The following is a 72,089-nucleotide window of genomic DNA, read 5'->3' as shown; positions in this document are numbered from 1 at the left end:
TATTTGACCACATAATAACACATTACACTTAGCGATGACATAAATCTTCTGCCTTACAATTTGAATATCTTTCCGTACATACAATATTATGACAAGAGAACTTAGCCACATCATCACCAACATGTCTCATTCATGTCCTCAACCTTGATTGTCAAGATAACAACTCTACTAAGAGATACAACAAGTTTATCAAAACATGCCTCTATAAACTCTATCTTAGAACAGACATCACCAAAATTTACATAACTTCTTCCAGACTTATCATTTCTTCTTTTGATGTTAACTGCACATACTAGATACTCAAACTTATCATTTCTTCTTTTGATGTTAACTGCACATACTAGATACTCAAACCTATCTCCCATAACCTTGGATAGTTAGAATACTCAACTAGTCATCCATACTAGCTTGATCTTTTCATTGCTCTTCTATCAGATACCACAAAAAATTGCTATGTTGACATCAATGACAAACTCATTCATGAATATAATATATCATCATAGTAACACATCTACAATACTCACCCATAGTAATATCATCAGCATTCATGTTTGCAAAAATATCATTCTTCTATGATAAAGGAAATTTTCCTTCCTTTATATTGAATCCATAAAAAATTCCCTAGGACAGTTGTTACACCTTCTCAATTAATTATTATAGGACCACATTAAGAACACATTACACTTAGCAATAAAATTAATCTTTCACCTTGCAATTTGAATAACTTTTTGTATGTTTGATATTATGATGAGCAAGCTTAATCACATAATCATCAATATGTCTTCTATACATTCTCAACATCAATTCTCATAATAACAATTATACTAAGAGATATAACAAGTTTACCAGAACATGCCTCCGTAAACTCTATCTCAGAACAAACATCACCAAAACTAACATAACTTCTTCTAGACTTAACATGTATTCATGCAACATTAATTGCATATACTAAATACTTAGAAGTATCTCCCATAACCTCAAATAGTGGGAATACTCAAGTAGTCATCCATACCAACTTGATCTCTTTTTTTTTCTTCTATTAGATACCACAGAAAATTGTTATGTTGACATCAATGAAAAAAAAGTCATGAATGTACCATATCATCATGATAAGATTCTAATCATGTTTCTACAATACTCCCCCATAGGAATATCATTAGCATTCATGCTTCCAACAAGCTCGTGATATCCATTCCACTAGGTGTTATAGGTTACCCAAATCTATTTTTGTCTAGGGTGTTTGTAGCTATGAGCGTCTTGGTTTATACTCTTTTTCTCTCAGGTTAAGAGCATACCCCCTATCTTAGTGATATATTAAAAACACAATTCATTGCATATATTTCATATAAAGGAGTTGTACCTTATAATTTAGAAGGCAGTGATATAACACATACATTAACCCATCTGTTGGTAACATCCTTTTGTATCCTCACATTCTAGGCATCTAGAGTCAAGGTAAAGCCAAGTTAGCAAGAGGGACAAACTATTAACCAATAATAATGTAAGAAACCTAAGTTTTATGGTGATATTGAAAATATTAGAATGTTTTAGAATACTAACCCTATATGTAATGAAAGAGGAAGATCACAAAATAGATCCAATGATGGAGAGAAATCTAATGGAGAGAAGAACCAGTTCTTGTGTTACAAGTGTAACAATCTTGGACACATTGCAAGAAATTGAAAAGCACTTGAGAATTAGAATGGAACTAATCAGAGAAGAATGCACTTGTATGTTAGTTATGTAATAACTTCAGACACATAGCTAGATATTGAAGAATGGGTAGAAGGAACTAATAGAAATCCAAATAACAAAAAAAACAACAATAGAAATGACAGAAAGAATGATAATGGCAGTGAAAATAGTCAGAAGGAAGAAATTAAGAAACATATTGATGAGTTCTAAGAAGAATTTGTGATAGCTAAGGATCCAAAAAGCACTTATGTAGTTTTGGATGAATAGTTCTTTGATGCATCTGAAGGGAAGTTGAAGTCACAAATTGTTTGTGACTCATCCTACCTGAATTAAGTAGTTTAGTAGAGGTAGTGTATCAATTGGCCAGAACTAATGTTAGAAAGATAATTTTAAGTTATGGAGTTAAAAATAGGTTAAGGACATAGAGAGAAGGCTATGGTCAAGTTCACAAGTCTTGATATGATCGGAGTGAGAAGGAATTGAGAAATCAAGCTTACTAGTAAATAGAGATAGTATTTGAATCTGTAGTAGATACGTATTTAATGTGTGGTGTAATTTGAATGATTTAAGGATTGCAAGAGATATTGTATATAAAATTTGTTCATGTGAAGTGTCTTGAGTGAATTGAAGAGTGATTTGATAGCAAATTGAAGTGTGAAGTGAAGATTGTGAAGCATAAAGTTGCAGAAGCCTTAAATCGTATTTTAAGGTATTTTACGAAGTTTGAATCCAATTATTTAGTATTTTTAGTTACAATTCAATGTCTAGTTAGAATGTGTATAATGTGAGTGATAGACCATGATATTTTTTCAAGAAGCATCCATTTGTATCACTTTTGGATGACCCATTGGGCACGTTTTTGCAAGTTCCAAAAAATGTGTTACATGTTGAGGATATCAGAAGTTATATCCAATGCAAGATAGAAAGTATTGGTGATGATGATATTCATCAGGATTTAGGTAAAATGTCTAACAATGATTTGACCTTGAGATCTGTGTATGTGGACCTAGATGTATTAAATCTAGTGAAGTATATGTTCTATATGGAATTTGACAATCATAACTAGACATGAATTATTCTAAGTAGGGTATACGATGATTTTTTATGGTTAGGTGATGCGCAGATTGTCATGGAAAATGACCTAATTCATAAGGTCATAGGATTAATTAATGAAGGTTATAATCCTATTAATGAGAAGAATATCAAGAATATGATTAAGACAAACCTGACTAGGTTTAGTAGAAAGAGTGTGAAGTTTGACTCAATTCAAGACAAAGGAGTAAAGTTGTTAACCAAGATATTAGGGTACAAGTTAAACCATGGATCAAGGGTTAACTTAGTACCAGGCACATTTTTGTATATAGATTATGTAATGGAAGTAAAAGGTAGAAAAAAAGATAGATTCCATCCTTATATAATCGACCATGACTAGGAAAGAGTTTGATGAGATAAAAGGCATTGTGCTGGAGATGAAAGCCAGTGGACAAACTAAAGTTTTGGCAGCAACTCCCATTGTTATTGAAAAAACTTTGGAAGGTGTGATAGTAACACAACCTTGTGTGTAGGCCCCTATTGTGCCTTATGCAATATTTGCACAAGTTCAACTAGTGAGAACAAGGAATGAATAGCCTAGGAGGTAGATAGAGTAAGAGTAAAGCAAGAACCTACACCATCAACCAAGAAAAGTGTCAAGCAGACCACCAGCGGACTAGGTAAAAGGAGAAAGAAAATGCAAGTAAGCATTTTAGAGAGTTCTAAGGATGAAGCTAGAGATAAACCTGTTGAACAACATGCACAGGAAGCCAAAATAGCAGCTAGAAAAGAGGCTTGGAAACCCAAGGTAGAGAATCTAAATATGTAGATAATTAATGATAATAATTTTGTATAGTTAAACAAGTATTACAATATGTATAGCAATATGGACAGAAGGTAGTTAAAGAATGTTATTATAAGGAATATGATTTTGAGGAACAAGAATTTTGAGTATATATAGAATAAGATACTTGAAGACCTATACAATAGGTTAATTAATAGAAAGAAGAGAGTGTTAGAAGAGGATCTAAGTATGAGGATTAGAGAAATAAATAAACTATGTGATGTTGACTCCAAGGAGAACTCAGACAAAATTTTGAAGGGTATTGAGCTATTGTTGAGGAACAAAAGAAGAGAAATTCTTTTGATGGGAGGCAATTATGAGGATGTAAGGAAAGAAACAAAGGAGGCAATTATAAAGTATATGACTAGAGTGATAAAGGTGAGTGTGCAATCAAAGCATGACAACCTAATATATAAGCAAGTCCATACACCTTCTAGAGAAGAGGAAGAAATAGAGGAGACATAGCAAGAACTTTAACGACCTCACATGGTTATGGGTATTGAATCCATGCAAGTGGATAGTACATACATAACTATAGACACAAAGGAAAATCTTTTGCAACATTCGACCAATCCATTGTTGGCAATATCATTGCATACACTAGCTTTGATGATGATGAGGAAGAAGATAAGAAAAGAAAAGAAGAAGAGGAAAAGAAAAAGGAAGAAGAACAAAAGAGGAAGAAAGAAGAGGATGAAAAGAAAAAGAAAGTAGAAGAAAATGCAAGAAAAGAAGTTGAATATAAGAAGAAAGTAGAGGAAGAGAAGAAAAAGGAAGTTGTACTTATGCCTATGGTAAATTTAGTAGTAATAGAAGTTGGAGAATAAAAATCAGTATCAATTTCATTAGATGATGAAGATCAGAAAGGACTAATGAGCACTTTAAGAAAGCTATTTGGGAAGATCAAATTTGTGACATCTTTGGAGAAGACTCTAGTTGAAGTCTTGGATTGAATGCAAAAGACAATTACCACAATTGTAGTCAATCCTAACTTGCATGTAAAGTCTAAAGAGTTGTTGAAGACCTTTGATGGGGAATTCAAAACTCTAGAAGTAGCTTCAATGCAAAATAGGCAAGGCATGATGCATCACTATTTCATACAGTATGCACAAATGTCAAAAATGATCTAAAAACTTTACATGTTTGAATAAAAGAATTAAGGAGTATAGATGAAGGTAAAAAGTTATGTGGACAATGCATAATGTCATACAATTACCTATCAAATTTTGATAACAATATCAAAGGCCAAATGAGTGAGCTTCATATACTCACTACAAGATTGTAGCAACGAGATGCCAGAATTGAAGATTTCAAAACTGAGATAGAAAAGGATCCACAATGCTATTAGAAACATTGAGTTTGACAAGGAAAATGTATTAAGGAGATTCTTTTTTCTTAGAGAATACTTGTCACCCAAAGTTGTCATTTTGTAGAGGCAGTTGGAGTGTCTTGCAGCTAAGACATCCTATGACAAGTTTGTCTATACTAACTTGAGTGCAATTGAAGTGGCATCTTATGCACTTTTCATACTCATAAATATATCTAATATAGTCAAAGTGAATTGGAAGAAGGGCTTTGACAAGCTTAAACATGATTTTTTAGATTACATATCCAGAATGACAAGCTGATCAATAAAAAGTAACAAAGTTTTGTGGATACAGCATTTGACACCTTTCCCATTGATGTTAAAGGGGAAGCATTATGTAAAGGAAAATTGTATAAGTGTATATGTATATGTAAGGGGGATTATATGTATGTATCAATTTAAAGGAGTGATAAGGAATGTAATGATCCATTAAAACATGAATAAAATTGTTATGTTTTGAAGGCAATTATGTGTAGTTACTTTTATTTGTTTTTGTTATACATATGAAATCATTTTGGGACATAGAAATTTTTTCCAAATGTTGTCATCAATTTCAAAGGGGGAGATTGTTGTAAATATGGTCAGATAGATTTCTTGATGATTTTTATTTATGGCAACATACATTCAAAATTTCATTTATGCATTTAGAGTTAGACAATTTACAGCAACACAAAGAATAGATGTTAAGTGTACGGATGACTCATTGAGAGTTAGCTTATGCATAGTTGAGGGAAGATTCATGACAATATCATGATGACATGTACCAATGCATAGATGTATATGAATAGTAAAACATGAGTTATGATTAAAATACTAGTGTGAGTATTTAACAAAATAGAACAGAGCATAGAAGAGAATTGGATTGTACGACTTAAGCAATTATTTTGGTTATGAAATAATTTCTAAGTCATGATGAGCCAACTATGTGGATATATTCCATAAGTTATTTCAAGCCTGTGAAGACATGAAAGCTAACTAAGAAAAGAATTATGAAGATGTGAGGTATAAGTAAAGATCTTATCTTACGAAGATAAGTGTGGTGTGCAAGTAAAAAGAAGTGTGCAACACTATATGATCTATGTGATATTTTTGAAGTTGATGATATGAAAATTGATGTTTGATCAAAGAAAGTGTGAAATATAGCATATAGAAGTATTGTATATATATTCTTGTGAAAGAACTGAATTGTATAATTGCATGTTAGGGAAGTGGGCTCTTCTTGCATAAATTGTATTTGTTCTGCAAACTCCTAATAGGGTCGTAGAAAGTCCTAATAAGGTTGAGACTTCTAACAAGGCCTAGTCTCCTAACAAGGGCTTGAGACACTATATGTACTTCATAGACTCCTAACATGATCCTATTGTTTAGTGAATCATCTAGTGGGTATCATCCCCACTGGGGTTTTTCCTTGGCTAGGGTTTCCCTAGTAAACAAATAATGGTGTTATGAGTTCTCTATGTGTATGGTTATATTTACTATTCAACATTTTTGGTTTACTTTCATATGCAAGTTATAAATTAATTAACAATATTTAGTTGTGGGAAAAAAAATTAGAATATTGATTCAGCCCGCCCCCCTTTTAGTATTATCTATTTCTAACATGCTTCTATTGACATTCTTTTTTCATAATCACCTTCTATAAATTTGATAATTGCAAAGATAAAGCCATCATTCAACACTTTGGATTCTACACTCTGCTTTGAGAGTTTCTTTTTAACCAATTGTGAATGCACCACATAGGGCTAGGCATGAGCATCATGCATGCTTCCTTTTTTGTAGATGCCTAGGTAGTCTGTGGTTCTTGCCACCAATAAGTACACCATATATGATATCATCTAAAATATTGAATTGGATTTTACTACTATAAGTTAAACATGTAGATTATCACTGAGGATATTAGCCTAGTCTATTGGCATCTTTGTCGTCTTAATGGTTTCTATAAAGTGGACCATCCAGATGTGAAGGTGTCCTACTATAGGAAGTCCCATGACTCTTCTCAAAAGTAAAATTTCATATCCAATGTCATCCTTCATGTACCCCTTGGTCATGTCCACTTTTCCAACTCTATGTCCCACTAGTGTTCTATCTATTAGGAAGAAGGATTGAATTATCTCTTTAGCTTCCTTTTCATTCTCTCGATACCATCTCTCTACTGGGTCATAGATTATCTTAAAATATTGATCAGCTCTAGGAATATGGAATAACTTCTCAATATTTATGGGTTGGAGTTCCAAGAATATCTCTCTTATGACACTCTTGAAACCTTCTCTTTGATCACATAGTTCTCTGCCAAAGTCATTATAAGTTTTGAAGATTGGACAAATATAGGATATGATGTGGCATTAACTAGGCCTGATCTTATAACAACCGACACCATCACAGATCACTCTTTTGGTTTTGTTGACGATGCTAAGGAACAAGTTCTAGTCTATATGGCCAAGTTCTATATCTCTAATCTCAGTATGCCCATCTTGAAATTGGGATTTCCCCAGTGCACCTTGGTACTTGAATATAATGGGTTTTGGAGCTATCTTTTTTGTCATTAAAGAGGATGATGATGCCATCTTATCTACACAAAAGAAACAAGCATTAGTCAAAAAGCTAAGCTTTGACCTAAAATAAACCCTAATTGACCCCAAATAGATCAAAACCTAGTCCAAATCAAGTAGAATAGTCAAAATCTAGTCAATCCCCCCAAACTCCCTAATATGCACTTCAGTACACCTAGCATAGCCTAATAGATGTGCTAGTGCACTACTTGGGCCCCTAATTGGCCTTAAATGCACACTTGTGCACCTTGGTTAGGTATGCACATGTGCACATGCACATGATCAGTGCAAGTGAAAAAAATGGGGTGGAAAACTATATTTTATGTTGTACTATCTTGGGTTTTTGGCACAAAGGATTGAGGAGGTGTGTATGTGCACACCTTTGTATTGCCTTAGGTGTTTTTAAGTTTGTGTTTTAGTGTTTAAAAGGTGTGCATATGCACACCTTGTGGAGGTGTGCATGTGCACACCTTCATGGTGTCTTTGTCTAGGTTAGGTTCTTTTTTAGTTTTTCCTTTATTTTTTTAGATCGCTTCCTATATGTGGAGGTGCACACCTATGCACCTTCACAAAGGGATAACCTTTTTTTATTGTGGTTGCAGGTTGGGAGAAAAGGAGACTGGGAGTGCACGTTGGAGGGTGGGGAGGTGTGTGGAGGTCTAGCATTGGAGAGAAAAGTGATAGGAGGAAGGGAGTAGGGGCCTTATATAGACCCTAGGCCCTCCTTTGTGCATATCTCCAAGGGTGTGCGCCTTCACAGGTATGCACCCTTTGGAGGTGTACATGTGTGCATCTCTGAAAGGAGATGGAGTGCACACTTAAGCACTTGAAAACATAAAAAATTCAATTTTCTCAAAATTTAGACCCTCCAGACTTCCCCAATCAGAGACTGGGGATTGATCTAGACTCCTAGGTGATTCCACAATGACCCAAACTTTGGACTAAGAGTCTGGTAGATAAAAAACAAAACTAGGTGGTCCCCATTTCTAGGAAAAAATGGGGTATGCATTGTGAGACAACAAGATCACCATGTGTACTTGCACACCTTCACACCTACAAACCTTCTTATAGGATCCAAAAATCCAAATTGCACACATACGCACCTTTACAAAAGTGCATAAGGTGCTCAATTCACTCAAAAATCAAAGTTCTCAATTTTGAAAATACTTTATGGGTTTTTCTCAAATGAGATGTGGAAGCACTCTAGTGTAATAATTTTTCCCTTTTTATGATTGATACCCTCTTTATAGCCCAACATTTTCATAAACTTGAACTCCGTCTACTTCTATCTAAAATCCCAAGGTGCTTGTTTTGAAAATGTACATGCAATACTATGGATATTTCTCATGCTATGGATAATGAGGATGTCATTTTTTCTACACAAAGAAGAAAAAAATAGTCATCTTATGTTGAAAGACACAAAAGAATTTATTATATGAGATCTTCCTTCAACTTGGAAAATGAGCTCTGCTAGGGTTTGTACGGATTCCATCTGAATCCATGCTGGTTTCCATCATCTATCATACTACATTTACTATGGGAATAAGTTTTCATTTATAATGAGCTCGGCCTTCTGCAGCCCAACAATTGATGTTGGTGCTAGAGTTGTTGTTGCTATTGGAGAGAATGGCTCCACTGACCAAGCACCCATGCAAGTTCATACCCAAGGTGTTTCATGAGGTAATTCCTTTCCTGATATTATTTTGAATGTCAAGGAGTTTGATAGTACATGCACATGACTATAATAGAAAACTCTCATTGGATATTTTATGGGTTGTACTCCTTTTGATAGCATGTTGTAGGAATGGGTTTCCAAGGTTTTGACACCACGGGGTGTTTTCCTTGAAGGCATCCAAAGCCTTACCAAAGGATTTTTTTTCTTTTTCACTTTGTTAATGCAGGCCAAGTTGAACATGTTTTTGTGTGAGGTATTTGGACTATTAGGTCCTCTCTCTTAGTTTTTCAATGTTGGTCACAAGCTTTTGCTATTTCTAATGATCAAAAGCTTAAGGTTCCCATTTGGGTAGAGTTCCTCGGGCTTCCCATTCCTTGCTGCTATTTTTTAACTACTATTACACAAACTATCAACAAGGTTGTGTGCCTTGAACTAGCCAAGTTTTTCAATGCTCAACCCCAATGTAGGGTTTGTGTTAAGGTCGAGCTATCTAGGGATCTCAAAGATTTAGTGGAAATCTAGATAGGTGGTTCCATCTTTATTCAAAAGGTGCTTTACCTTCAACTTTTGAATACCTTCTATTAGTGCCAGTCAACTAAGCATAAGATTAGGGATTGTCTCTTTTTGGATCGTAACTACCCCCTATTTCAGAAGCTAAGCCCACTATGGCTACCAATAAAGATGAATGGACTATGGTGGTGAAAAAAGGGAAGGGTTTGGTTAAAGCTAAGGAAATCTCTTTTCCTATGGAAAATGTTAGATCTAGCTTAAGTCAGATACCAATAGAATCCTCAGTTCCATTTCTCCCTTTGCTTCTTGTTTCAAACCTTAATGGCTAGGAGACAGTGGGTGTTTATACCCTAGATCCATGCCCTCTTTGCACTCCAGCATTGCAAGTAGTGCCAATGATTTCCCAGTAAATACTACATTGATCTCATAGCCTAGATGGTCATGATGAGCTTTTTGATAATGGGGAGAAGATTTGAAGGGTCATTGCTCTTGATGACTCCTCATTTGAAGCTCCCTCATTTTTGCACAATAGCTTCTCCTCTCTTGGGGATGATGATGACATTAAAGTTGGGTTAACATGAAATACCTTTTATGGAACATGCTAGGGCTCAAAAACCTCCCTAGAAAATATTATGTTCATGATATCAAGTGTTGGCTTGATCTTGATGTGTGTTGTCTTCAAGAAGTTAAAGTTGTTGGCTTTCTTCTCACCTTAGCTTGTCATGTTACTTGGCCAGATAGTGCAGTGCTTTCTTCTCAACATAAAGCTAGTTGAGATGGTGTTGTTACTCTTCTCTCCCCTTATTTAATTTCCTCTTTTATTTCACATGGTTCTAACCCTATGCACATGGTGGTTTGGATTTTGTTGTCATTTTAGAATCATTCATTTGGTATTATTAACATTTATACCCCCAGTGATATTGTTGATCACTCACACCTGTGGCATTGGTTGAGCTAGCATCTGACAAGGAAGGTCTTCTACCTTTTAGATGGGTATTTGGTGAATGGGAGGCATGGTTTTACATGTAGAACAAGCTAGGCCTTTTTTACCTTTATGCTAGTTGTCATTGTCTAGATGGGATATGGCATACTTGGTCCAATTTTCAAGTTTGATAAAATCTTCAAGAGACTTGAAAGGGCTATGATTTATGCACAATCCTTTTTTTCCTTTTCTCAAACCCATGCTCTACCTGTCACTCCCTTTCTAGATGTGATGTTGTTAGATCACTCCCTCATTCTCTTTCTATCACCTGACAAACAGCTCAACCTTGTCCATGTAAAACCCATTTTTACCTCAACACTTATTTGTTGTCCCATCCACCAATTGTTTCTCACATCCTACACATCTAGAATCTTGAACCTCGGCCCCACACTCATTTTGGATGGATTCAATGGTGGAATGACACTATCCTCCATACTGCAAGATTTCTCTGCATTTATGATAGATATTTGGCTATGTACTGTAGAATATCATATGAATCCACTACTCAAGATCTACATATGACCTTTGAGGCTCTTGTCATGAACCCGTTTGACATAGATATCTAGGTTTGGCTTGCCAAACTTCAGCACTAGAAATAGGTTGCTAACATCTAAGCTACTCGAGGAGCTCAAATCAAGGCCCGTCTCCATTAGTTGGAGGTTGATGATTAGGATTCCAAGGAATTTTTAATGTTATAAGGTCTTATCATTCTATGATGGGTATTAAAAACCTAAGAAGATTAACAACTTCTCACTGACCTGTCGAATATTCTCTAGGATTTTGTGCATCATTATGAGCAAGTTTTTATGGCTTAGGGGCCCTCTATTGCATGTGATCAAGCATTACAAGCCTACCTTTATATTACTCCCAATAGGATTGCTCCTAAGAAATATGCCTTTTGTGAACAAATGCTTATGCTTGTGGATGTAAAGGAAGCTATCCTTTCCATGGCTAATGACAAAGCCCCTAGATGTGATGGATTCCCTTATGAATTTTACAAGGTGTTATGGGATGACATTGGCCCTAATTTGATTCATGTTTATCATGAAGCATACAACTCTAATTCATTGGGTAGCATCATTAATAAAGAGAATATTAAATTCATACCTAAAGCTAGAGATCCTAGAGAAATTTGCAATTGGAGGCCCATCACTTTTTGGAATGTCTCCTACAAGATCATTTCCAAAGCCCTCTCTCTTAAAATTTGGAATCTTCTCCCTTAGATTATTCGGCCTGAACAAACTAGTTTTATCAGTCTCGACATATCTTGCACAACATTATTGTTGTCTAGGAAGGTATAGAATGGGCCAAGCAATCCAAATAGCAAGCCTTATTCCTTAAGAATGATTTCACCAAAGCATATGACCAAATTGAATGGCCTTATATTTTAGCTATGCTTCAAGCTCTAGATTTTGGTCTAGTCTTTTGACAGTCAGTGTAGATGCTTTTTGGGGATGCCTCTGCTTGCATCACCATTAATGGATGGAAATTTGAAGCTTTTGGGATCTTTAGGTCAATCCAACAAGGTTCCCTCCTACACCTTCTCTCTATGTTTTGGCAGTGAAGGGCTTTGGCTATCTTCTTCCCAATAGCATATCATGGGGTCTGGTGTGTGGCATTTCTCTAGCATAGTCCACCACTTAGCTAGTTAATGGTCATTTTGTAGATGACTCTTTCCTCACTTTGATTGAGGATGAGGAGAAAAATGTCTATGCCTTGCAATGCTTGGATACCTTTTGCCTTGCTTTAGGGTATGCTATTAAATGGCACAAAACCCTCTACTACTAACAATCCTTCTTGCCAGGCCCTCAGTGGTTGCAGCAGTATCAATGGAAATGGGTCCATGGTGAGATTTTTAAATTCTTGGGCATTCCCTTTTCTTTTCAAGCCTCTCTTGTGGAGTTGTGGAATGTTGTGCTTTCTCAGATTGAGAAGAAGATGGAATATTGGATCACTAAGCCCCTTTCACTTGCAAGGAAGTTTTGAATTTGTTTCAAAGTGCTTGTTGAAATGCATGTGTACTTTTCTTCATGTTGGGCTCCCTCCAAAGCCTTGTACCTTAATCTTGAATGTCTCATTTAGGGCTTTCTTTGGGCCTCTAATGCTACATATCAAGGTTTTCATAGATTTTTCTAGAATTTTTGTTGTTTCCCAAAGATTCTAGTGGCCTTGGACTGCTTTCCACTTGTAAACAGGGGATTTCCCTCTATGCAAAGTGGGTCATATAAGCTCTCACTAGAGATGAGGCCTAGAAGATTTTTGTATGGCACTACATTTCTTCAAGCTTTTTGATTAACTAGCTGGCCTAAAAGGGGATTGGTTTTCAAACCCTTCTTGTGACTTCTAAACCTATTCAAATTTAGGGCACTGTTGTTGCTAAGAGCATTTGGAAATCCTAGGAATCCATCAAGCTATGGCTTCACTAGGCTAGTAATGGGTTCAGAGATGGGCTCTCAATGAATTGACAAAACCTTTGGTGGTCACCCTTGTTTGCCACTCAAGGTGTACCTTTAGCCAAGATTTAAGGAGCTAGTGCTTTGTGTTTATTTCCTAGGAGTATCAAAATGCCCAAGGATTTATTCTCCATGGTTACTATGAACCTTTTCTCATGGAAGGATTTGCAGGTGTAGTACAAGCTTATCCATTCAGATTAGCAAACAACTGATCTTCTAGTTTCTATAGTCCCTCCCAATTTGTTACACAATCTTGGAATCCATTGATCCCACCCTTGGTGGAAAGATTGGAAGTGGTATCCTACCACTCCAATGACTAGATACAAGCCCAAGTTGGGGTATCAATGGTTGGTGTCCCATCATCCGATGGTTGACACTCTCAACCAAGGTTGGCATTTTCATTCTTCTCATAAGACTTGGAGTCTTAGATTTTCCATTGTCTAACATTCCATCACAAAGCCAAAGATTGATCATTTTTCCTAGTGTCTCCATTTCTAGGGCTTTACTTTGGGTCCTTGGCTTTGACATCTAGGAGTTCCAGATCCTAGATGGCCTTTTTGTTGTCAAACTAAAAGCTTCCATATTTTTTGGTTTTGCAGATGAGCCTAGAATTATTGGCTCTAGATTTATGATTTTTTTAGGTCTTTTCATTCAAAGGCTCTCACTTGGCATATGGTGGTTCTAGGAGATGCTCCCAGACTCCCTTTTAGATATGCCCAGATTTGGCATGCTTTTAAAATGGAGATTTTGTTTACAATTTGAAAAGATTGTAGTGTTGTTTTATTCTCTCACAACTTTCTTGATATTCATGTTACTATGTACTCTAAAGCATGCATATGTAATAATGTCATGTTGTAGATATAGTACAAACTAAAAAATTTGCACTAGAGGTGGCTCACCTGTAGGAGCTACTTGCTCACTAGGGAAATGCCCTTGTACAGTTGACCACATGCCTCTAGATGTTTTTTTCTAGTGACCACACTCCTCCTCATGGTCAACAATGAGGTTGGAGCAAATCTTCTTGTCACTTATAGACCCCTAGGTCATACCTCATTGTTGTTCTCCCAGTGGTAGTTTTTTTGGCTATCACTACTCAACCTCACCTCCTTGGAGGTTGGTCTCAAGTTGGTCACTAGTGGCTACCCCTATTGTCACTGATATGGGTTGGTTATCTGCTAATTGTGACCCCAAGTGGACTTTCCCTCAACTGGATTTAGCCATTTCTCCTCCCAAGGCTGAGGAAGATAAAGAAAATGATGTTGATAAAGATAGTGTTGATGCTAATGGTTGGGCTCCCTCTAAGCCAACCATTAAACCCAAGGAATTTTGAGGTTCTGATGATAAAGACCCTCCTTCATTTAGCACTACACTTGCAGCCTGAAGGTTTTATGTTTTTTACTTATATATATAATTTTGATGAATAGTTGATCCCTAGCCTTGGGCTATTTGAACTCGTGGGGTGATCTTATATCGCCCAACCCCTTTTTGTGAATATGTATCTTTAAATTATTATTAATGGAAAATATTTATTCATTAAAAAAAAGACCCAAAAGAGGACTCCATATGACTTAGGCTAACAAAAAATGGGCCAACAACACTCAAAATAGACAAAACAATAGATTTTTCTCCCAAAAGCTAGTTTCATGCACTACTACACCTAGCACACCTTGGCAGGTGTGCTAGTGTGCTAATTTTACCTTGGAAATGGAAAAGTGCATAGCTACACACTAGCACACATGCACACCTTGACAAGGTGTGCATGGTGCACATGTACACAACTGCACACATACACATTATAGCATTATGCAAGCAAGTGGGGTGTCTTATATAGGCCCCCAAGGAACAAAGTGGGCACCTCTATGGGTGTACACCTTCAAAGGCCCACCTCTAAGGGTGTTCACATGTACATGTTCACATCCTCAAAGCAAGTGTGAAGTATACACACATCTCTGAGGGTGCACACATGTGCATGTGGGCATCCCTAGAGTAGGGGGTGAAGTGTGCATGTGCACACTTGGCACACATGCACCTGTGCGCAAGTGTACATGTGTGAACTTTAAGCACATTAAAGTCTTAAACTTGACCTTTTTATCTATGTCTGACTATTTGTGCACACCCTCGGAGCAAGCATGAAGTGTATACACACCTATGAGGGTGCACACATGTGCATGTGGACATCCCTAGAGTGGGGTGAAGTGTGCATGTGCACACTTGGCACAAATGCACCTTTGCGCAAGTGGGCATGTGTGCACTTTAAGTACAATTAAGTCTTAAACTTGATCTTTTTATCTATGTCTTACTGCCCATCCCTTCTCGATTAGAGACTAGGGTTTGACCTAAACCTAGGGAAGTTTTATCACAAAAGCTTGCACCCTTGTCCAAATTTTTTACCTAAGAAAAATCTTGTGAAACATGGAAAAAACCTCCAAGATGTGGGAGTTGAACTATGAGGTTGATTCTCTAGAGAAGATCAGCTTCCTCTACTATCAAGATGCACTTAAACTACTCTTGAAGAGAAAAGGGAGAAGGAAAACATGAAATTAACTATCTAATCTATTCTAAACACGGTGTTCAAAACAGTCTTTTCCCATACATGCATAGTACAATTATCATGACAATCCAAAGATATACAGATGCAAACTTCCTTTAATCTATTAGCTACATACAAATCAAGCAACCAAATGAGTGACACAAGGACAAAGGCTTCACTTCTTATCATTCATATTCTAAAAGAGATACAAAAATGTAGACTATAGATATCCACAGTACATTGAAGAGAGACAAACAAAGCTTGCATAGTACATCAGTGGCTGAAGGAGATAAGACAAGATGTCATATAATTCAAAGGCAAAGAGGGAATTTATAGTAGCATCCCAACAAAATACTAGAGAAATGGAGAAGATCTAACCCTACAAAATATTACAACATCTACCTTTATAGTGTAAGCATAATTCAAATAGCTTCTAGCCTAAGATAAAATTCAACCACTACAACCAAATCTATAGAGAATAATGATTGCAAAACTGAAAATATTTGATCACAATGCAAATCCATATGTGAGAAGATCACTTCTTCACCAAACAAAGCTTTGAGAGGTCAAGAATGTTGGTCATTAACTTCTAACTAAGTGGATGGATCAATAGGTGGTAATGGAGTGTCTCTTTGCATTTATCAGACCTAGGGCACAATTAAAGTTGTTGCAGGAGATCAAAAAGATTGGATCCATCATCAAGGAGCTACTTCCACTATCATCAACTTGCTAAATCAGTCATGTTATTTGGTCAATTGGAGTCAACCATCAATTCTTTCCACATGGAACAAACATCTCTCACCATTCTACCACTCTATTAGCATTCAACTTTATACCTTATGTTTGACCACGTGTGATTGCAGCTTTGCCACCACCTTTCTTCAATAATAGTTCTTGTTTGTGAAAGTTTGACCCATTGGTTGTCGCTACTTTGCAACCCACTCTTAACATTTTCCATTAACCATTGTTACGCTTCGAAGACTAAGGTCTTGACCATATCTATAACATCACCACCTTGACCCGAGGTTCACTTTCTAACCTTGCAACCAAACAAAACAAGGGAAATTGCTTGATCACAACTCAAAACTTAGCTTATTCTTAACATTAAAGACTTGTGAAATGTATCCTTGAAACACTAAAGACTTGCCCTTTCGATGCTATCATGAATTAAACCATGGTATGTCAATATAACCCTAGGACTAGGCAAAAACAAAGAAAATGCACATTCGCCACCTTGACCTTGGTTAAGCCAACTAACTCTATGATGATGTGAAGAAAAAGCAATTGCGCCTCCACCATATTGATCTAAATTAGCACTTTAACCAACCGCGACTATGTGAATCACACAATTGTGACTCAAAATATTTTAAGGCATGACATGAAACAAAGAATATAGCCAATATTAAATTATTTCATAAAAAAATTAGCTAACTATTAAATGGATTATTGTTTAAATTTGATTTTTTGGCAAGAGGGCACTTTTGGCTAATAGGAAGGATCCAAAATGATCTAAGCTTCAGACTAGATGCCTCATAGGGAATTTTGAAACTTCTGGGAGGGGGGGCATTTTGTGACTCAAAATTAACAAAAGGAAAGAAGTGACAAAGGAATTTCTTCATAAACAAGCATTATTTTAACATGTGTAAAGTGACAACTAAATTTCAAATATTTCAAGCAATTTTCAAGTTCTTTAGATGTCAAAACTTTGTGATCTCAAATTTTATGGCTCAATGTGTGTTTAGTGTATCAATTTCCTTTGATATCTCAAGGTGTATTCTATCATGAGTATCTAGCAACTCAGAGAAAATATTTAGCTTGATTGGTCCATTCATCAAGAATCCCTATAAACTTGTTAGTCCATCACTATCTAACTAGATGAGAGAATTTGTTCTTAGGGCTCTTGGCAAGTTACCAATTCTTTACATTTTGAGCCTTTGTAATCTTCCTTGTGTTTCTTTATAGAGCTCATGTGTTTCCACTTGATTCTTCCTTGGAGAATTTTCATAAAATAGGATAGCCATTTTGGATTGAATGTCCCTATATATTTTATTACCTTTTACAATCGTCTAGAATCTTTAGATGTAACACCCTTTTGATTCTTGTTTTTTTTCTTTTCTACACCTAGGTAATCAAATTTTTTAACTTGTAAAGTGTTGAGAGCTATCAATCTGTGATTCTGATTTTAAGACTAGAAGTCCTCTACAACTACAAGAAAAACTTGTTTTTAGTCGGTACAAGAAACAAAATTATCTGAATGCTTTGACAAAGAAATACCTCTTCCCTAAAGTCAAGACTAGTTGGGATGGACCACATGTTGGGAACAACCCTGACAAAAGATATTGACTTCTTAACTCAAAGACTAAAAAGGAAAAAGAAGAACAATGTGAAAAAACCCAAAAAAATAGACTCAACACAAAGAAAACTAATACCTAACTCAAGAGACTAAATAAATAAAATAAAAATAAAAACATATATACAGAAAACCTTGACTAATAAGAATGTGGGGTGGTTGTTAGTAGATTTTTATTATGTGCAATAGTAATAACCCAACCCATATAGTTCTAAAAAATGTTGACTTGTCTTTGTACTCAGGGGAAAAAAAAATGGACAATCTTGGTTCAAATTCTAGGTACAAATCACACAAAATCAAAAGTTGTGGTAACTCTCCATGGCCATGATTAATCCACAAACAAGTTATCTTACCTTTAACATCATATTCAAATTGAAAATCATCAAATTGAGAGGGATAATAGGAAGATATCACCTGATCTAGCGAGTCCCCCACCATAGGGATATACTCACACATTATGATTTCTCCTTCTAGTGGTCTTATCTCATGGTACACAACTCCACATGGATAAGGAAACATTAGCATTGCTAATGTAATATATGTTAGATTATGGTGACTGAAAATAAATTTGGGTCATGGCTAACATTGTGGTTGACATATGATGACATGTTGTAACCCTAAAGTGGCATAAAATTGCTTGTATAAAAGGGCTTAGCATTAGGGATTGCTTTATTGTCATGATGAAAAATTGGTTATTACAATGGTATTGAGCTATAAGGGATTATGGATTGTAATCAAGTTGCAATCACTGGATTGTAATAATATCGAACTTGTTATTTGGTGGATGTAGCTATGAGCTAGGTTTCTAGGTTATAAAAGGTTAATGCTTTATCCACTACAAAGGTAGAGTATGTAGTTGCTACAGAAGTAGCTAAGGAGATTATATGGCTTAAATTATTCTTGGAATAATTGGGACACCCTTAGCAAGATAATTATTTTTTTATAGATAGTCAGAGTGCCATTCATCTTGCAAAGAATTCAGCTTTGCATTCAAAGACCAAACACATACAGTTGTAGTACCATTTCATTCGATTGATTTTGGAGGATGGATAGTTAAAGCTGGACAAGATACATATAGATGATAATCTAAAAAATATGTTTACAAAGGTAGTAATAAGGGAGAATTTGAACTCCTCTTCAGCTTTGGTTGGTCTTCTAGACTAAACATGAATAAATGCATAGCAGAGTCTAAGGTGGTTTGATCTGATGGGAGCCTCATGGAGTAGCGGCATAGCTACAGGATTATTCTCCAAGTGGGAGATTGTTTTTTAGTTTGGAGCTTGATTAATCCCCAAGTGGGAGACTATTAGATTATGATGACTAATCAAGAAAGTATTGTACATTCTTCATAAATCTTTGGAAAAAAAATTTTGGGTCATGGCCAACATTTTGTAACCCTAAAGCAACATAAAATTACTTGTATAAAAGGGCTTAGATTTAGGGATTGTTTTATTGTCATGATGCAAAATTGGTTGTTGTGATGGTATTGAGCCATAAGGTATTACAGATTGTAATCAGGCTGTAATCACTAGATCATAATAATATTGGACTTATTATTTAGTGGATGTAGTCATCAGCTAGGTTTCTAGGTTACAGAAGGTTAATGCTTTATCCACTATAGACGCAGTGTATGTATCTACTATAGAGGCAGCCAATGAGATGATATGGCTTCAATTCTTCTTGGAAGAATTGGGACACCCTCAGAAGGATAATTATTTGTTTACAGATAGTCAGAGTGTCATTTCTCTTGCAAAGAATTCAGCTTTGCATTCAAAGACCAAACACATATAGTTGCAATAACATTTCATTTGGTCAATTTTGGAGGATGGATAGTTAAAGCTAGACAAGATACATACAAATGAAAATCTTGTAGATATGTTTATAAAGGTAGTAACAAGGGAGAAACTGAACTCTTCTTCATCTTTGGTTGGTCTTCTAGATTGAACATGGATAAATGCACAACAAAATCTAGGATGGTTTAATCTGATGGCAGCCTCATAGAGTAGTAGCATAGTTATAGGATCAGTCTCCAAGTGGGAGATTTTTGTTTAGTGTGAAGCCTAATTATTCCTCAAGTGGGAGAATGTTAGATTGTGATGACTGATCAAGAAAGTACTATACATACTTCATAAATTCTTTGGAAAAAAAAATAGGGTCATGGCTAACATATGGCCGACATTTTGTAACCCTAAAGTGGCATAAAATTACTTGTATAAAAGGGCTTAGGGTTAGGGATTATTTTATTCATGATGCAAAATTGGTTCTTGCAGTAGTATTGAGCTGTAAGGGATTACAGATTGTAATCAAGTTGTAATCACTAGATCGTAATAATATTAGACTTGCTATTTGGTGGACATAATCATGAGCTAGATTTCTAGGTTACAGAATGTTAAAGTTTTATCCACTACAGAGGTAGAGTATGTAGCTGCTACAAAGGTAGCTAAGGAGATGATATGGCTTCAGTTCTTTTTGGAAGAATTGGGACACCCTCAACAAGATAATTATTTCTTTACAGATATTCAGAGGGTCATTCATCTTGCAAAGAATTTAGCTCTACATTCAAAGACCAAATACATAAGTTATAATACCATTTCATTCAGTTAGTTTTGGAGGATGGACAGTTAAAGTTTGTCAAGATACATATAGATGACAATCCAACAAATATGTTTATAAAGGTAGTAACAAGGGTTAATTTGAACTCCTCTTCAGCTTCGGTTGGTCTTCTAGACTAAACATGAATAAATGAAAAGCAAAGTCCAGGGTGGTTTGATCTAATGGGAGCCTCATGGAGTAGCAACATAGCTATAGGATCAATCTCCAAGTGGGAGATTGTTAGATTGTGGTCACTGATTAGGAAAGTATTGTACATACTTCATAAATTCTTTGGAAAAAGAAATTTTGGGTTGGGGCCAACATATGGCTGAAAAGTTGTAACCCTAAAGTAGCATAAAATTACTTGTATAAAAAGGCTTAGGGTTAGGGATTGTTTTATTATCATGATGCAAAATTGGTTCTTGTGGCGGTATTAAGCTATAAGGGATTATAGATTGTAATCAGGTTGTAATCACTGGATCATAATAATATCAGACTTGTTGTTTGGTGGACATATCCTAGGAATTTGGTGAACCATGTTAAATATTGGTGTTTCATGTTCTTTTATGTGTGATCTATTATTTTCTAATATTGGTTATATTTGCATGTAATTTTTATTTCTGTCTATGGTTTAACCCTAGCAATATAGCTATCATAAGAAGACCCAAAAGATAGAACATTGTGTTTATGGTCCTTATTATCACCATCATTAGCCTTAAACCATGATTTGTCACCTTTAGGCTCCTTGGGACTAGAAAACTCAATCATCATCTTTCCTTTCAAATTACAAGGTCCATTAATATCATTAATCAAATTTTTTTCTCCCTCATATCCCAAAGAAGCAAGTTGAAAGTCATACTTACCCTCTATTGCGATCTCCCATGCTAACAAGAAGGACAACTTACTTCTAAATGGAACCCAAATAGATGGATTCTACATGACTAGGTTATTGCATGGTCTAATATATGTGTAGAATATCCACAAATAGACATTTCCTCAGTCAAGCTTGACACAAAATTAAGCACTCTATCCATCTCTTCTAATGACATATCTTGTTTTGAGGGAGGTATCTCTTCATTATCCACTGGGGGATCAATATCATAGTAAAGAGCATTGATATCTTCTTCCTAATGACTTCCTGATTCAAAAATTTTACCAACCCCAAGATCTTCTACATTTCCATCATTTTTTGCAATTTTGAAAATTTTGGCATCTCCATGGAGTTTTGAATGTCAAAATTTTATGCATCCTCAAGATTTCTTGGGAAATCCAAACTTATTGCAACATCAAAACTTGAAACAATTTGATTATTTCTGACAATTTCAACATGGCAATCTATTTGCAATAACACATTAGATATTGCATCTTATCAACTAGCACATTCCAACTCTGAATGAATCCTTTGATGGAGGTGACAATAGTTAGGAAGAAAAAGGATGTCTAGATTCTAACCTTCTCCAAAATACTTTAAATTTCTTGTTATGTTACCCATTAAACCTATCAAAACCTCATCCTTTACATGTAATTCCTTCTAAACTATTAGGATAGTGTTGGTTGGAGCATCATAATGAATTGGATTATTACAAACATGCATGACTTGAGGAGTAGGATGCAACCATAAAGAGACATCATCCATTAGAGACTCTTCTCTACTTTTCAAACTTTGTGTGTTCATATTATTGCTGCAACAATCCTAGAGGGTCCATGCTCTTTCTCTTCATTGAATGGGAACACAAACTCCTCTTCATTATCTTCATCATTTTGTCCACCTATAGATTTATCATATGATTCAAACACCATTGCACTAAATTGAAAATTTTTTCTTCACAAGCCATATTGTTCTCAAGTTTAGAATGTGGAGAATTCTTTTGCTCAAAGAATATAGTATTTTGAGGCTCATACCCTAAATATGTAACTATTGGCATTAGAGTAGCAGTAACCTATTGTAATAAAGGTACGAGATTCAATAGGGGTATTTGATTGGGCATAGTAGATGCTCTTGCTAGAAATGATGGTATGCCTATTGTATGATTCAAAGTAAAGGAAGACACAAAGTTCTCTACACCATGCGTATCTACCTACTTCATGAATGTAACAGCCTCTTTGAATACCTTTTCAATGGTATCAATGTCTCTAAGTGGGAGCCCTCTTAGGAAACTAGAATTTAATGAATACATTGTTCCCAAATAGGTCTAGATGATAGCCTCTTGTGGTACAGTGTAAGGAAACTTCATTCTTTGATACATCCTATTGAAGTAATGATTAAACTATGAAATAGTCTCATGGGAATCCCTCTTAGTGAGATGAACGAATGATATAGGATAGCTAGATCAATATAGACCTTGAATTGTTCTAGAAATTTTCTTTTAAAAGAGTTCCAATCCCTTATTGATGTTGGTGGTAGATTAAGGTACCAAATGAATTATGTTTCCCCCAAAGTGTAAGGGAAAAGGCGATAGACCACATCCATATGTTGAATCTAGTTTTGATTACAGATTTCCCTGAAAACTTTAATATGATCTTCTATTGTTTTTTATTCTCTATAGATGAACCATGGGGAAAACTTTTTAGGATTTTTGGGAAAGTCATGTAATGGACTAGTTAGGTTCAAAGGTGAACTTTGGGCATTGAAGAAAGCCATGGATGGAGGGTTAGGTGGAATGATAGGGGGAGGTAAGTTTGAATGGAACTAAGGAAGATGATGAAATTTGAAATGGGAATAGTAGAATTCTTTCTATCCCTTTATCACTATGAGGCTTGCAAAACTGACTGAGTTCTAAAAACTTGTGTTTATTCTAGAAAAGTGCACCTTCTCATCTTTTGATAGGATCCAAATTGTGCACCTATGCATCTTTTGATAGTCACAAATGAAAAAATTTCTAAATGTCCAAAAATTGCAGAATTTTCAAACAACAAGTTGTTTTTCTTATATAAATAGTTTGTAGTCCTCCTTCTAGTGCCACTTCTCTTGAGCTATCATTTTGCACAATGTTGAATGATAGGGGTCCTTGTGAATCCCTCTTTTGAAAAGCTAATCTAGGATCAACTCCAAGGTTCTGGGTGATCTTACAACCTACTAAAATCCTCTCAATTGAATATAAATGTGTATGTTCATGAGGAGGCCTTTGTTGGTTCAAACCAATTTTGGATAAGATGTTTGATCTGCTTATTGTTTCAAAAAGTAACCACAAAAGAGATATATTTTTAGTATTTTTTGTTTTATGATGAATGCAATTTATCGATGCAACTATATGAATTCCTATTTTAACCAAGTGTTAGAAAAGAAAATAACAAAGATAGAGTGATGAGAGATTTTAAGCAAATAACTTGAAAGGGAAATTCCTAACAGATAAAAACTATGGTAATAGCACGTCTGAGAGTTAAATCATTGAAAATATTGGGTTAGGGAACCAATGAAAATAGGAGCAATGCTTCTTCAATTCCATTGATGCATTCATCGATGGGAACTCAATAATAACCAAAATATGTTCCACTTCTCATCAAATCGCAAGGCCATGGAAAGTGTGCTCATGTGAGACAAGAAGCTATGTAGGAACAATAGGTGATCTTTTCTCCAATTCATTTCATTAGTAAAATTCATTAACACGAGGAAAATACCAAAACTAAAAGGTTGCACAATCATAAAAACACAATAAAACCATTGGCTCCATTATTATTCATGAACTAAATTCACAAAAATAACACTCTGACAAGAATAACTACACTCAAATTAAGAGCACCAATAGCATATATTATTGCATCAAAATAATGGACTGGAGCACAAATTAGATCCATTTATTTATAATAAATTATCTCCTCCCTTTGTGTTATGAGTGAGAGCTCTTAAAATGCAAACTCATGCTAAAAAATAATAAAATAAATCTAATTATATACAAACTAACTCTCTAAATAGTGTTAAGTAGGTCTCCACACCTATTTATATTCATTAATGGGTGTATGAGCTTTTACACAACACAAAAGAATAAAAAAATGAGAGGATAACAAGAATGCAGCTACAAGATAATCTAGGAGTCTTAGGAAGCTCGACCTTCTCTAGACATTTTTGGGAGTTGAACTACCATCAAAATGCATTTTTGGTGCATAGAATGCTCTAAATTAGGAATTGGTAGTTAACTTTCAACACACTACTTCTCACTCAAAATTGTTAGTGCACCTCTGTGAAAAGCACACCTACACACCTTGGTCATAGGATCCAAAAATCCAAAATTTCTTCTAACTGTCAAAACTTGATTTCCAACATCTGGGTTTTCTTTCCCTTAATACCAAAATGATGTGTGGATGTTTCCCTTTGAACTTTTGGATGGCCAAGATGAATTCACGAGGGGCTAATAAGTCTAAATCTTCATACTTTACCCTTTCTTCCCTATGGAAATCATGAAGTGTGACTTCTTGGGCATTCCTTAGAACTTGAAAGTCATGGGTTTGAGTGTGATCTTAGCTGCTATAGAAGACAAGGAAGCCAAAGTAATGTTTAGGACTTTGGGTGGCCTAAAAATGTTTTATATATGTGCACCTATGCACCTTTAGAAATAATTCATTCACCAATCTTCAAATTGTGCACCTGAGCACCTTTAAGGAATTGTGCAAGGTGCTTAACTCACCAAAAAATCAAAGTTCTCAGTTTTAAAAATGGTTTCTGGGTTTTTCTGAAATGGGGTATTAGATTATTCTTGTGTACTTACTTTGATCTTTTTGATTATTTAGGCCTATTTGCACACCTATGTACTTTTCTCTTCAAAACTTGTAAGATTACACACCTTCGCACATGTGCACCTTATAGAGTTGTTCAACTTATGACTATCTCAAAATTAGAATGTACACATGGGCACCTGCGCACCTTCTAAAAAGATCCAAAAATCTAAATTGGCACCTACGCACCTTTAGGGAAGTGCGCAAGGTGCTCAATTCACCCAAAAATCAAAGTTCTTAGTTTTGAAAATGGTTTCTAGGTTTTTCTAATACGAGGTATGGGAGCACTCTAGTGTACTTATTTTTCCCTTTTTTATGATGTATACCCTCATTGTAGCCCAATATTGTCATAGACTTGAACTCCTTCTACTTCTTCTACCTAAAATCTTAAAGCCCCTATTTTGAAAATATATATGCAATACCATGGATAGTTTTTGTGCTATGCATAATGAGGATACCATTTTATCTACACAAATAAGCAAACAATAATAATCTTATGTTGAAAGAGACAAAAGAGGGTTCCATAGGAGTTAGACTGAAAAAAAAAATAGGTCAACACCAATCTAAACAGATAAAATTGTAGATTTTTCCTTCCAAAAGACAATTTTGTGCACTAGCACACCTTGGTAGGTGCTACAGTTGCTAATTTTTCCTTGGAAATGACAAAGTGCACAACCGCACATGAGTGTACATTATGGCATTATGTAAGAGAAGGGGGGAGGATATTATATAGGCCCCTAGGGACCAAAGTGTGCATCTCCATGAGGGTGCACCTTTGAAGGTGCACACCTCTGAGGTTGTGCACATGTGCATTTGTGCATGTGTGCATCCTTAGAATGGGGATGAAGTGCACATGTACACACTTTGCACACATGTGCATGTGTGCTTGTGTGCACTTTAAGCACATTAAATTCTTAAACTTGATCTTTTTATCTATGTCTAACTACTTAACCTTTCTCAATCAAAGATTGGGGTTTGACCTAGACCCAGGGGAGGATCCAAAATGACTAAGGCTTTAGACTAGATGCCTCATAGGAAATTTTGAAACTAGGGGGGGGGGGGGATATTTTGTGACTCAAAATGGGGCATGCATTGTGAGGCCACAATAGGTTTGATATTGGTTTTCATGTAGGATAGATTACTATCTATTGTGATAGATAGAATGATACTTGTTTAGAAAATAATACTACTTTCCATGCCAAAACAAAGAATATTGATGTATAGTATCATTTTATTCATGATATGGTAGAAGATGCAAATGTGAAGTTGGAAAAAAATCTATCATGACAAACTCTATCATGAACACAACACACAACCATTGAAACGTGTCTCCAACACTACTAGGACACTCCCTCATAGGAATACAATCAACATTAATGCTAACAATATCTACCTTTTTCATTGATTACAACATAGATGAAAACCATCTAAGCTCCATGAATATCAAATGTGTCTCTATTGCATCTGCTCCCCCATTCATGATGTCCTTGAATGTCATCAGTGTTGTAACCATCATGCACAAGGAAGGAGTTAATATCCCCCACACATCAGCATCTTTTCAAATCCTATTCATTTATCAACATTAATCTCTCCCTTAAGCATATATCTCTCACATTTCTCATAGGACATATAAGGTATACTGTACTCATCTCTCCCTCAAAGCATAATATTTCATAGAATGTTTTCTAATGTACTATATATCCCCCATTGACATCATTTACAAAGGTATCATTATGTGAATTCTCTATGTATGATCTATAATAAGCTCAACTTTCCAAAGACATTGTTAAATACCAGTTACCAAGTTTCCTTCATGACCTAACTCAAACATAGACACTCCCCCATAGAGGAAGCATCAAGGATCCAATCCATAAAAGAAATAGTTCTATGTTACCACTAGACTAATGCAATCTCTGCATCAACTACTCAAAAGTAAGTTGGGTCATGACCCCAAGCATACCTCTCAAGTATTCAAATGTGTCCTTCACCAAAGGTTTTGTAAATATGTCTTCTATCTGCTCCTTTTTGCTAACATACTCCAATATAATATCATTCTCTGCAAAATTTTCTCTCAAAAAGTGATACTCAAAAGAAAATTTAATTTTTCTTTGAATGTAATACTGGATTCTTTGACATACTCACTATAATTGTATTATCACAATGTATGATACTAGGCCCATTAAACTCAATCCCAATTTCTTTCAACATTTTTTTCATCCACATAATCTGATTACAAATGTTTGATGCTTCTACATACTCTTCTTTTTCTTTACTTGGTGAAATACAATCTTGTTTCTTGCTTAGCCAAGAAACCAATCTTCCTCCCAAGAAACATTATCCACCACTGGTACTTTTTTTTATCATCTACACTCGTACCCAATCTACATTAGTGTATGTACCTAAAGTGAAATCATTTAATCCATCATACCACTGTCCATAATTAGGTGTACCCTTCAAATATCTAAAAATTATTTTTACTACTATATAATGTGTCTCTTTAGGATTTACCTAAAATCTTTCCGCAATTCCAATTGCATTAGCTATATCAGGTCTAGTGTGTTATAAATATTGTAATCTATAAATAATAGATCTACACTTTTTATTTTCAATAGTAAGGGATTCATTTTGGCTAGACAATCTACATCTAGTCACCATAGGTGTTCCAACAGGTTTACAACTTTTCAAACCAAATCTCTTCAATAAGTCTTTAATATACTCAGCTTGTTATATGAAAATACCATCATTATTCTGTACAATATGAAATCCCAAGAAATACTTCATCTCACCAATTATACTCATTTCAATTTTTTCATTTCTTCTAAAAATACCTTACTTTCTTCATCATTATCTCTAAAAATAATGTCATCTACAAATACTACAACAAGCAGTGATCCTTTATAATTTCTTCTCAGATATAAGTTACTATCAGCATTAATTTTTATAAGTCCTAAATTTGTTGAGTGTTTTTCCAATCTTGCATACTAGGCTCTAGGTGCTTATTTCAGTCCATATGATGCCTCTTTCAATCTACAAGCCATATCATATTCTTATGTTAAAAAGAATCCATTAGGCTTCTTTGTAAGAATTTTCCTTAGGGAAGAATTTACCCAAGACCAAGGAACTCAAAATACAAGCACAAATTAGACTAGAGTATGATTAGAATAACTGTATAATATTTAGTACAATGTACAAGTGCACTAAGAGTTCCTGAATATAAAGGCCTCTAAGGTTCATCTAGAATGCCTTGGAATCAACATCATGATAAGTCCTACAACCAGGCACATGTCCACCAAATATGGGTTATCCTCCATTAAGCATGGAAGTAAGTGCAATGATGAGAGGATAAGCCTACTATGGTGTAACATGCACATCAGTATTGTAGACAACATGTGCTAAATTAGGAGTGTGAATAACTATGTTTTCTACATTACAATTTAGTGAATGATGCAAACTCCTATGTTGTAGATACCATGTGCACAATTAGAGTTTCATACTTCTATGTTGTCTACATGACAACCCAAAAAGGTGCGCAAACTCCTAAGTGTCTCATAAAGAGAAATAATAAAGTAATGCAAAATAATAAAATAATGCACTAACCTAAGTAAACTTAAGTAAAGTATAAATAGTAAATACCTATTTACACCAACACCCCCCCTTAAGTGCAACTTAGGGGAATGCACTTAAGTTCACTAATGCATAATGGGTCTCGACTACCAAGCCATGTTAGGTACCCATGTACAAAAGCAATGCTAATAATGATGCAATGCAATCTCTCATAAAGCAGAGAAAGAGGGAAAACCTCATGGGAAAATCCCTCCTCCAAAAAGAGAGCTGAGTACAGTAAAGAAGAAGGGAGAGAAGAAGACCTCAAAAGAGGAAAAAATCCCTCCCAGAAGAAGAAGAAAAAAGAAGTAAAGGGACTCCCCTTTCTGCAACATCCTGCACCCCTAAGAGATCTCACAAATGAGTATACTTGACCTCAGTGAAGGGTTTGGTGAAGATATCAGTGACCTACTTTGCTATAGGATAATACTGTAGTGCAATGATCTACTCATGTATAAGCTCTCTGGCATAGTGCATGTAAACCTCAATGTGCTTTATCCATTGATGCTGAACTAGATGCTTAGAGATTTCAATGGCACTCTAGTTGTCACAATGAATAATTGTAGGCTTAGGTAGATCAAATCCAAACTCCTCCAAGATGTGCTATAACCAAAGAGCCTCTGTAGCTGCATTGAGAGCTCCTCGATACTTAGCCTCTATGGAAGAAAGAGGAACATTGTTTTGCTTCTTACTTTGCTAACAAATAGGGCCAAAACCAAGGTGAAATATGTAACCTGAAGTGGACTTGTGAGAATCTAAGTCTCCTGCATAGTCTGAGTCTATGTATCCAACCAACTAAAGACCTGTACCTACTACATAATGTATCCCATGTGTATATGTACCCTTGATATAGTGAAAAATGCATTTGGCAGCCTTCTAATAAAGCTCATGAGGTTCTTGCATAAAGCATGAAACCATGCCAACCGCAAAAGCAATATTAGGGCATGTATGTGTCAAGTAGATAAGGCTCCCAACTAATTGTCTATATAATGTCGCATCAACAAGTGAAGTGGTGCACTTAGCTTCTAGCTTGACACCTAATAGGAAGGGAGTAGGAGTAGGCTTGTAGTCACTCATGTGAAACTAAGAAAGCAAGTCAAGAGCATACTTGGGCTATGAAAGTGTTATCCCTGCTGAAGACTGTGTGATCTCAATGCCAAGGAAGTAATGTAGCAAACCCAAATCTATCATGGAAAATCTATCCTGTAGAGAGGTCTTGACACTAGCAATGATGGATGCAGTGCTCCCTATAATGATTAAGTCATTGACATAAAGCACTAGTATCAAGTGAGAGTCATCCTTCTAAAGAATGTAGACATTTGAATCAAAATGAAATCTGGTGAAACCTACTGATAGGAGGAAGGAATCCATTTTGGCATTCCAAGCTCGAGGAGCCTTCTTTAGACCATAAATAGACTTCTTCAATCAAAAAACCATAGTAGAATCCTATACGAACCCCTATGGCTACTCCATATAAATTTCCTCATGAAGGTCACTATTAAAAAAAGTGCTCTTAACATCCATCTGGTGTACAACCCAACCTTGAGCTACAGCAATTGCTAGTGTCATACAAATGGAGTTCATCTTGGCAACTGGTGCAAAAGTCTATGTATAGTCAATACCTGGAACCTATGAGAAACCTTTGGCAATTAGTTTACCCTTATGTTTATTCACACTTCCATCTACTGCAAATTTGGTTCAATAGATCCACTTGCATCGAACCACTTTTTTTTCCTTAGGAAGGGGAACTAAGTCTCAAGTGTTATTTTTCATCAATAAATTATACTCTTCCTCCATATCCTTGTCCCATTTTGGAATCCTTGATGCTTCCTTAAAAGACTGTGAATCTGAAGCAATGGCTATGTATGCATGTGGAAATGACTTGTGCTATGACCTAGTCCTCCAAGTGTCTGAAGGATTTCCCACCAATGAACCTACTGCATCAAGAGTTTGTTGTGCCCAACGAGGTTTAGTGGAAGAGGAAGAAAGAGGAATGTCCTCAACTATTTGTTGACCCTGCATAGGTGGTATCCTGCTAGTCAAAGTTGGAGGAATCTCATCTTCTGAGTCACTTTCATCACTATGATCACTGTCCACAAAGGAGGAAGAAGGAGGATTTGAAGAAGCCAAGCTTGGACATGTCTCTTCAAAATAAACACTCCTCTCATAAAATATTTCATGCATCTCTAGATCCATTAGTTTGTATGCCTTGAGATGATCAGGATATCCAACAAATATGCATGGTTTTCTTTGTGGTTCTAATGCATTTCACTTTTGTAGAGGTATCCTTGCCCATGCTAGACAACCAAAAACTTTGAAGTGTTTAACACTTGGTTTCCTAACACACCATGCCTCAAAAGGTGTTATTCTGTCTAAGGCTTTATGCAGACTTTTGTTTTGGATGTAGTTGGCATAGCACATGGCTTCAGCCCAAAACACTTGATCTAGAGACTTGTGTTGAAGCATGCAAGTAGTCATTTCCTTAAGGGTTATGTTCTTTCTTTCAGCTACACCATTCTGTTGTGGCATGTATGTAACTAAATGTTGAAGTTCTATCCCCTCATGTGTGCAAAAGTCTATAATTCTAGAGTTGACATATTCTCTACCATTATCTGTCCTTAGGATCTTGATGGCTTTCCTAGATTTTTTCTCAACTTGAGCTTTGAATGTGATAAAGTTGTCAAAGACTTCACTCTTATGACCAAGAAAAAGACCCGAGTGTACCTTGAAAAGTCATCAATAAATGTGAGAACATAGCGGGCCTTACCAAAAGATGGTATTGGAAAAGGGCCAACTACATCACTATGAACCAATTCTAGAATAGCAGTTGCCCTCCAAGACTTCCCCTTGTCATATTTCTCTTTGGGATGTTTACCTACTTTGCAACTTGGACATACACCCTCTAAAAAATTGACTTGAGGTAGACCAATGACCATTTCCTTGTTGCTTAGTTGTTGAAGGTGGCGATAATTAAGGTGTCCGAATCTCTCATGCCAAAGTTTACTTTGTATGTTTGAATGAGTCAACAAGGCAAGAGACATGGACTTAGGCACAAAATGTGAGAAAGAATACAATCTAGTCTCATGATTTGCCTTTCCAACTGCCACCATAGAATCATCTTTGAGATTTTTCACCACTACTATGTCGGGGAGGAACTCTACTTTGTTGCCACATCCATAGTGAGTTATTTGATAGATGGATAGAAGGTTGGTGCTAAGTTTATGAACATGAAGTACATCCTTGAAGACACCATTTTCTAACTCAACATTCCCTTTACCTTCTACTTCAACTTGAGTATCATTGCCCGCATAGATGTAAGGTACATTTGATGGTTTCAATGAGGAAAATTACTCCCTTGAAGCACCCATATGATGTGTTGCTGCTAAATCTAGAACCCATTCCTCAGCATTGTTTGTACTTGCAACTAAAGCTTGGCCCTTACCCTTTGAAGTGGATGAAGAACCCTTGTCCTTGTATGCATTTGGAACATCAATTTTGTGTTTCCTCATAATGTTGTCCAATTCATCAATCTGCTTATCTTTGCACTCATGTTCATCATGACCATTCCTCTTACAATAGGAACATGTTTTCTTCTCCTTTTTGTTGGAATTGTTCCCCATTTGATTATTCTCAGAAGAAGACTTTCCTTGTTGTGAAGAAGAATGTTGAGTGGAAGAAGATTGATTTGAGGAAGATTGTTGTTTTGAGGAGGACTGTTGTGTGTCATCTTGTGGCTTAGCCTTCGATTGCTTCTGCTTCTTGTTTGAGTTTTTGCCACTTGAATTACCATCATTTTCTACAAAGGCTTTAGTTTTGGAAGACTTGAGAATTCCCATATCCACCAAATTATCATGTTCAAAGATCAACATTTATGAGAATTTCTGAATGAAGGCTTAAAATAGGCACTACCCATTGTTATTTTGTGTGTATTGAAGCTAGAAACAAAAGTAGCATATTCAGGTGGAAGATGAGTCATAATTTATTTGATCATCTTTCCATCCTTGATGGGTTCACCACAATCATTCAACTATGCCCTATACATTTCTACTTGGGTAAGATAGTCCTTAATTGTGTTGAAATTTCTAGGATCCAACTTGAGAAGTTTATCCTCTATGGTGTAAGCCATGTCTTTATCTACTGTCCCATACAAAGCTTCTAGTTTAGCACAAACCTCTATTGGATCTGTAAGCTTCCTAATGTGAAATTTGGTAGGATCAGAGATATTTTTCAACAAGGTTCCTAAGGCCATCTCTTGTTTGGATTCCTAGTCTTCTTTCCAAGCTTCATCAGCATCAGTAGGAGGTTTCTTTGCAGTACCAGTGACATTACACCATAAACCTTTTTCTACCAATAGCTCTTTAATATTTTCTTTCCAAGTGGCATAATTATGTGGAGTTAACTTTGAAAAAGAACCCATAATGCAAGAAAACAAGATCAAGGAGACATAGTACATAGTACACACCCCCACTTTTCACTCAATCAAAAAATCCCCCCCCCCCCCAAAAAAAATTATTTTGGCACTTTATATATAGTGCAATTACAATGGGCCACCTGTCAAAATGGACAAAGTGGACTTTTTTATTTTTTTGATTAAAAACTCTATAGAGAGTACAACTTTGAACTTTTACAATGTTGCTCAAAATTACAAAAATTGTGAAGCAATACAATGCAAAACATAACCTATCTCTAAAAGTGATACTTTTGTCCAAATAAGACTACAATCTAACTACAAATTTGAAAACTAGATGAAAACATATAGACTTTCAAAAAAAATGGAACTTGAAAAGGAGTTTAGATGAGCTTGTACAATGTGTTTGAAGTTGCAAAAAGTAGGATTAGCTAGGTACAGTCACCAAAAAATGCTTATACTGACAAATATGTGCACCAAAACTAGAAAACAACTGCACCACTACAAAATTTAGGAAATTTTACCCGATTTTTTTTTTTTTAAATCACACCTAATTTGGAGTCTAGATGATTGAGTTGTGGCCATTTGAAGTCAGGCTACCAAATCAAAACTGCATATGGAGAGGGGTCTACAAAGGAAAACACTGTGTTAAATTTGACGGTCAAATAGCTATTGTAGCAATTCAAATTTTCCCTAGAATGATAGTCAAATGGCCGTCAAATTTAGGCTCATGGTTTGCTGATGTCAGTGCCTATACAAGCCTCTTATGATGTTGCCCTGTACAAATGATGATGTCAGTGGTACAAACTGTACAAACTATACAAAAAATCCAATGTGGACAGTTGACATAGACTACTAACAAGGCAAGGTACGACACAGTCATTGTGTACAATTGGAAAAAATATAGTTCTGACTGGCCTTCAGCTATTGCAAGATCCTATGTGGATGTCTTGACATGTGGCAAGTAACTATGGTGCCATGTGTCTAGCAAGGTCATTGACATGGATGTAGCTGAGGGTTATGTAGGCACCACAAGGCATTTCACAGGGAGGTCGGGGCTAGTGTTGGCACAGACTAGAATCTTCAATGTCTGCCCACATGTTCTCTATGCATGGGTCAATTGGTGCCACATGTACTAATGCTTTTGGGTCACATGGTAGAACGTTATTCTACCATGTGTATAGGTAAAACTTGACCACATCACTGGTGAAGGTCATAGGAAAGGCATGGTCAAAATTAAATTTGCGACTGCTAGATCTGAATTATTCGGCACCAGCATTTGGACTATTAGTCCCACATTGATCAAGGTTGTGCACTCAAGGCTATTTAAAAGCTAATTCATAAACTTATGAATGCAAAGGAAAGTGTTTCTATTGGGTATTGCTCATCGTCTTGTAGTTTGGTAGTGCTTGCCAGTTATGGAACTACTTGTGGATAGGAAAGTTGAAGCACGGTATGTGGAACTCTAAAGCAGATTAAGTGCTACCTTAAAATTTATGCCTTGCAATATTTGATGTATAGATTGTTGATTAATTTCTTGCACAATAAAATAATAAACCTACAAATTGCAGAATATTCTGCATTGCTCAGGGCCAAGGTGTGATTGTTAGGTGCCCAGCTTTGCAAATCAGGCCTTCGGGTTCCAATTTGCAAAAAAAATTGCCTCCCAGTTGACTATAGCCTAAAATAGGTAAATTTATAGTCAATCTTCACTGAATCGTCACTCCAGATGCAATGACAAGGTCTTCTTCGACTCTAAATGCTCCCAATTGTAGTTGATGCTCTAAATTTGAATCGGGTCCCTTAAAGAGATGAAGCAATGAGGTCTCTAATGACTATGTGACAAGTATCTCCCTCAGCTCTGATACCATGTAAGAATCTACCTTAGGGAAAAATTTACCCAAGACCAAGGAACTCAAAACACAAGCACATATTAGACCAGAGTATGATCAAAATAATTGTATAGTATTCAATACAATGTACAAGTACACTAGGAGTGCACTTGAATATAAAGACCTCTTAGGTGCATCTAGAATGCCTTGGAATTAGCATCATGATAAGTCCTAAAACTAGGCACATGTCCACCAAATATGGGTTATCTCCATTAAGCACGAAAGTAAGTGTGATGATGAGAGGATAAGCCTACTATGGTGTAACATGCACATCAGTTTTGTAGACAACATGTGCTAAATTAGGAGTGCAAATAACTGTGTTGTCTACATGAAAACTCAGTGAATAATGAAAACTCCTATGTTGTAGACACCATGTGCACAATTAGAGTTGTGTACTTCTGTGTTGTCTACATGACAACCCAAAAAGGTGTGCAAACTCCTAAGTGTCTCATAAAGAGAAATGATAAAGTAATGCAAAATAATTAAATAATGCACTAACCTAAGTAAACTTAAGTAAAGTGTAAATAGTAAATACCTATTTACACCAACATTCTCAATGTAAACCTCTTCTTCTAGTTCTCCATTTAGAAAAGTTGATATGGCATCCATTCGATAAACTTTAAAGTTCTTATTAGCTACATAGACCCCAAAAATTCGTACTGCTTCTAATCTAGGAACATGTGCAAAATTTTCTTCAAAATATATCCCTTCTTGTTGTGAATAACCTTTATATACCAATCTTTCTTTGTTTCTTACAACTTCACCTTGTTCATTCATCTTGCGTATGAATACCTATTTAGTTCCAATAACATTTGTATCATTAGGTAACCAATTCTCATGTTTTGTTCTTCTCAAATTGTTCTAGTTCTTCTTTCATAGCTTTTATCCATAGTCATCCTTGCAAGCTTCATCAAGATTCTTAGGTTCAACTTCAAAAATTAAACATGGCTTCTCTTGTACCTTGTTTCTTGTCATCACTCCTCTATCTTTTCTTCCAATAATTTTTCAATAGGGTGGTTCATTATCAAATTCCTATTAGGTGTCTCTATCTCAACTCTGATTTTTTCTCTAGGTTCAGATCTAGGTTCTTCTCTTTATTCTTCTCTATTTACTTCTCTCTAAATTTTAGTCTGCAAATTAGTCTCAATCTCATTAAATAATTCCTGCTCAATATTCTCTCTATTAGACCTTGTATTAGTCTCTTAATCATAATTACAATCAAGTATCCTTTCCTAAATTCTAAAATTTTCCTCAATAATCACATTTTCACTCTCAACAATAGTCTTAGTTCTTTGATTAAAACATCTATATGCCTTTATTTTCAATGAATATCCACAAAGCATACCTTCATCACTTCATGAATCAAAGTTTCCAACATCATCATCTCTCTTAATGTAACATTTACTTCCAAAGACTCTAAAACACTTCACAGAAGGTGTATATCCAAACTAAAGTTCATAAGGTATCTTACTAGTGTCTTGTCTGATTTGTACTCTGTTCATAGTGTATACTTCTATATTTACTACTTCACTCCAAAATATCTTAGATACATTATTTTCAAGCATCATTTCTCTTTGTGCCTCTATTAATATTATGTTTCATCTTTCTGTTATCCCATTTTGTTCAGATGTCTTAGGGGCTTAAAGTTGTTTCTTTGTATCATTATCTTCACAAATATTGTTAAACTCATTTGAAGTAAATTCTCCTCCTCCATCAGATCTAAAGCATCTAATCTTCAAATCAGATTCATTATCAACTCTACTTTTAAATATCTTGAATTTCTTAAAAGCTTCATGTTTTTCTCTAAGAAATGCTACCCATGTCATTCTAGTGAAATCATTAACAAGAAGCATGAAATACCTTTCACCATATAATGTTCTTGTCTTTGTAGGACCACTCAAATATTTGTGCACAATCTCCAACTTCACCAAAGTAGTAAATTTCTTTCTTGGAAATTAACTTTTCTTCTATTTTTTTGTTACACAATCCTTACACACCATGTTAGTAGGTTTCACAATCTTAGGCAAATCTCTAACTACAAATGTAGTACTGACCTTCACAATATTATCAAAGTTGATATGACAAAATCTCTTATGCCATAACCAAATATCATCCACATTAGCAACTAGGCATGCCATCTCAGTAGGATTCAACTAAAATACATTACCTCTTGTTCTTGTACCAATACCAATCAATATGTCATTTTTTTCTTTGATAATGCAAGTCTTTTCTATAAACTACAACTGATATCCCTTGCCCACTAACTATCCAACATTCAAAAGATTTTGTTTCAAACCATCCACAAAATAAACATTATCAATGTTATCCTTTCTATCAAGTGTAATAGATCCTTTTTCATTTTATATGACAGACTACATTGTTTTTAACTATAAATATTCCTACATCATAACTATTGAATTTAACCAATGTAGTCATATCTCTAGTCATGTGATGGGAACAACCACTATCCATAATTCAATCAAATTTATTCTTTTCAACTTGTGACACTAATGCTTTTTCTTCTCTAACTTTTTCTTTTTAAGGGATTTCTTCCTTAATAGCAACAAATCCTATTTTATTATTATCATCATCACTTTTTCTCAAGAATTATTCTAGTTTAGCATTAAATTCTTCTTCATCAGAAAAAATGAAATCCTTAGGAATTCTTGATTTATAAAGCTTCTTAAACGTATTTACTATCTTAAGACATTTGGAAGAATAATGACCATATTCATTACAAGTCCAACACTTAATGATTTTGTTACATTTAGGTTATCTCTTCATAAGAAGGGAAAGTTCTTCCTCAATATTCTTGTCTTTGTCCTCTCTTTTTCGCTTCTATTGGCATATTCACCACTTGTACTTGTACTGCTTGTCAACATAGGTCTAACATTGAGCACATTGAAAGAAGTTTCAACTCTAGGAAATTCTCCACTTTGTCTCATCCACATTTCAGCTGATTGCAATCTCCCAAGAAGAGTCTCTTTTGTAAAATTAGATGTGCAGTGAAGAACGTGTTCAATCATTTCTGTTGTTTATTTGTATGCGGGTGTCAAAGTCTTTAATATTTTCCATCTTCTCATTTCTCTCCACTACAAGTCTTAATTCTTGTAACAATCTCTATTATTCTACCAAAATAAATTCTTATTGATTCATCTTCCATCATTTTAGCATCTTGAAACAAGCTTATCCAATTATGTAATATAATTTTATAAGCATGTTTATCATCTTCAAATGCACTTTGCAAATATTTCCAAACTTCATAAGCAAGTCTTAAAATTTTTCCAAATTCAATTTTAGGAAGAGTTGATAATAGTTCTTCTCTAGCAAGCATATTGTACATGAATATGTCTTTTTCTATCTCATTACGACCCTCAAGCATGTGTTCTTCAATTACATCCTTTTTACTTGTAGTACATTGGTGTTTTAAAATGTCATGTTTCAAAAACCTAGTGATAGGAATAGAATACATCTAGGGGCAGCTAATTCCCATATTCAACATATTTATTCAAACACTAGGGCCAACTATAAGGCTAAATCCTTTTTCTACTTCAGGCTCTACAAAACCTAAGTGGGTGAACCTCAGATTCTTCATATGGTACTAGTATCAAAGCATAAAATTGAATCTATATAGTAGATAATACCCCTAAATCTACTATGCTTATGCAAATAACATAGACATGAAATAGCTAGAATCATGACATATGAACTAGATAAGCTAGTTTAGGGAAACTCTTTTCAGCTCCTAAATAGAAAGAGAAAAGGATTTTGATTATAAATTGGTTTCAACATAACCAAGACATGAACAACACAACAATTTGATCCTGTAGCCAATCAATGCCTTGTCTATTGGGAAATTCCACAAATCACTGACATACATCCTTGGAAATCATTGACACATTTCATGTATCAAGACTTCTAAATCTATCCATTCACCTTGTGAATCAAACATCTACATCACTTCTAAATCTCATAATCAAATTATCCCTTCATGAAATCTGCAACCCTATGATGATAAACTAAGCATTTGCATGACTCCTTGAATCACAAGCAAAACATATCAACATATACAACCCAAAAAAGGATGCAACTAAGCTTTGTGCTCTTTTTTCACAAAAATAAAAGATTACTAATAGCATGAACAAGAGACAAGATTTGGACTGAAGATAAAGTTGTTGCTGCATTTTTATTCATTTCCTTGAAACAAATACATAAAGGATGCATAAAATTGAATCATAAAACTACTGAATAGACTAGAACTATCTATATTCTCATTAACTATTGTTCATTACATGAGAGAAATGTTGAAGAATTTTGGAATCATAGTCATGATAGAAATTTCAACCTAACTAGAACCATCCTTGTGGTATCACAGCAGTGAAAATGTCCAAGAACTGGAGCCAACCCTTACAATGAGAGAAAAAGAGAAAGATATAGGAAAGGAAGAAGAATTTGGATCTGATCTAGAAGTGGCACATGTCCACTTGAATCTCCATTTTCTACTATTGCAAAGCATCTCTCTTCTCTCTATGACTAAAATCTAAAAGGAATCTCATCATTAAGTTTTAACAAACTCAAAATATCTTCTCCAATTGATGAGAAACCTCATTCTAATAAAGACATGATGTATGCATCTAAAATTTAATAAATCCCTCAGTAAACTAATTTAGAGGTGAAAAGATATCACCAACTACATCCTCGCCAACTTTGGTGCACACCTAGTTCACCATTTTTCCAAAAACCAAATCTGAACTGCCCTAACAGAATGTAGTTGAAAAATTAGTACCTAGGAAAAAATCGTTAATAGCTTGAATATATTTTTTCATGTGCAAAAACCAATGGAAATTCTAGAAATTTCACTCCAAGGGATTTTTGTTGGTATATGATAGTCTTGTATTGGCTTATCAGAGCTCCCCAAAAGATTAGTTTGAAAAACAAGCTCCTAAACTAACTCTTATGTCTGCATTTGTGTAAAAATTTAATTCTTCCCCTAAGGTTAAAACTTTATCAAATAAACTAGTGTAATTTTGCATGTATTTTCAGTGAAAATAAGTTAAAATTACTTCTTTTTTTGCACTTTGAATTTTCCCTCTATTTTCCAATTTGGGTCAACCTTCTTTGACCAGGCTTGACATGTGTCACCACATGATTGGTCCATCTTTGCTCCGTTATTGCCACTTGGGCACCACATGGCACCCTTTGCTTAGACCTCCATGTGTAGGTCACTACCATGACATCACTTACTAAGTGCCTTACCATGTGGCATCATCTCATTCGTCCATACTGATACGTCATCACCACCTGGCCTACTGCCACATGGTGCCTCGGTGCTTCCCCACATTCCTTATCTTCCCTACATCTTCAATTTTTGGAGAAGCACAAATCGTCATATCCTACCATGTGTCACCATCTAGTGAGTCACTCATGGAATCTACTATATCATCATTGATTGCCATGTGTCAACATGGTGCTTGCCCGCATTCCTAGTCAACAAAGTGCCACATCAATGCAAGAATACGATAGTCAACTTGAGCTCACCACATGTCATCCTTGCCACATCAGCACCTCAAGAAGTGCACCAATCCTAGAGACTACTACCACTTGTCACTCTATGATTCGTCCATTTGGGTTCCATGTGGTGTGTTTTGGTTTGTTGCTCAGATCCACATCACTTCTTAATCCACGTGCCCGATCAAAATTTCTTCACATTTCTCTCTAGTTAGTTGGAGCCCATGCATGCAGTTGTGGCTTCAAAATCCTTTTGTCACACTTATGTTTAGTGTACTTTAGTATTTGAATACAAGAAAAGTTCACTCCACAAGGAATGTGGAATATCTCTGCATTTTAATTTTGAAAGGAAAAACAAAACTATGTCACATGATGGTCAAACCTATCACTGGCTTCATCTTTCAAGCTTGGCATCTCATTCTTATAGCTCTCTGTGCATTTCTTGTATACCCAATTAAATTACTTTCACCACTATTGTATCAACATTTGCTAAATTGGGGTTTCTTCAAAATGACATGGAAATACATGAGGAAATAATAACCAGATTTGGGTTTGACTATGGTGTTTTGTAGGAAATTCTCTTGTTGACTTATGTGTGAAGTGTGGGAGTTTGGATTACACATAACAAGTGTTTCTCAAAAGGTCTCAATGAGATGCAGTTTCTTGGACTGAAAATGTGAGATTATTTGAGGAATTATTGGATACTTCTTCATCTCAAAAGATGTCTTCAAAAAAGCTTCTACAATTACAATTTTATGACCATGTGTTCTGCCCTCTTCATTACTTGTAAACATGTATAAGCTCTCCTATTGCGTAGGTATTCCATACACATTTGATTTTATTTTAGTGTGACTTGCCAATGCATTCACATGATCAGGCCTATCTTTCTTATGGTTGCATTATGGGTGAACAAAAATGGAGGGGATCCCTGATAACACTTATTGTTGTGACATTGTTGCATTTTTCATGTTGGTCTTGTCAAAAGTAAGTATAGAAAAGGATATCCAGCCATTGTAAGACCACACTGTCATGTCACATGGGCATCTTGTCCTCCTTTATCACGCTACTGCCCATCACATGCTTAAGGGTGATTGAAAAAAAATGTAATCACATTCTTGTGCCTCTATTTTATTCAAAAAGGGGGCCATTCCATATAACACATTTATGAGAATATGTTACTCATTAGTCATCGAGTTGTATCCTTCATTGATTTGTATCATTTACTATTAATGCACAACCAAATGGTTTTTGCATATTGAAAAGGCATTCAGCCCATTTGGCAATAGAGTTATTTCAACTATGCAACCACTAGAGACATTTGCTTGTAAATTTTACCAAATCCATGGTTTCATAAGCATTGCTTGTATATCACAATTTCTCAATTTAGACTGCTTAGAGGATGCTTTTTTTATTTAGAAGTTTGCTCCCAAGTTTTTTTATTTTTTAACAGATAGGGCAAGAGTTTTAGGGAACTGACAACCCAACATTTTTGAAAAGGTATTCAAATATATTGCAAGTCAAGAGCAAAACACTTTGGCTATCCCTTTATGATTTGTAGGCGAGTTGAAAAAGGATGTAGAAAATGAAGAAACTCAAAGAAATAAAAACTCATGAGTAGAGAAACAATAGTACTACAACCTTGTCTTACAAGGAAGTTCACTCTATGCAATGGGTGAATAAGGGGAAAATGCAATGGTCAAAAGCTCCTGTATGTTTTGAATTTCCTCCTTGAATGTTCCCTGTGTGTACAGCTTCCAACATTCACATCTCAAATATGTGCTTTGTGGAGAGATTCGAGTTCTTTCCATGATCATAAAAATCATTCATCATGTATCAGCAACTATCCTTCAAGATAATGTTGTGGCTCTACCTTTCATACCTCCAATGTGAAAAGTGTTGAAAATATGGTTACTTAGAGAAACTCCCACATTGTATTCACTTATGCTTAGTGATAGGTGTTAATCTTTAACATTCATGGAACCAATCATGAATTTAATCACTAACCTTCAATAAGACTATACAAGAAACATGTATAGATTTGTTATCATAACAATTAAGATCATTATAAACTATCTTTTTAGCGCCCTTAATTTCCCAGTGCTTTTACCGTTCTAGTGAAGTTAGTTGGGCCCAAAAGTGGGTCTGGCTAAAAAATAATTTTGAATTGAAACACATGACAATTCAAAACTAATCCATTATTTATATGGCACCGATTAAAATTCAAATATGATTACAGTTGTGCCATTTAAAACTCACTTTTTCCTATTTTTGCAAACCATGATTTTCTAACCAGAAGGCCTACAAGTTGGCTTAAAAAATTTATTGAAACACTTGACTAAGCACTGAAATCAAACATACTGACTCTTTATTCCACATTCTTGTACTTTGTCAAATTTTGTCTCATGACGACATCTAGGTCAAAATATATTGACCATCACAGTTGCCTTCATTGAACTTCCTGCAAACAAACATGTCAAAAAATAATAAATCACATTCAGTTTTAGCTTTGAAAATGGGTCATACGGTCACTTGAGGGCTTGAAAAATGGGGCATCATTTTACTATCATAAGGAGAGTATAAATCTATGATTTGGGCTTGTGACAAATAACTGGGTGCATTTGGCGAGCGGTCATAATGGGGTACTTAGAATTGTAGAATGGGAAACAATGGCAGAACTATGATTTTTGCAAATGGAATGGACCTGGGAAAGTGTGCAGACAAATTTGTTAAGATTTGAAAACTAGTACACTTAAAGAATTTTTAGAGTATAACACAACGATTCAATCTATTTGTTTCACCTATTGCAGATTTAGAGTTATGACATTCCGAACAGGGGTACTGATCAATTTGCATTTCTTGACATCGGTAAAATTTTACAAATTGCATTTGAAATTGCGTTTGAAAACTAGACAAATAGATTCTTCATAAGCTCAAATCTGAAACATAATAATTCTCTGACCTCTAAAATATAATGTAAAAGGAATTTTCTCATTTTGGTCAACTGGGTCAAAGTTCTAACTAGTCAAACAGGGGTTCCCAGATTACATCAACATGACAATAGTAAACAATCAACTTTGAGGGATTCAAAACCTAGTTAAAACATATTGAAAAGACTTGAAATCTGAAAAATAGGTTCACTAATATGCATAGTAAATACTCCCAAAGTGGTGAATCATGAAACTTAACCAAGTGCAAGGTATTCAAATGCAAACTAGGCTTCATGTTGTTGTTTGACACGAAAAAAAATGCAAATCTGAACATTACTCAAAAAAAAACTTCACAAAATGACTCAGAAAGGAAATTTAACATTACAAGATACATGCACATACTAAATGCAAAGTGTTAGAAATATTAAACACTTCACAGGCCTCAAAAGGATAGTTAGGTAAACATGCATTAAATGTGCCTATATAGGCTCAAAATGACTCAAAAGCTTAGAATAGTAATCAAGTCAAGGATGGAATTTTGAGTCCCAACATAGTAATCAACCAATACATCATACCCATGCATAGTAGATGTACCTTCATCTTTTCCTTCCAACTGCCATAGTTAACTACATCAAACTTCAAACTTTCTTTCATGAACTATGTCATGTATCTCCTTAAGTTGTTAAGATTTTCCTTCAAGGACCTAATGCTCTAATACCAATTGTTAGATAGTAAAGTCCACCAAGATAAGTGAGAGGGGGGCGAGGGTTGAATTAGTTATGAAATTAAGCCAACTCTTAGTATTCTTATTAATTTTAAAATATATAAATAGTAGATACAAAAACCATAGAAAGATAACCATATACAATAACACGAGATCTATTAACTAGGGAAACCCTTGGTCAAAGGGAAAACCTTGGGGGGGATGATACCCACAAGATGGTGTACTAACATAAAAGTTCCTTGTGAAAGGATGGACCATGTTAGGAGTCAATGAAATAGATTTAGTACATATGAGTCCCTATTAGAAGACTTTGAATATTTGTTAGGAGATTTCAACCCTATTAGGAGTTGTGTGAACCCTATTAGGAGTTGCAAGGAAGAAAGATGGACCCACTATCCAAACAACTTCAATACTATCCTCACCAAATAATACAATTCTACAACAACAACTATCTGAAAACAACTTCTCTTTCCAAATATAGTTCCTTGTAAGCTCACAGTGCCTCAACTGCAAAAATCCCTTCTCTGATCCTAAAGATGTTCGCATCTAGGCTCACATAATACACCAAATAGATATGACTTCCTATCATACTTTTCATCCAAGGAAATGACCTTTTCTTTATACCAAGTCCTAGAATAAGTTATTGAGTCATCCTTGAGGCTTTCTCAATTTACAATAATAATATAGGACCAACTTAAGATATTACATTACACATTACAATCCAATATTAGATCTTTTCATAATTATAAGTAATATGTCAACTTACCATCTTCATAACTCTTCACTATCTGATCATATGATGTGCATGATTAACCAAAGTATGCTCAACATGTCTTCAAAATCTATCTCAGTTCACTCAACCAGATCCCATCTTTGTTAGGAGGTACAATCAAAAAATTAGTACTTTCTTTCTTAAAATGTTGTCTAAAAGATGCCTTTACTAAATCCTTCATAACTTTGTCTAGTATTCATATTTTTGTATGCATTCTTAACTATAGCATCTAGACATACTCTAGGAAATATTCCCATGTGTTCATAAGTTGATCTTCAATCCTTGAATTATGCAAACCAAACTTTGTCTGTGGCTCTGTCAGTATTCACAGAATCACCAATATGTTGACTTCAATAACAAAAATTTTCATGAATGAAATACACAACAGCTGAAACATGTCTCCAACACTACTATGATAATCCCCCATAGGAATACCATCAGCATTCATGCTAACACTATGGGCCTTGGGGCCTTGAGCAGATGATAGAGTTTTGACTCTTGATAGGTCTTCAAAAAGTGGGATAATTTTAGGATAAACATGTACCAAAATTTGAGTACAAACATGATATTTATTTCTTTCTTTCTTTTAGCCCATTTTAGAAGTCCTAAAGTTAAGGATCTAATGTCATAAGTTTCTATGTTGAAACTATGTAATGGTTACAATAGTTAGTAGTTCAATGGGAAAGTCATGGAGAGTTAATATTTGGCAGCTTATATGTATGGTAGATTTCACTATTGAAAAATGGTATGAGGTAGGTATTGCATATGGAATGGTGACCATTATGGTTGAGTTATTCTAAAATTGTCTATGTGCAATGTGTCATCAGTTTATCAAGTTGACATGACATACATCTTTGGTATTAGAGATGCTTTTGGAATATTTTTTATTGTTGTTTGAATATTTTCTATGGAGAATTTATGTTTTGTAAGTTCTTTATATTTCTCTACTATTGTAATGTCTCTTGATGATAATTTACTTAAGGATTGTATTGTAATTGTTGTCGATGATGATAACACAATTGAGCCTATCTTTTGGAGGGTGTGTTTTTTCCTCAAAGGTTTTCCCACGTATATCTTGGATGTGAGTTTGTTTTTTGAAATCAGATTTTTCATATGTTTATCTAGTTTGTAATAGATGAAAGGATTTTGTAAGATTTTTTTAGCATCATCTCACCTTTTATATTTAGCATCTAGAGGCATTTCCTCACTTTTTTCTTCCTTTTCATTTCTAGGAATGGTCATAAGTTTTCATAAATTGATCTAATAAAGTCAATTGATTGATCAATGACTATATATTAGGTGATATTAAACAAGGGGCATCTATGGATGGAGCCTCCACATAGGAAGAGGCCAAGTTTTGGGTGCTATTTCTTTGGTTGAAACATATTTTGAAGGATTCTAACTTTCTTAAGTGAAATAAACACATATATCATAGGCCTATAATAAGTTATTTCTCATATCACCAATATAATTTATGCAATACTTGAACTTGAATTGGAAATGGAATATATTGGCATTATTTTATGGTACTTTCCATGTTCAATCATGTTGGATTTCAAGATAAATCAATGTGCATTTTTTAATATGGTGAATGACAAAGTTTGCTAGAAAAGATTCTTGATATATTTCATTTTTTGCATCAAACTTTATAAAAAATGACCAACATAACTACTCTTGTCACAATTTTTAATTGGTTGTTAGGAGCTCGTTCTTGAAGGATCTCTTCTTGGGAATATTTTGGTTTGGAATCCAATCATCAATTGTGAAGGCCTATGATTGGCCAGTAACTTTGTCAAATTTTAGTTTGCTAGATCTACTGACTATTCCATCCATTCATTTGATTGTCAATTTTCTTGATTAAATACAACATATTAGACTCAAATTATTTTACTAGTAATGTAACTTCTTTCTTTCAATATTTCTGGTAGATAATTTAAGATTCTTATCGTCATGTTCGATGAAGATATTAATAGTGTCATGAGATATATGATAGTTTTTAATCTTAATATTCTATCATAAATACTTTTTTTAATGGAGGTTTAGAATTGCAAGGCAGCCCAATAGAGGCATGAAGCCTACAAGCTACCAACTAGAGAAGGCCACTACAAAGATATTTTAACAACCCAATACACGCGCACTTATGCCTAAAATATATTCATCTTAGAGACAAGGACTCGGGGGAATTCACACTACCAAAATTTCCTAGGGAACAATCCTAACCTCGTCCCTAATGATGTCAAATGCTTTCACTTAACAAGACTTGGTCCCTAGTGGGCTCATTGAGAACCATTTAACTTCACCATAGACTAAGGACCCATTGAATTATTGTAAATATGTGGTCTTTAATAAAGGTTTGAATAAATAATTGGTGAGCCCAATCTATATTGGGGTCAATTTCTCTAATGTTGGTATTAGTAATGATTTATTACCTAGATACAATAAAATTGGAACTCATCTCTAAGTGCGGGCAATATTATATCATTGCTAATGTCGACTAGAGAAATACTATAACTGTGTTGAGGCTTAAGTTGACCCATGGAACATATAAGTTGAAGGTTTAATATGGACATAATGAAATTATAGTGGAAGAATATTTATCACTAGAGATGGTATTCATTTTCACATATATTTCAGCCTCAATGCACATTATTGTGGGGATTAATAACTTGGGTCTCTCATATTTTGGTATAATATGGTCTCATGAATATATTATTACTCTAGGATGGAAAATTATATGTACAAGCTTCTATCTATGAACAATTATCATTCTTTTTAGGTTCACATTCATATTTGATTCCTTTATGTGCATAGATGATCTATGTTAATCCTTGTGAGGGACACCATCTAATTTTTTTGGAAAGGCACAGTTCACAACATGATCTAGGTATGTTTGTAGTTATCTAATGAGGAGGTCTCTATGTTTTATGTTAAACAAAGCTTGACATATACAGTACAAAAAGTTTAGCACTATCCTTGGGATCTGAAACACAAAGAAGTCTTTGAATTAGTAATTTATTTGAGAAGATGGATTTGAGACTGCATAATCAATATGAGAAATAATCAATAATACAATGTTAGCTAAGTGTTTCGTAAGTCTACAACTTACAAAATTTTATCTTTAAGAAACATTCATGAGATTTTTCTCTCCTCTAAGAAATAGGAGAGGTCCCCTTCTTACCATAGGTGGATTGAATAGGAACTTAACTAAAATTACAAAAATGGTGGTTCTCTTAATCAATTCTTCTTTTTTCAAGACTAATTTGCATGTAAAAATAACTTTCCAACTTAATAAAAGGTTCCTTACTACTACAATAATATTGGTGACCTTGGAATTGACTTAAGAACAATACACGGGGTAGTCATTTACTTTTAATAAAAATTTTGAAACAAAAACATGAACTCAAAGTCTCCTACATTTATCTTGAATGAGGATTCAAGTAGAATAAATAGTAAGACACAAAGTTTCTTACTAGATACTCTCAAATTCAATAAAAACACTTACAATTTAAGCCCAAAGTGTTCAACTCTAAGTGATTACAACCGCTACTATCTATTACAATTTTTCCTCCTACACAGCAATTTCTTCAAAGTTTAAGTTGGTTTTGAATGGAATAAGTAGCTCAAGGTTTTCATAATTGAATTCAAATCCCTAGTGAGTGAAGCTCAAAAACTTACAATCAATGTCCATAAATGCCATCACATAACACCTTGAATTGACACAAAGTTTGAAAGAAAGTTGTATCTTTTATTGAAAGAAAATTAGATTTATATCTAAGCTCAAAGTCTTAGAGTGAAAATACAAATTGAAATAATTTTCTTACCTTTCCAAAAGATGATTATTTACAATGCGCTCCCTCCTTTATATAAGAAAATAGGAGAAAGAAAGGTGGACTAGAAAGAAGAAATATTCAACCACCTTGACTTATTATATTTCACAATTATAACTATCTAATTTGACTTATTCAAAGTTGCATACCTAATATGATTCTAACTTGATATATATTACAACTTTGCATGTGATACTATCACATGCAAGTACATCATTTATTTCCATCATAAGTAATATGCCAATTATAAATTAGAAATACATGATGAAAATATTATAAGTTCCTTGCAAGACATAAATTCTATTACATTATGTTTTATTAGTCTTCATGTTTCTACAGGATGCCCAATGTTTTACAATTATTGTGCTTAGGTTTGGTCGAAGCATCTCGATCTAAAAAATGAACATACATCCTTGATTATTTCGTTTAGTGTTCATTGACCTTTTTTTAGCCTAAAAGAACTCTATGATTGTAATCATTCTTTCACCTTCTTGTAGGCTCCATCATGTGATCATGTTTATTTTGTTTCCTCCTTTCTTCTTTGTATGCATAAAACTAGCCCTTTAAATGGGGTAAAATCTTAGAAACCAGGTTGTTTTGTGAGCATTGCATATGGAATAAGGCTAGAAATAAATATATATGTGTTTATATGGTGGAAAAACTCAAAAATAGGTTTTTGGTGGTCAAAATCATGTGCAATCAAAAATCTTTAAGTTATGCAAATGAAAGATGAATGAGTAAAAATTGGTTAACATATGAAAGGCATAACAAATTCTTATAAATGCAACTCATGATAGTTTATCTAAAAAGCATGTGGCAAATACTTTCAACCATAGGGATGAAATATGGAGGTTTATTAAATGCATGATGATTGTGTTTACACTTGCATTCACATGAGGGGAATAAAATATTCTCCCTTTTCCTTATAATGAGATTTTACCCCTGACTACATATGCAAGTAATTGAGACTTTGCATACACAACTTAGAGAAGTAGGAAAAAGAATAGAAGAATCTACTTGACATTTACAAAACAAATCTAAACCTGAAAATAAAAATCATGAGACTGGCATACATAGCATAAAAAATATATACAACAAAAACCTTAAGAAAAACACGAAGAAATCAAACCTTTTTCTCAAGAGGTAAGAGAGGCAGTCTTTTTAAACCACTTATGAAAAAATCTTAAAATGCAACCAAAGAGATTTGTTGGATTTAAAAAGATTGAAAGATAGTGTTAAATAGACATTTAATATTTACTTAATTTTTGCAAGAGATGAGTAAAAATTCATAGCTTTCCAAGTGTAGGAAGTTAGAGAAAATAAAAGGCATCATTTTAGCAATTATTTTGACCAAGCAATGTGCAACGTGCAAAGAATTTGGAAAGTGGTATCCAAAGCACATAAAGTGATTTAAAATACTTGAATGTAAGCTAGTAAGGATTGGAAACACTTTTAAACTACCTTGATCCAAATACTTGCTATTTTAATAGTGCAAATTGCTCAAAACTACAGCATATTTGAGTGAAAAAGTGCCCTAGATGGGTTGAGAAATAAAGAAATCACTCAAAAAAATCCATTTTTTAGTAGCCCAAACTGTTCTTTTGGTGATTTTAGGAAAAATAACCTATAGATCATAAAAAATGACCAAGTAATGCTCAACATATGTGCATTTAAAGGATGAAAAATCTATTTTTGGAGAAAAATGCATGATAAAGTGGGGTTTTGAGAGCCAAAAACATGTGTTATAGGGCTAAACATTGCCACTTTTGGGTGTTTGATCAAAAAGTATCAAACTATGAATTAAAAATGCACTTTTGGGGGACATTTACATGCTTCAAAACCATGTAATGGCTAGAAATATCACTACCATGAGCTTTTGGTTAATAACTTAGTGCAAAATGCACTTTTGGGAGGCATTGTTTCCTAATTAAGTAAAAGCCCACTTTAGATATGAATTTACATGTTATAAGACATGAAAGTTGATTTACAAAGTCCACTTGAGTGGTAGTTTTGAAAATGCATGTGTAATAGATTAGACAAACTCCACTTAAAGAAAAAGAAATATTTAAAATGAGCTTATGTGTGCAACATGTGTAAATGGGTTCAAAATCTCCACTTTAAATTGATTTAATAAGCTTTAAATATGAAAAAGAATATTAAAAACCCATTATATACATTCAAACATGTTATTACATTTAAAAAGTGTACTTTAATGATGTTGGGGCTTCTAATTTATTGGAAGTGGGGTTTTCATATAGTGATTTGCATGTTGATATATATATTGGATAATAAAAACCCCACTTTTATGCATTTAAGATGTTTTATATATTTAAATTTAATATTTAACTATAGTTTTAATAGAGTGAGACATGAAAAATAGACTTGAAATACATTAATTTCATGAAACATTAAAAACTATGGTCAAATCAACTCAGAATGAGTAGAAATTTAAAAATGGATAAAAAAATATACTTTAAATATTAAATATAATTTTATATCATTCTTTTACCAATAAAGAGTACACTTTAATGAAGTTTTTAAATTGAGATATGCAGTCGTTGTGAAAAAGCCCATGTTTTCATTTATAACTTGAGCTAGAAAACTTTGATTTCAACCTATGTTAGCTCAAAATGAGTAGAATTCTAAAAGCTATTCACCTAAGGAAAAACTAGGAATAAAAACTATTTACAACACAAATAAGAAAAAATAAAATATATGAAATTTTACCAAAAATCAAGTGTTTGTAGTTAGAATAGAAAAACTCTTACTAGCAAACAATTTGGTATTCAACTCAATAGAAATCTTCAAAAGAACGCATAGATAGAGAAATATTTAGAGATAATTAATTGTCTTTATGATACTTTATCAATGCATTAAAATTAAGAGGGTGTGCCCACAAATTCATAAGTAGAGTTGAGAAACTATGTTGTGTTTGTTGATGCAAGTTTTGTTCCACTACAACATGTAAAACCAAATACTTAATATTGTTCAAAGAAGAAATACAAAAATCATAATCCTCTCTTGATATAAGGTTATCTCTCATGTTGATCTTGCAAAGAAGATCGTGAAATGACTTTAAGATTTCTTCTTAATTGTAGACTTCGCTCAGTTTTATGATGTGATATGCTAGTTATCACAAAGGAACTTATGTTATTCATTCAATGGATAAAAACTCTCTTACAAATTTGGCTTTACAACATGTAATAAAAGTATAGTTTTGAACATTATACCTTTCCACTTCAACCCAAACTTAAATTGGCTAACTTTTATTCCTAACTATGAATGAAAGGAATCATATATACTTAGACTTCAATAGATGTAACCTCACCAATGACTCCACGTACTTAGATAAAACTACTAAGGAACACTCAAATGATTATTAAATCAAAATATCCTCTCAAATCCCATGAAATTGAGTGCATTTAATCATTGGCTTACCCTGTAGTCACTCCTACTATCAACAAGAGGCTAGTGGTCCAAATTTGTTTGATTCAATGAAGTATATGTCCACAATTCTTCAATTCAATTAAACTACTTCAATATGAAAATAAAGCTACTCCAAGTGAAATATTGAGGAAACCATGCAACTCTCTAAAGCAATAACAAGTAATTCACCATGAAGAACAAAATATGAACTACTCATTACTTTGAAAGCATCATAGAAATAATTTGATCAAGTATCTCCCTTGGCTAGCCTACTCTTCTCTAGCTCTCTAATCCCATCTCATAAACTAACAAATTACAAATGATAAGGCCTTGGCCTTTTATATATGTCTAGTTATAATGAAAGGCCAAGATTGTTTCAATATTAGGGTTGAGATTTCTTTCCATAAACACTAATTAGGGTTTTAAAAAAATTTACCAATTACATGAAAGCATTACATTATGGACCAATAAGAAAATCACAATGTTTTGTCCAACTAATGAGGAAATAGGACACTTGACATGATTTGATTTTTTGTACTTAAAATTAGAATTTTTTTATTGGAGCAAACAACTCAATTTCACCTCATCATCCTTATCCTGTAGACCCATTTAATCCTTTGATGACAAGAAAAATATGTCTTGACACTCAACATTTCTTACTTTGATTAACTCTCCCAGAGTTGTAGATCTCTTAAGGATATTAGTGATGGCCTCTACATCTCATATTGTGAGTTTTCTCCATCTCTTAAAAGCTTTTATCTCATAGCTTAACATGAATTTTTATTTCTATTTGATTGCATTTGTGATCTTGATGGTATTTCTATGCAATGAGATCCCCTATGAATCTTGATGTATCTTGGACTATCTTGACATCAATTTCATTTGTATTTTGGTAGATTGAGCATAAATAATAAATAAAGAAGCCTTATGATGTTCTTGAGCTATGATTTCTCTACATTCGACTACCCTTTTATTTAATTAAGACTTATTATCACCAAGGGAGTTTCCAATTTATAAAATTTTAATTCATTTCATTAGATTTCCCAAATGATTAAACTTGACTTTATTTAAATGACCCCACAACCATCCATCACATTTATTTCAATTCAATTCAATTTACTTTGTTTACAGAGGAAATTTTAAAATTTAATTTGAACATAATTGTGATCTCCTTTACGAACTTGATATTTTGATAAAAAATTAATGAAACTATAATTTTCAATCATCCAAGAAGCAATAAAAATCCAAAAAATACCTTTATACACTCATTCTTGCTACCCTCAATGAATCTAGAAAAATGGATTTCATTGCCAAAAAGAAAATTATCTTACTACTAAATGGACAAGACAATTTTGTTGCCTTGTCTTGGAGAAAATTCAATGCAGATTGGTTTCCAAATGAATTCTTTATACTCCTTTTATAGGTGATTCATGGGTTTGAGGGGGGGTGTCTCCATTGCCTGACTTTGTAATGGCTTGGCCAATTAAAATTTAGTTTGTTTAAGCATTTCTTTAGGCTTCCTAGGCTAACTTTAAAGAAAATGATAGCTTTATGCCTTGGCTAAGTCTAACAAGAGAAATAAAAAATTACATCATGGAGGATAAAATCATCACTAGAGGGCATAATATTCCCCCTCTAGAGGATAATTTTTCATACTTGAAATATCTCATTGCTTCCCTATTCTTACACTCCAAACATTCTATATAACTTCCAAAACAAAGTCCCTAAACTATTGTCGGCAAGGTGAAAGTATGATTCAGTGTTTTGATCTTCTCATATGCTAAGTTGGATTGAAGGTTCTCATGAATAGAATCCCTTCCTCCCATCAAAATCCAATTAGATGAGAGTATACAATCCTATACTCATAGAAAAACCTATCCAAATGACTCAAACACAATGGTATAAAATTCAAGGTTAATAGGGTAAAATCCTTGTAGAGTGGCAGAATCCACCTTCCACAAAGGATTATCCTTGCTTTTGATGTAGTGCAAGATAGGAGAAACCCCAAAGGAGATTTCCTAGCCCCAAAAACATAACCACGTAGAAGAATATAAACAATATTGATCATAGATATTTAGATTCAAAATAATGTCAATTCTCACTGTAGGATCATAAGATTTTCATCCAACATACCCGACTATAAGGTCTTCCGAGTTACAAGCATATACATAAGCAAATACAAAAGTATTTCTATAAGACCTTGTGAGATCCAACCTCTAGCTAGTCCATATCCATAATCTAGTAGAAAACTCCAAGAAGAATCTAAACTTGTGCTCGCAAGCCCCTAAAAAACCTTCTTGTTTTTCCAAGCCCACACTTAGCTACTAGCTCTACTAAACTTAGCTCCTCTCAGCTACTCCATGTTGAACTCCCTTATATAGACAAGAAAATACCATCTACTTATATTAAACCAAGCTATAGGTCAGCCTATCAAGTTACATTAAATAAACACTCATATTAAATACACCCTCAAGCCACAAGTCAACTTGGCAACATACATTAAATAAATGAAATAACTAATAAACACTTAGGATGGGCCCCAAGTTTACAATGCATAACTAAATCATATGGAAACATAAGAATGTGCCCTTAGGCATGGGTCCATTTTCCATCCAAAAATCTAAATCCAAGAGCACAAAAGATAGCTCCGTCGAATTAAAGCTCATAGAAGTAATCTCCAAGGTCTACCAAGAAATTAGGAACATGCTACTAGCAGCCACCAAAATAGATCTAACTCAAAATTTTATGTGCACTTAGGACATGGTTCCCTAATGTGTCTCCAATACATTCCTAATTGCACAAACCATAGTTCCAAAAAATTGAGCTCAATGATCTTGCATATAGGATTCCTAACTACCCCAAGTGTGAAGAAAAGATGTTCTTAGTAGCTAGAACAACATCTTTTAGGATTCAACACATAAACTCCAAACTTGTTTTTCACATACATGACCTCAAATTTATCAAGTTGTACATTCTTGCCTTTGTTCTACTTTTGCAATTTCTTTCCTACAACTATCATTTTCACAACTATCATTGGTATGCCACAAATATGTTTCCCACACTTATCTCTAACCATTTGTGAATTCGTGAACTCAACTTGCCTACCAAAACTCAAGTTTTACCTACCAAGCTCTGCATTCTATAAAGGAATCAAGGAATGCTTTATGTCACCCTTCTCAATAGTAAACACATTCTTGACACAATCATGCACTTTCCTACAATCATACTACCAAGTAACATGTGATAACTACTCATGTCCACAATATCACAAAACACCTTATCAACATACTATCAAATCTGAAAATTAACAAAACATTGTTCTCTTACTTCCAAAGCATGTTCATCTTGTAACCAACTAATCCTATAAGGACAAGGATGTCTCACTCTCTTCAAACTAAATTTGTGAACAATCTACTCAGCAACTAGGTTATCAAAACTACCACCATCCATAATTACATTCTAGCATTTACCTCCAGACTTGCACCAAGTCTTGGACAAATTTCTCCTTTGACAAGGTTCCAAAACCTTTTTACCAAGAAAAACTCAGTGAACTAGCAAGTTCTCCTCCTCCTTCTTAGGATCATTCACTGAATCCACATTCTTGTTTACCATAAAAACTCTTCTATCACCAACCTTTTGGGGATATTCAAAAAATATATGACCTTCTTCACCACATTTGCAAGTACCCTTATATACACCTCTACCTATTCTCTTCCCCTATTCAATAGGTTTTGGTTCATCCTCAGCAATCTATTTATCCTTCACCCACTTTTCCTTCCTTTAGGAATTACCTTGATGTCTTCTCCTCAAATTTTCTTCTACCCTCAGAGCATACTAATAAGCATCCTCAACTAAAGCAATATTTTGCATACCAATCTCATCCAAAATATTAAATATCAAACCATTAATATATCTAGCTACCTTTTTTTTAGAAATTTATCTATGTCTAGACTAAATTGTTAACTTATAGAGCTCCTCAGTGTAATCTTTCACACTCAAATCCTTTTGTTTCAAGTTCTATGATATTTTAAACAACTCAAGTTCATAATCTGCAGGAATGAACATAGGCTTCAATTCTTTCACCATCATTTGTCCTTCCTCTTCTCTATCTCTTTGTGATTCTTTCCACCATAAAGTAGTATGTCCTTTCAACTTAGTTTTTACCAACCTCACTCTAAGTAGATCTTAAATATCCTCTAACACAAAGTAGTCTTCCAATTCAAAAATTCAATCAATCGGGTCTTCAAGATTCAAGGTACCTAAGAAATAAGAAACATCCATCTTATGCTTCAATTTCAACTGAGCTCCAAATCTATCCAATGGACCATTTATATCATCTACAGGTCTCTCCATCTGATCAGACCTATCCTCCCACTAGATCAAGTAGCTTCAAAGTCTTCAACAACTTCCTCATAGCCATCTTTTGTACCCACATTCCCCAGTACACCATATATAGCCCTGATGATCTTAGCAACCATACCATTCTTCATCAACTCCATCTTAGATCTAAAATCTACCTAATATTATCTAAAATCCTAGTCTCCATAGCATCACAGAGATTTTTAATCTCCCTAAGGTCCAACCTTCTTGGAGGCATCTTCCAAGATCTTCACAAACCCAAAGCAAAAAATCCACAATATCAACTAGCACCACAAGATCATAATGGATTGATACCACTTGATGCAGTGCAAAGCAGGAGAATCCCTAAAGTAGAAGTCCTAGCCCCCAACAAATAAACACATGGAAAAATATAAACAATATAACAGAGATTTACATCCAAAATAATGCCAATTCACATTATAGAATGATAATATTTTCATCCAACATGCCCAATTGTAAGTGTTGAAATATTTAATGCATAGCTAGTTTGTCCCTAGAGCCAAAATGCCCACCTACCACCTCTGACAACCTGCACAATGTTTAGAAAATTTAATACGAGTAGGTGAGTTTCAAATTTGGAAAAGAGGGGGAAACATTTTTGGAAAAGAGAAAAAAAAAGGAATGTATTGATTCATTCATTTAGTTCAGAAGATTAGAGAGAAAAGAGATCAGAAGTTGCAGAGAAGGAAGAAGAAGAAAGTAAGCGATCAGCAAATCCAATTGTGCAGAAGATAGAAGGAAGTTTTTCTCGTGCCTGCATTTGCACATGTTTCCTTGCTAGTTGTTTTGTAAGTTTGTGTTTGTTGGATTTGTCATGTTGAAACAGTGATTGCTCCAAGTGCTATTATATGCAGCCATTAGAGCTACAAGTTTAAAGTTTGAAGTTTGAAGTTTTAGGGTTATTTTAGGGTATTTTGGTTGTAGCTGAATGCTCCCAGATTTTTTAATAGTTTCAATCAAAGTTGAATAGCAAGAAAGCAGGCATACATGAGTCCATTGCTCATTATTCATTGCATTTGAGAAGTTTATTATTGAATATTTTAATCTTTGACTCTCTGGTTTTAATGGTGGTAACACTCACGTTATAAGTTCTATCACTCAGCATTGTCTTTGGTAGTTCTCTCTATAGTTTAAGTCAAGCTCACTCAGCATCTACACTGCTGAGCTAATTCGGCATCCATTGGTGCCAAGTTGCCCTTCACGTGCCAAGTTCACTTAGCTCCCTCATGTGTCAAGCTCACTCAGTACCCTGTTGTCACTCAACTCCTTAAGGTGTCGAGCAAAACTAGCACTTGACAATAGTTAGTGCCAAGTGAAAATTTTAATGTTGTAATGTTTAACATGGTATCAGAGCTTTGAGGCCCCACATCCACAGTGATTTAGGGAAAAAAATTTGAGATATTTAACATGGCAGGAGATGCAAGAAAGATATGGCAGCAGCCACCACCCTTCAATAGACAAAATTATGATATATGGGCAAAGAAGATGAAGACCATAATGGTTGCAAATGATTTATGGGAGTTTGTGATTAATGGGTTCAATGATGTGACAGACCCAACTCAATATGTTTCTCTCACAAATGCACAGAAGACTCAATTGAAAGAGTCAAGGAGAAAGGATACTGAGGCATTAAGTTTGATTGAGGCAGCAATGACAGAAATTGTTTTTCCCAAGATTGCAGTAGAAAATTATGCAAAGGAAGCATGGGATATCCTTGAGACAAACTTCAAGGGGACTAATAAAGTTTGTACAATAAAGCTACAGATTATAAGGAGGGAGTTTGAGAACCTTTAGATGAAGGAAAATGAATTAGTTGTAGATTTCAGTACAAGGACCTCCAATTTGATTAACCAATTGAAGTCAAATGGAGAAGACTATCAAGAGTAGAGGATAGTGGAAAAGATATTGAGAATTTTACCTCATAAATATGACAATTTGGTCATGACCATAGAAGAGGCAAAAGACCTCACTATTTTGACAATGGATGAGTTGATGGGCATCCTTCAAACCCATGAGCATAGGATCAATAGATCTGCATCTTCTTCTTCTCAAGAGAAAGCATTCAAGGCTCAGTCAAATCCAAGAGGAAGGGGGAGAGGAAGAAATGGCTCAGGCAGAAACTCCAGAGGTAGAGGTCGAGGTAATGGAGGACAAAGAAATGTTGCAACAGAAAGCTTAGGAAGAGAATATGGAGCAAGTAGCTCACAAAATACTTCAAGAGGAGGTAAGAAAAAGTATAACTCAAATAGGAGTAATGTAGAATTCTACTATTGTCATAAATATGGGCATTATGCAAGTGAATGCTGGAAGAAGAAAAATGATCAGTTAGGACAAGAAAATGTGGCTAATGTGAACATGGGAAGTGGAAACAATGCCACTACCTTCATCATGTGTAATATTGGTGAAGAAGGAACCCCTAAAGTTTGGTACTTGAATAGTTGATGTAGCAACCACATGAGTGGTAATGAAACCTTGTTTTCATTTATTGACAAGAGTTTCAAATCTGAAATTAAAATGGGTAACAATGGAACCATACCAGTAGTGAGAAAAGGATCTATTATTGTCCTCACCAAGCAAGGTGAGAAGAAGGAAATAAAAAATGTGTATTTTGCCCCTGGTATGAAGCACAATCTAATGAGCATTGGTCAGTTCATTCAAAATGGATATAAAGTGCTGATGGAGAATGATAGGTGTGTCATTCATGAAAAGGATGGGAGCAAGAACTTACTTGCAGCAGTACAAATGACAAAGAACATAATGTTTCCCTTGAAGATAGAGACATGTTTCTCATCTCAAGTTGGTGCTGCACCTCCCACACAATCAGCTATAAGGAGTGTGATTGAAGACCCTTCACGGCTATGGAACCTTAGGTATGGTCATCTTGGCTATGCTAGTTTAATTTTTTTGTCAAACAAAAGAATGGTAGAAGGTGTGCCACGAATATGAAATTCATGTGACAAGTGTGAGGCTTGTATTTTGGGTAAGCAACATAGGTTTCCCTTTAATTTTGGAAATTCTAGGAGGGCTAGATATCCATTAGAGTTAGTGCATAATGACCTAGTTGGTCCTATGCAAGTTACTTCCATTGGGGGGAGTACTTATTTCATGACATTTATTGATGATTTCAGTCATAGGACATGGGTTTATTTTTTGAAATCTAAATCTGAAGCATTTGATAAGTTTCTTGAGTTCAAAGCCTAGGCTAAAAGACAATGTGGACACTATATCAAGGTCCTAAGATCAGATAGAGGAGGGGAGTATACCTCCAATTATTTTGTAAATTTTTGTAGGAAACATGGCATAAAGAAAGAGCTCACAACCAGCTATACACCATAGCAAAATGGAGTGGCTGAAAGAAAGAACAGGACCATTGTATAAATGGCAAGGAGCATGATGAAAGAGAAAGGTCTCCCAACTAAATTTTGGGGAGAGGCTGTGGCAACAGTATTTTACCTAATTAATAGGTGTCCTACAAAGGCAATCTGTGATAGAATTCCAATGGAAGCAAGGTCACGAGGAAGATGGACAGTTGAACACCTAAGGGTGTTTGGGTGTGTTGCATATGCACATGTGCCTAAAGAGAAAAGGCAGAAATTGGATGACAAAGGTGTGAAGTGCATCTTCACAGAGTACAACTTAGAATCAAAGGCATATAGACTGTGTCACCCATTGAACAACGAGATGATTCTCTCAAGAGATGTGGAATTTCTTGAAAATCAGTCATGGTATGGACCAACTGATGAATCACCGAGCACCTCTAGGTAAGTGCACCAAGTTGTGGTGCCAAAAGGGGGGTATAAGTGGAGACACCTTTTTCCTGAAATCCACAAATTTTGAACTTCAACAAGAATTTGAAGATAGTTATGCTCAAAATTTTAAGATATGAAAAAAACAAAAGTCGTAGTCCTTTAAATCTAGTTTCTAAACTTACTATTTTTTTAAAAAAATGGTTTAGTTTTAGGTCCTCAAAAAAGGGGGCCACAAAAAGTGGTACTATTTATTACAAAAAAACATAACACAGTACAAAGTGTGGCCCCCCTAAAATTTTAACTTTTTTTTTGAAATTCTTTAATCGCTCTAGTCAAAATTTACTTAACACTATGTAGTTTATCCCAGATTTTTCAGGTAATTTTATATTGTGTATTTATTTTTAAATAAATTTTTTAACTAGACACATCCCAAAAATGTGAAATATTTGTATGCTCCCCCTAGAAATAATTGAAAACTAATCTAAAATCAAAACTTTTTTTTTCTAAGTGTGTAGAATGGAGTCTAGTTTCTAAAAAACTAAGTTGTTGCAAAATTCGATGAATGAGCTAAAATCTATAGCCCAATTAGTACATGGTGGTTTTTGACAAAAAATGAACATACATTCAAAAGAAATTATCGATGAAAGGTTTGAAATAGTTCAAATTAAAAATAAATTATATGGTTAGATAGCTAACATAGAGACCTATAATACTATGTAACTTGATCTTATCGATACCCAACCACAAGGAATCTTGAAGGGGAGCACACAAGAAAAACCAATCATTTTTGGTATGTTTGCTAGAAAACACATCTCAGACCTATTCATAAACTCCAAACCTTTGGGTTGGATCTCCAAGGCAAAATCAAGCCTTAGGCTTGGGTTTAAATAAGATTGCAATAGTGTGTGCACCCTATAGCGCGCACACGCTATAGTGCACATGCACTATCTAAAATGCTATAGTGCACACGCACTATTAAGACCTAAATTGCATAAGAGAACTAAGTGGGGGGGGGGGGGGGGTGGGATAAGGGAATGGCCATGTGTGTGTGAGAGAGAGATAGAGAGAAAGTAGGGGATGGGAGAGGGGAGAAAGAAAGTGAGAAAGAGTAGGGGTGGCAAAGAGAGTAGGGGTGGAAAAGAGAGAGTGTGGGATGGGGGAAAGAGATTGAAAGTAGGGGATGGGAGAGAGAGGAAGTGTGAGAGAGAGTACAGGTTGGGAGAGAGAGATTAAGAGTAGGGGATGGGAGAGAGAGAGAGTAGGAAATGGGAGACAGAGTGGGAGAGGAAGAGTGAGAGAGAGGAGGATGGGAGTGCATGCATGTGAAAGAGAGAGAGAGTATGGAATGGGAGAGGGGGAAGACAAAGTAGCTCAAAAGAGAGAGTAGGGGATGGAAGAGAGAGTAGGTGATGGGAGAGGGAGTGGGAGATGGAGAGAAAGGGGGGATAAAAATGTGTGTAAGAGAGAAAGAGAGAGAGAGTAGGGGATAGGTGAGAGAGTGAAAATGTAAGAGAGAGTAGAGAGGGGGAGAGAGAGAGAGAGAGAGAGAGAGAGAGAGAGAGTAGGCAGTGGGAGAGGGAGTGGGAGAGGGAGAGCAAGTGAGAGAAAAAGTAGGGGATGGAAGAGAGAGTAGGTGATGGGAGAGGGAGTGGGAGAGGGAGAGAAACGAGGGATAGAAATGTCTGTAAGAGAGAAAGAGAGAGAGAGTAGGTGATAGGAGAGAGAGTGAAAATGTAAGAGAGAGTAGAGAGGGGGAGAGAGAGAGAGAGAGAGAGAGAGAGAGAGAGAGAGAGTAGGCCGTGGGAGAGGGAGTGGGAGAGGGAGAGCGAGTGAGAGAAAAAGTAGGGGATGGAAGAGGAGAGAGGGGGGATGGGTGTGTGTGTTTGTGAAAGAGAGAGAGAGAGAGTAGAGAATGAGAGAAGGGAGAGAGAGATAGAGAGAGTAGGCAATGGCAGAGGGATGGGAGAGGGAGGGAGAGAGTGAGAGAGAGAGAGAGAGAGAGATAGTAGGTAGTGGGAGAGGGAGTGGGAGGGAGAGAGAGGTGGAATGGAAGCATGAAAGAGAGATAGAGTAGGGGACGGGAGAGAGTAGGTAGTGGGATAGGGATTGCGAGAGAGAGAGAGGGGGGGAATAGGAATGTGTACTTATTTATAAGAGAGATAGAGTAAGGGATGGGAGAGAGTGTGAGAGTTTGAGAGAAAGTAGGAGGTGGCAGAGAGAGCTCGTACGGGATGGGGGCAAGAGAGAGAGAGAGAGAGTAGGGGATGGGAGAGAGTGTGAGAGAGAGTAGGGGATGGAAGAGAGAGAGTGAGAATAGGGGATTGGAGAGATAAAGTAGAGAGGGAGAGGGAGTACTTGAGAGAGAGAGAGAGAGAGAGAGAGAGAGTAGGCAGTGCAAGAGGGAGTGAGAGAGGGAGAGAGAGGGGGGATGGGAGTATGTGACAATTCTAGAGAGTAGGGAATGAGAGAGGAGAGAGGGAGGGAGGATGGGAGTGTGCATGTAAGAGAGATAGAGTAGGGGATGGGAGAGAGTGTGAGAGTGTGAGAGAGAGTAGGTGGTGGCAAAGAGAGCTCGTACAGGATGGGAGAGCATGAGAGAGAGTAGGGGATGGGAGAGAGAGAGAGTAGAGAGGAAGAAAGAGAACGAGAGAGAGAGAGAGAGAGAGAGAGAGAGAGAGAGAGAGTAGGTGGTAGGAGAGGGAGTGGGAGAGGGAGAGAGATAGGGGGGATGGGAGTGTGTGTGACAAATGTAGAGAGTACGGGATGGGAGAGAGGAAGAGTGGGGGGATAAGAGTGTGTGTATCTCTAAAAGAGAGAGAGTAGGGGATGGGAGAGAGTATGAAAGTAGGGGGTGGCAGAGAGAGAGTACGACGATGGGGGAGAGAAAGTAGGTGGTGGGAGAGGGAAAGAGAGAGGGGGGATGGGAGTGTTTGTGAGAGAGAGAGAGAGAGAGAGATAGAGTAGGGGATGGGAGAGAGTGTGAGTGTGAGAGAGTAGGGGATGGGAGAGGAGAGAGAGAGCAGGAGATGGGGGAGATAAAGTAGGCGGTGGGAGAGGGAGAGAGAGGAGGGATGGGAGTGTGTGTGTGAGAGAGACAGAGTAGGGGATGGAAGAGAGTGTGAGTGTGAGAGAGTAGGGGATGGGAGAGGAGGGAGAGAGTAGGGGATGGGGGAGAGAAAGTAGGCGGTGGGAGAGGGAGAGAGAGAGGGGGAATGGGAGTGTGTGTGTGTAAGAGAGACAGAGTAGAGAATGGGAGAGAGTGTGAGAGTGAGTAGGTGGTGGTAGAGAGAGCTCATACAAGATGGGAGAGAGAGAGAGTAGAGAGGGAGAGAGAGAGAGATAGTAGGAAATAGGAGAGGGAGAGGGAGAGGGAGAGAGATAGGGGAATGGGAATGTGTGTAAGAGAGACAAAGTAGGGGATGGGAGAGGAGAGAGAGAGAGTAGGCGGTAGGAGAGGGAGAGGGAGAGAGATAGGGGGGATAAGAGTGTGTGTGAGAGATCTAAAGAGTTGGGGATGGGAGAGGAGAGAGGATGAGAGAGTAGGTGGTGGGAGAGGGAGAGTGAGAGAGAGTAAAGGATGGGAGAGGGGAGAGAGAGTAGGGAGGATGGGGAGTGACGTGATTTCACATAGTGTGTATGCACTATAGTGGGAGAGAGAGTAGGGAGGATGGGGAGTAAGGAGGATGGGGAGTGATGTGATTTCGCTATAGTGCATATGCACTATCTCAAATTGCCTAAAAATGGTAAAAAATCAACCTTGGGGCCCATTTCTTGCTTTTGGTCTGTTATGCACTCTGTTATTCCGACAGAAATCATGGGTTTCAACATAGAAAACACCATTTCAACACTTTTGGAAGTTAGCAAACACCAAATTCAATCATTGGATACGTGATTTGAAGACTTTTTGAATATTCCTTGTATAGAAAAGGTTAGTGCAATCCATTTAAAATATTGTTTGTCAATATATAGATACAAATTTGATTATAATTTTACATGTTATTTAATATATAATGAATTCATTGAAAATTGTATGTTTGAATGAAATGTTATTTCGGAATGGTTAGAAATTTGACAAGTCATTTGATATATATTGTGTATTCATTCAAATAATTATAATTTTATATGTAATTGAATAATTTGTAATTTACACATTTTAAGTAATTCGGATGTTTGAATAATTTGACATGTAGAAATCATCATAATGCCAAGGAAGAAACCAAAGATTAAAACAAATGAAGACAGGGAGAGAGATTTGGCAATTAAAAGAGATAAAATTAAATTACTACGTGAACAAAGAAAATTACAAAGCAATAATGAAGAATTGACTTTTGAAGAGGATTAAGAACCACCAGTACAAAGAAACAAAGAGGAAGAATTAGAAAGACAAAGATAGTAATATCACAAGACGAGTACTCACATCAAAAATAGTAAGTAGCCAAATGAAGAAAGCTCGACTCATGAGAAAGACAAGCAAAACATTAAAAATTGGTAGAAGTACCCTAAGGAGAGCCATGCTAAGGCATGAGAGATTAGAAGATCCAACAAAAAATGAGTTATGGACATTTAGCGGTAGACTACCGCAAAAGGATAAAGAAATTAGTGAAGCCTTGAAATCATTGATCGAAGATTTTTGGAAAAATAATACACATGTTTCTCCTAATCAAAGAGATGTTGTAAGAAGGAGGATTGGTAGCTGAAATCGCGAGCCACATGTGAAACATTTTTTGGGCTCAACTCAGACACAATTTGTTGCAAAATTTATTGCTATGTATCCTCAAATTTGAATAAGTCAAAGATTTTTTGAGATGGGTAAACCTTTTTATGTGAAGATAAATCACACATGCACAACTTGTTGTTGTAGGATACATATTGAATTTTCTAACCATTTTGATGTTTTTAGGCATATATGTGTAGTTTTGCATTCTCAGTTTGTTTTGCAGGATTGTGACATAAAAGAGCCACCAAGATCTTCAAGGGAATTCATATCCAACATTTTATGTGAAATAGGGGACAGCCAAAAATTTTACAAGACATCATGTTTGGATAGTACGCGCTTATTTTGTGGTTCTTTGCAACTTTTATCAACTTGTCAACATATGGATAGTACGCATGCAATTGGAAATGAAATAGTAGATTAAGAAAAATTAAAGACAATGACATATGCTCTAAAAGATGGGAAACATGGTAAAAGATGTGATTTAGTCATTGAAAAGATTCTAGTGTATGAGTTCATGAAGATTTTTCGTGAAAAGATTATTTATGAGTATGCAAGGCATACCCATAGAGCTCGATGGTTGGATTTGCAATTCAAGTTGTGCAAGGATATGTTTCCATTGGATACCATTGTTTTGGTTGTAGATTTTGCAAAGAACTACACACTACAACCACAAAATGAGGTGCAAGAAAAGTATTATACATCTCAACAGGTTTCCATATTTGTTCACATAACATTCATGCATTCACCTACAAGTACAGAGGATGATAGGAAGATTTTGAGGGAGTACCATTTTTACATCAGCGATGATCGATCACATTCTACGGAGTTCGTACATGGTTTTTTTCAACTATTTTATGGAGATTTGGCTAACAGGGGCATATCATATCGTCAGCACATTATTTGGTCAGACAATTGTGCATCTCAATTCAAGAATGCACGAATGTTCTATTGGTTGAGCAAGATGCACAGGTTGTGTAGAATTCAATATATGTGGAATTTCACAGAGGTTGGTCATGGTAAGGGAGAGCACAATGGTGCAGGCACATGCATTAAAAGAGTCTTGGCTCGTGAAGAACTAAAGTACAAAGATGGAAAAAAATTGATAGATGCAAAATTCATCGTCCAATGGTATAACGCTACAATGGGTCCAGGTAAGGAAGGTGAGTCTACAGTTCGTAGATTTTTTTGGTTGATAGATAATACTAACATTGCACTATATCAGGATTGTTGCACACTAACAAGATCTAGTGAGTTACACTCTTTTAGAAGCTCTAATGCAGGTTCATGGAGTATCCACACATGAAAAATGGCATGCTATTGTCCATCATGTGCAGAGGAAAATTGGGATGACTGTGAGTCAACTGAATGGGTGGACAAATGGGATATATGAGTGTTGGATCCAATTGACACCTATCGTCCCCCACAAGCACTGGAAATGGTAGAGATGGATTCATCTATTGACTTTGACCACTTGTCAGATCTAGTACAACTTGGTAATATATATATATATATATATATATATATATATATATACATATATACATATATATATATACATACATATATATATACATATATATATACATATATATATATACATACATATATATATATACATATATATATATATACATACATATATATATATATATATGTATATATGTATGTATATATATATACATATATATATACATACATATATACATATATATATGTATATATATATATATGTATATATATATGTATGTATATATATATGTATATATGTATATATATATATATGTATATATATATATATATGTATATATGTATGTATATTTATTTATTTATTTATTTATTTATTTATATTTATATTTATATTTATATTTATATATCTTTGTAATTTCAATATGTAACTTTATATCTTTTACCCAAGTATTTTCTGAATTAATGACCACATTTTGTACATTTGTCACTGCAGGCCATGTTTTTGCTATTATTGCACCTGAAGACAATGAAGAAGGGATAAATTATTATTTGTGTCATTGTGTTAAAGCCAAACAAAAATTGGATCACTCGGTTATAGATGGTAAAGGTTTAGAGTACCATGTCGGTGCGGTGGTTGTAACAAGCACATGGCTTAGACGATATCCTATGAAGAATCCTAACTTGTGGTTATTCGAGGATTGGCAAATAGAGAGGAAGATTCTTCATTATTCAAACCTTGTTGTCGCATCAAATGTCCACTTGATAAAATATGGTGGAAAACCACATAATAAGATTCTTTGGAAAGTTTGCGAGTCAGGCCATGAGGCAATACTTGAGACATTAAAATCTCAAGCAGATCCAGTTAGCTCATTAGATTGAATAGGGAGAGAGGGAGAGAGATAAAAAGTGATCAATTGGATCCAAATACAATGCTACAACCTCTTCCCCGAGACTATCACATGACTAAGGTGGACCGTATTGTTATGATGTGTAAGTGATGAGATTTAGTTTTTATTTGTTTAGAATCTAGATACATTATTTGAATTTATATTAGATTCTTTAATAGGACCCATTTTTTTAATCTTATTTCAGATTTTTTACTTTGCTAATTCTTCATTTTTAGGTCACCAAAGAAGAGGGCTAATAAAGTTGACGCACAAGTGATAAAGGGTGAGATGCCAAAATCATCTGCAAAATGGTATTATCAATTCACATCCTCAATATTTATTAGTGTTCTTTGTTCAAGTACCACTGTATGCTAATCATCTTATGCCTAGAATTGCAGAGGATCACAATCATCAAAAAGTAAGAAGGAAAATAGGTCTTGATCTGATGATAATGGGGTAGTGACAGATATAGTTCTCTCTAAGGATTCCAATTTGTTGGACTTTGACTCATTATTATCATAAAGTTGGAATGTTGGAAAGGGTTAATATTTGATTATGAATATTCATCCCATGTGTGTTAATCTTAGTGGATTAATCTTATCTTAGATTTTTTACTGTGCTAACTCTTCATTTGCAGGTCACCAAAGAAGAGGGCTAATAAATTTGACGCACAAGTGATAAAGGGTGAAATGGCAAAATCATCTATGAAATGGTATTATCAATTCACATCCTCAATATTTATTAGTGTGCTTTGTTCAAGTACCATTGTATGCTAATCATCTTATGCCTGGAATTGCAAAGGATCACAATCATCAAAAAGTAAGAAGGAAAATAGGATGTTCAAGTGACATATTCAATGAGGTTGTTTGTACAACATAATGATTGAGTTGAAGTGATTTATGAAGTAATGGTTGTTTGTACACTATAGTTTTTAGCATAGACTTCCTAGAATAAATTTGTTACTATGCTTTGAATGACAAATAGAAATTTCAATCTGCATATAATATGATCCTCTAGTTTTGTTATAGCATGTACATACATTATCCCTCAATATCAAACAAGGAAGGCTATTATCTACTATATTCAAAATTGCTCTGGCAATTCATACACATGTTAATAATAACTTATTTCCAAACCCAATTGAATTCAACCCACAATATGGTTAAATAATGTCAATACTAAGGTTTGTAGTATTAATTGGTCACATTCCTAATATTGATACACAACTGAATTGGGACCAACAATTCCTCACAGGTTTACACCAGCAAACATATTTTAATGGAGATGTATATTAGAAGATTCAACACAATGGTGATGCATTTGGGTCATAGCTTTCATGAAGATTTTGACATAGTTTAAAATAGTTATAAGTACATACTTCTATGAAGTCACATTCTAATGACTTGAAACAGATTTACAATGCTCAGAACTTCCATTTGTTTAAAGTAGAGCACAATCATATAGAACTGGATTCCAGTCAATTCCTACATATGTCATTCAATTTAGGATAGTCACCTCATAGTCATCTATCTTTTAAGAAAATCATCACTACTTACATGTGATGCTCTATACGGCCTATTGTGTGGTGACCATTCCAAATATAAACTGTCCACCATTTCATATGAAACTAAACTATCATTGGAACCTAGATGAATTCTTGTCATTCACAACTTATCTTGACTCTTATATTGTGCTCTAAAAATTAATAGCTTTGGTTTCACTTTTTTTGTTTTCCCCTTATAAAAATCAACATTTATCCTTTAGTCTCTAAAATTAGTTAAACATAAGGATTTGAACCGAGCTATGTGCTCTAACTTCTTGACCCTCTTCTTAATCTTCCTTTCACCTTGATCATTTAATTGACACTTAATTGATGTGTTCCCTACCCTTCCTATAAACATCCATGTTCCTCTACCTAAACAAAATCTTCCTCAAACTCTATAGCCTCCTCTTTGATAAGAAAAAAAGGTTCATTACCCTTGTCATTTCTTCCTTGTCCTATTCCTATATTATTGGTTTTTCTTCCCCTTCCTCTGTTTGCATTTCCTCTACCACCTTCTTGTCTCTCTTTCTTCCTATTGACCATATCTTATGCACTTATAGCCAATTGGAAACTATCTCTAAGCATCTTAGGAAAAATCAAGGTAATCCCATTTTGCAAGTTTTATATGAGCCCATTAATCTATACCTTGCAACATTTTCATCTTTATGCTCTAATCCACCTCTTATGCTCAACTTGTGAAACTCCTCTATGTAGGTCATCAAACCCATCTCCTTTTCTTTCAAGTTATTCCTTATCCTCTATTTTTGGATTGTATTATTTGATGGAAGAGGCACATCCTTCACCATTTGGTCATGTTTGTTCCACCCTTAGAAAACCTCTTTTCCATTACACTACTCCACCATGTCAATTTTTTCCCTCTTAGCTATGTTTTGTATAGCTTTACCTTATTTTACTTCACTTATATCTCCATAATCATAATAGTTCTCTTGGGAATCTATCAACCCCAAAACCTCTTCACTATCTATCTTGCCATGATAGATATGGAAATCAACCATTGTCTTTCTTATACCACATTGAAATATCTTCAACAACCTTATCATCCATCTTTCTTCAAGATCTAAGTCCCCTCCATCCTCTCCATGAGGATTCTCAAGTGCTTAAGCATCACTTTCTTTTTCTTCATGCACATCCCCCATAGGAATCCTTTCCAAAGCTTCCAAGATTTCCAAGATGGTTGCATTTTACTTGCTTACTTGGCTCAGTTCTCTTTACCTTATTGCATCTTAGTCTCTTTGTTTCCTCAACTCTCTATCCATTATTTCAGTAGCTTATATCAGCTCTTGTATCTCCTTCTATATTATTTTTTTGGAGGCATCTTCTCAATATAACAATCTACAACACAAGTAACTAATTTTGCACCCCTCAATAGATCTACTAGATTTGATACCAATGATTTGAGGAGTCAAACTAGATCCCGAAGAAGTAATAAACATTCAGCAAATGACTTGTTTCAAGAATAGATTCAAACCATTAAACTAAATACCTACCCTTCTCCACAAGGGTCCCTCCAAATGTTCAAATTGGGTTACCAAATTTATTGGCTTGTCCCAAGTCTTTGTAAGGTCTTCAAATATCTCAATTAGGTTGTTCCAATAGTCTAAATGGATATCCTTAATAGGTTTATTCAAAACCCCTTACTTGGAAATTATCTAGGCTTGATCTTCGTATTGCTATGAATCAGGTAATTCCTTATTTTCACCAATTTCTCCCAAACCCCATACAAGTAAATTATAGTTACAAATACTACTATTGGAGTATGACAACATATAGCAGTCTCATTTGTAGTTCCTTTGGACCAACTATTTGATCCAACACTATGGATTCAACAAAATAGGCCTAATTACCCTTCACTTACAAAGAAACTCTCAATATTTCTAACCCAATGCCCTATACGATTTATGGTAATATTCTATCATGATCTAAAACAACATATTTTCACACCCATCTACCTAGCCATGGGCATTCTATAGGCTAACTACCAAACCCTCAGTCTTATGCCCTCAAAACTAAGGCTTTCTCAAAGTGCCTTCTCCAACCACTTCCAAATTCAAAAAAAGGTTACTTCACCTTACATGATGTATTATAAAGGAAAATATCACCTACAAACCAACAATTTCCATTTTGAAGAAAGAAAGTATTTCCCCTTTATCTCTAGTCATCTTAGTTTCTTACACCAAAATCACATCCTATTTATGCTACCAAACCACATTCCACAAAATATCCTTCTTATGAGGAGCACTCAATCCTCTAATATGATATTCCTTTATAACTTTTGTTACAACTCTCCTAGATGTTGAATTGTCTCCCATTTACTATATCAACTTTACTTGCTAGTTCTCTTATTTCTTTATTATTCTTCCTACCCAAACAATAATTCTTACCGTCCACATTAGGTTTGTACTTTCTCTTAGTAACGATGTTAAAAAGGGGCTAGTAGTCGAGAACTTCTTCTTCCTACTATTGACTTCTACCCATTGGCTTTGAGCTTTATTGGTGCAGGAGCACCTAGGAAATATGCCAAGTTTCCTAAATCATTTTTGGCTTGTAGTGGTCTTGGTAAGACCACATGAATAAGGGCTATGTGATAAAGCCCCAAGTGTGTGAGTTGTGTTTTTAAATAGGTTTTTTTTGTGTTTGAGTTCCTAAGTTGCTTCTATGTTGGCAAAATTGCTTAAATTGCTTGTTAGAGCCTAGAATGGTCAAACATTGACCAAGACCCTAGGAGGATGGGAAAGATGGAAAAAATGTTAAAAGTTGTAATTACATGGAAATAGGTTCATTTAACCATGTTTGAGGTCATGGAACCATTAAATGCAAAATAGTGCAAAAGTTGCACTTGGCAACTTCGCAAGTTTGCAAAGTTGCTTGATGACATTAATAAAAAGTGCTAAATCTTTATAAGGGCTTCAAGAATCAGTTGGAAACCTATGAGATCTGTTGATTCACATGG

This window comes from Cupressus sempervirens, chromosome 3 (genome assembly GCF_028749045.1).
Source record: "Cupressus sempervirens isolate cs-2001-9-10 chromosome 3, ASM2874904v1, whole genome shotgun sequence".
NCBI lineage: Eukaryota > Viridiplantae > Streptophyta > Pinopsida > Cupressales > Cupressaceae > Cupressus > Cupressus sempervirens.
The sequence above is the reverse complement of the archived record's forward strand: the minus strand, read 5'-3'. Positions refer to the sequence as shown.